This window comes from Lacerta agilis, chromosome 15 (genome assembly GCF_009819535.1).
Source record: "Lacerta agilis isolate rLacAgi1 chromosome 15, rLacAgi1.pri, whole genome shotgun sequence".
Classification (NCBI taxonomy): Eukaryota; Metazoa; Chordata; class Lepidosauria; order Squamata; family Lacertidae; genus Lacerta; species Lacerta agilis.
Genome location: NC_046326.1, coordinates 26,711,922 through 26,784,010, shown reverse-complemented (window position 1 = coordinate 26,784,010; position 72,089 = coordinate 26,711,922). Strand labels below are relative to the sequence as shown.

The following is a 72,089-nucleotide window of genomic DNA, read 5'->3' as shown; positions in this document are numbered from 1 at the left end:
TTTGCATAACTCGGAAAAGGAAACAGAAAACAACCTTCAAGGGTTGCCCCAAGCAGAGTGTCCTGCAGTAGTCCAGTTGGAACATATTGTTACAGAGGCTAAATCAGACATTGTTATTCTGATGTGAAAGAAATAGTTACCGGTGCTTTATTATTTCTATTTTCATTGTCCATTCCTTTAGAATAAATGTTCTTTGGTGCTGCTATGGGAGATATTTAGCTTGGCATAGCTTGGGACCTCGGTGTGTCTTAATCCAGCCCTCTTCAAACTCTACTCAGCCGTGAAGCCCACTGGACCAGTCTATCTCCCTCTCCCTCTCTAGGAGGGAGACCATTGCATGCCACCTTGAGTTCCTTGGAGGAAACTAGTGGGACCTGCAGCAGAACATTGCAACATGGAATGATAGAAGTTTATAAAATTATGTGTGATTTGGAAAAAGTGCCTAGAGAAGTTTTTCTCCCTCTCTCATAACACTGTTGTTGTTGTTGTTGCTGCTGCTGCTGCTGTTATGTAGCAACACACACACACACACACACACACACACACACACACACTTTAAAATGCCATAGATAAACAGCCAAACGCTTAGTTGAAAAGGAATGTATTCCTGCCACCTAAAGATATGCAATGAAGGTGCTTGGGCAAGGCTCCCTGGGGAGAGCTTTTCACAAACAAGCTGCAATTATTCATGCTCATCAACTTGAATAGGTCTACTCTGATCAGGACTACCATTGGCTGGGCTTTTGACTCTGCAGTTCACTGGTGATAAATACTGAAGACGTTAAATGGGTTTTTCAAAGCTCTGGCAAAGCTACATGCAGCCTGTCTCTGGTATTGGTCCTGCCAAATTAATTGCCACGTTGAAAAGGAAGCTTGCCGTCCTCCTTGCACAACAGGGTTATTTTCTTCCTGTTGGGAAATGTGTTGTAGACTCCCTATGCACTTCAAAACCATGGCAATTTTCCTTCAGCACAGCCTTCATAGTTTGCCAAATTTTGTTGATGCTATGTGTTAGAGAGCTTTCATGTGTATAAATTGGCTTAGCGTTTTGGGTGCATGAAAGCAGAGGAAGTGGCATTTCAGGGCAGACAAGGAAATTTATGCAGGGAAGGAACAAGGTTCTTTCAGGAAGGGTTAAAGCCTCCCCACTCCCTTGAGTGGGGCTGAGCAGATGGAAAACATGCAGACCTTGCTGTGGAAGTAGTTATCCCACTGGCAGGCAGGCAGGCAGATATATACAGTTAGGCTTAAATTGCAGAGAGAAGCAGAGTGAAAGATGCTGTTGCAATTATGCTTATAATAACTGCAGTTCAAACAAAAATAAAGTAAAAGCTCGAAGCATAAAAATCAGGGTACGAAATTGCAGGTTTGTGGGTTGACAAATGGTCTCTGGAAAAACGTCAAATGTGCCTTACGTTTGCCTCTGCATCTATATTGTTTTGAGTTTGTGGGTGCAAGACCTCTCTAATCCCTGGATCCCCTGGGGATTTAAGCTGGGTGCCAGATTTGGATTCAGCAGGTGTTAAAAGCTAATCAAGCCAGGCTAGCTTCTTGGTGAGGCGTAAGGAGAGCAAAGGAAGGGGCTTTGTGGGAGACGCAAATCTCTCAGCTCGCACACAGTGAGAATGAATAAAGGCAGTGTTGAGAGTTGGGAGTTATGTGACCGAGAAGCAAGGTAGCAAGCGGAAAAGCCAGAGAGGTAGAGAAATGGTGGATCGCTGCTTGAATCCAAAGCTGTGGCTATGAGAGAAATGAGACCCTTCTGGGGAATTGATACTGCAAATCCCTCCATCGTAAGCTTAGCTTGTACATAAGTGTAAATAAACCATATATGCTAAAGACACCACGGTCTCCCCTGTGCCTCATTCCCAAAAGGAAACATGAGCATTGGGGAAGCACCTGGAACTCCTGGAGACTTGTACTGCTCAGAGATCGGGGTGGTGTGCAAATAAGTGTGTGTGTTTATTATAAGGACAATACAAAAAGAAAACCAGGAACGTATTTCTTTTCCATCATCTCATTATATGTATGAGGGGTGCACAACAGCATATAAACAATGAAAAGTAAAAAAAAAAAACCATTAAAAATGGGACAAAATAATCATTAGAATGCCTGGCTAATCAAGATGCTTTTAAAGGGCAGCATAGGCCTATTGGCATTTTTAAAAGTCTCCCCAAAGTGCCTGAAAATCCAAAGGGAGGATATCTAGTCTGTAATATTCTTCAGAGTTCCAAATTTCATGTGTTGGTGTTGGTAACTGACAGCTTCTGTTCTCCTGACATTTTCCTGTTAATTTCTGCATAATATTTGAACTGTCAAATGACATAAGATCCGCTTCCATAAATACAGCAGAATATAGCACAAATAAAGCGCCCATTTCTGTGTTATTTGCAGACAGACTTTCCCCCCTGGAAACAAATCTTCTTCTTCTTTGGCGATCACTCGTAGCTGAGTAAGATTGTCTTCCATAAACACGGTTTTAACAATGAGTCCGTAAGTGACTGTAGAGGCCAATTCTGGATCCACACGTCCTTCCACAGTGGGGAGATTGGTTTCCGAGTGGGAGTTGATCACAGTGTGGATTTGCCAAGCGTGCCTTCCTCTTAGCACGTTTCTCCCTTGCGTCCTGAGTTCGAGTGTCTTCAAAGCCCATGACACCCTTGGTAAAGGCACTCAAATCGAGCTATATTCCACTATATTTACAGAAGTGGCTTTCACAGTGTGTGGAAGCTAGCTCAAATATAATATGGGAATTGACAGTTAGGGAAATGGAATAAACGGTCGTATGAATGCAGCCAAGGCCAGCACTGTGACATCAGTGTGTCACTGAGTCAAATTTGAGCCAGCCACAGCACTCTTGACGCAGTTCTTTGTCCCCCTCCTGAGTCCTGCATTCACTGTTGTCCAGAAATAAGGACACAAAACCATAGAATTGCAGAGTTGGAAGGGACCACAAGCGTTATCTAGTCCAAACCCCTGCAATTCAGGAATCTTTTGCCCAACGCAGGACTTGAACCCACGACCCTGAGATTAAGAATCTCATGCTCGACTGACTGTGCAGTTTCACTGGGCAGAGGAATGGTTTCACAACCATATAGCACATGCAGTCACTGACATTCTCTGTGGGTTTCCTCTTCTTGTTTTGAAGGGTCAAGCGCAACGATGCCGAGCTTCACTGGCAGTGCTCTTCGCGGGAACTTCTTCCTGATGCTTGGCCTGTGGTGGTCCATCAAATACCCCATGAAGTACATTCTTCTAAAGCTGGATTCAGGCAACCCGCACAGCCATTGGATCCAATCTATGGATATTATCGAAGGAACAGTGAAAGCTTTCTTTGCTCTAGGAGGTGCTATACTCCAACGTCATCTTCCTTCTGCAAGAGAGATGATGTACCATTATGAATCATCTTTTTTACATCTATGTCTCAGCACTGGCAGACAAACGTCGGGGCGGGGGAAGCCACACGCACCAGCCACGCCCCCGCCTGTTTGCTGCTCCGAGTGCGGGAGCATGTCGCTCCACCACTGTGTCTCGGGGAAATTTACAGTCTTACCATAGAAACGACTGGAAATAGGTTTGAAAACAATACAAAACGAACCCTTAAGGGCAGAACAAAATAGAAAATTCTTTCCAGTAGCACCTTAGAGACCAACTGAGTTTGTTCTTGGTATGAGCTTTCGTGTGCATGCACACTTCTTCAGTTGGTCTCTAAGGTGCTACTGGAAAGAATTTTCTATTTTGTTTCGACTATGGCAGACCAACATGGCTACCCACCTGTAACCTTAAGGGCAGAGACATTTTCATCTGTCTGGAAAGGCTAGTTGCAACAAAAATGACTTCAGTTGTTTTCGGAGAGTGCAGATATGCACTTTCAATAGGAATGCTGTCCTACAAAGCAGGGGCAGCCACAACGAAAGCCCTGCTCTGAGTTACTGGGGAGCAAAGCTTCTGATACTTTAGGGACTTTATAGAATTGTAGAGTTGGAAGGGACCCAAAAGTCATCTAGTCCAACCCCCTGCAGTGCAGGAATCACAGCTAAAGAGTCCCTGACAGGTGGCCACACAACCTCTGTTTAAAACGCTCCAATGAAGGAGAAACTCTCCTATAGAATGCAGCAACCTAATGGGTATATAAGGTCTCTCAAGGAACCTGGTCCCGAGCTGCACCAAAACCTTGAGTCTGGGCCCGTGGCAGACTGGCAGGCAGTGCAAATACTGCAAACAAGGTGCTATATGCTGCTGGCAATTTGCTTCCAAAGCAACCTGGCCGCTACCTTCTGCGCCAGCTTTTGGACTGCAAGCCAGAGAGCAGAGCCTCAGAGGCCGGCTGATCTTAATGCTGGCGACTTTTCAGACAACCTGGTCCCACACCATTTAGGGCAGTGTTTTTCAACCACTGTTCCGTGGCACACTGGTGTGCCGCGAGATGTTGCCTGGTGTGCCGTGGGAAAAATTTGTTTATTTGATTCCTATTCAAGAGAATTACTTTATATATAGTCAATATAGGCACAGAGTTAAATTTTTTAACATTTTCTAATGGTGGTGTGCCTCGTGATTTTTTTCATGAAACAAGTGTGCCTTTGCCCAAAAAAGGTTGAAAAACACTGATTTAGGGAATCAGGGGGGCAAGACCAGCACTTTTAATGGAGCCCAGAACTGAAATGGCAGCCAATATAACTGGCACCAGAGTGAGTGTAGTGGGATCTTCTGCCCACTGGTGCAGACTAGCCACAAGTGTCCTGCTGGGCGCATTCTGTACCATCTGCAGTTTCCAAACCATCTCTAAGGGCAGCGCCACACAGTAGCCTGGATATAATGTGTCATTTGGTCGGCTTTCTCTAGGCAGGGCCACAAACCTCAAATCAGCCCGAGCTGGAGTTGCCAAAGGCCCATCCAGCCCGGCATCCTGTTCTCACAGTGGCCAACCAGATGCCTGTAGGAATCCTGAAAGCAGGGCGTCCCCACCTGCAATTCTCAGCAGTGGATATTCAGAGACAGATTGCCTCCCACGGTGGAGACAGAGCATAGACATTGTGGCTAGTCTTCTAGGTCTTGGGAAGACCGCCCAGTTGAATAATTGCTTCCTATCAAACAGTTGGGAAAACACAAGTTGCTGGGTTTGTGTGTGTGTAAAAAAAGAAGTCATGCCATTGAAATAGCAAATTTTAGTGTGAAAATCAGCAAACATGGCTCATCCTTAGCCTGTGTGTAACTTGTAAAGAACCCCAGTGAGACACATTATTACTTGCTAAGCAAGTAAGAGTTGAAGGTCAAAAGGCTTCCTTAATACTTGCACTTACTGAGCTCTGTCTGCTGTGTGCTCTGTTCTTCCTTTCCACCCTATCATGTACACCTGCCTTCAAATTTTGCCCAGTCCTTCACTCTGCTAAGGAAGAAAAATGGCTTGTGTCCTGCCTTACAGGAATACTGGCTGAGCAGCTGGTCCCGGGCGGACCCCACCTTTCTCTCTACGACAGCGAGACCCAAGACTGGATCCAGCTGATGAGCTGGCAGCACATGACCATGTACCTCTTCTATGGCTTTTCTGGAGTGGCGGATGTCCTCGTCCATACGTCGCTCAAGTTGCCGGTGGGGCTGGATCGCCTCCTGTTGGTTCTGGCTTTGTTTGCAGAAGGTGAGCAATGAATAGAAGCCAACGGTCCGAAGCATTAAGACGGACAAGTCAAAAGGGTCATGATAGGAAATCGCAGCTGCCCCCAGCTAAAGACCCTGTTCAGGGATTATTCTCCAAGCTTGGGAGCCTTGGGGCAGGGTAAACACAAGACATTCTGCTACCTAGGAGGCAGTGGTGGCCAACAACCCAGATGGCTTTAAAATTCGGGCAGGAGAAGGCTATGAATGGCTATTAGCCAGGATGGCTGTGCTCTGCCTCGGTGGTGAAATGCTTTGAAGTAACAGTTGCTGGAAGCCAGAGTGCTCATCTGAAATAAAAAGTTCTGACTAGGCACCTGAAACTCAGTAAAGATGGTGTCTGCCTAACTTCTTGTGGCAGGGAGTTCTGTGGAGCTGGGCCCACCAAACTGAAGGCACGGTTCATGGTTGCTATGAGCTGTGCTTCTGCAAACCACAGTTTCCCCAATGCCTGCTGATACTGGTCCTCCTGCAGGTCTACGTAAGAAATGGCACTCCCACCCTGAGCACCAGAACACAAAAGCCTGTGGGGTATATGACCATTGTGATTTATTAACATGTAACTATCTTTTGTACACATAATTAGGGACATGGGGGGGAAGGCTTTATTCCTCCGTCTTTTTAGCATGCGCTCAAGTGTGGAGCGGTAATTCTAATGTTCGCTAGCCATTATAAGCGTTAAGTACTTGAGGCTTAGCAAGACTGTATTATGTGATCTTGAATATACATGCAGATCACCTAATCTCAGCAAATAGGCACTGGAGAATTGGTGAGTAGTTTATTTACATAAAATGGCCACTAGGGGGCAATTACGGTTTATGGAAGAGGCTGGTTTATTTTCCATTATAGTTTCCTACACCAGCTTTTAAAAAAATATTTTGAATGTACCCTGATGTATTAATTTAGCAATAACCAGACACACAAAGCTGCCTTATACTGAGTCACACTGTTGTGTTTATCTAGATCAGTACTGTCTGCTCTTAGCAGCACCTTTCCAACACTTTTCAGGGGGTATTTCTCCCCACCTCCCGCAATCAGCCCAGCTGCTCTACATCCTTTTATGATTTAAGGGTCCAAGAACCAGACAAGGTCTCTTCTGCGTGCAAAGCTTGTGATCCCCCCACTGCATAGGGCCCCACCTTCAGTGACTGCTTTTTCCAAAGGCTGTCGAAACAAAAAGCCTCCTGTGTTGCAGATGAGCTCCACCTTAATCAGCTGCTATCAAATGAAAATGTTAGCAGGGCGGCAAGAAACAATCCTGCTTTTAAGGGATGGAATCTGTTCAGCTTGCAATGTGATGTGAACCTACCTCTTTCGTACTTCCCGAATACGTAGGTGAACCACAACACAGCTACTATTCGTCTTTCACACTTCTCTGAAGCACCAGAACCCCTCTCCCTTTTTGTGATTTCCAGCAACTACCTCTGACCGTGGAGACAAAGCACAGCCGCCATGAAGAATAGCCACTGATCGTCCTCGCCTCCATTAACTTGTGCAATCCTATTTGAAAGCCAAGTTGGTGGACATCACTGCCTACCGAGGAAATGAGTTGCATGCTTTAACTATGCTCTGCGTGAAGAGGTTGCTTTCTTTTATCTGCCCCAAATCTTCCAGCATTGTACTGTTAGGAGGGAGAAAAACATTTCTCTGTCCACCTTTCTCCTTGCCATGAATAATTTTACAAATTTTCCATCATGTTGCCTCTTCCATTGCCTTTTCTCTAAACCAAAAAGCCCCCAATCGCTTTGAGAATTATGCAACGCACACATCAACAAGTAAAGTGATCGCCCTACTTCAGCTGTTTGGTGCTAGAGACACCATGATTCACAAATGCTCACATTCTGCAGCCAAGAGCTGCAGTGCAATGAGCAATGCTCATTGAGTAAAAACGTCACATCCCTTTAGAGTGCAGCAACCCCAGAATATATGGAATGAGGAGCTTGGGAGGCATGCTTAAAATATATTCCACCACCAGCCAGGGACAAAATGGGCCAAAGCTTGAAATGGTCTTTGGCTGCCCACACACAAAAAGCAAAGGGAAACACCTGCTTAACATGCAGGCAGGCTTCCCAACGCGTATTGATTTAAGAATCCTTGAAGGTCCAATTTTGCTAATGCTCTTGAGTAATCGTCTCCTGTGGTTTGGATTCTGGCAGGCTTCCTGTTCCATTTCCATGACTACAAGGACGCCGTGTTGACGGAACATCTCTATCATCTCATGAGCATTGCTGTGTTTGGAGCTGCCCTCTGTGCCTCACTGGAGGTCTTCCAACGAGATCACACCCTCCTGGAGCTCTTCAGGGCCAGCCTCTTCATCCTCCAAGGATCCTGGTTCTGGCAGGTTAGTTGTGGGGGGGGGGGAGTGGCTGGGAGGAAAAGATGCCTGTGCTTCAGATTTAATGTCCAGGTCTGTGAAATGTTTAATTCAATAACCCCCCAGACAACATGTGTGGGAGTGCAAGTGTGTGAGAAAAGTGTTGCCGTGAGAAATGCACTGGAATAATAAAAGGTGGCTGTGAGCCAGTGGCACAATCAGGGCAGGACCTTGGGGCAGAAGTCCAGGGACCCACTCAGCAAAATGACCAGGAGGGGCCTCAATTGCAGCAAGGCAGACTTATCACATTTTGAAGTCAGTGAAATGCTACACATTGCCATCTAAAAAGAGCTGGGAGGAGACCATTTACCCCGTCCTTTTAAAAGCACTATAGGAGAACTTTAAATTAAGAGTCATAGATTCTTCCCCAAAGCATTCTGGAAGCTGTGTTTAAGGGTGCTGGGAGCTGTCTCCTATTTCTGTCCCAGTACAGTGGTACCTCGGGTTAAGTACACTTCAGGTTAAAAACTCCGCTTAAGAACAGAAATCGTGCTCTGGCGGCACAGCGGCAGCAGGAGGTCCCATTAGCTAAAGTGGTGCTTCAGGTTAAGTACGCTTCAGGTTAAGAACGGACCTCCGGAATGAATTAAGTACTTAACCCGAGGTACCACTGTACTACATTTCCCAGAGTTTGTTGTGGAGAGGAACTGACTGTTAAACCACTCTGGGAACTGTGGCTCTGAGAAAGGAATAAAGGACTCCCAACACTCTTAAACTACAGCTCCATTTTTTAAAAATGGAGGGGAAGTCTTGACTGTTGAAAGTAGTATCATCACATTAGAGGTTTGGTGTGAATGCAACCTAAGATTAGCTAACAGCACCACTTCTGTGAACCAAAGTACCTTTCTGAGTTTTGCAAACTGGAGAAACATTCTTGGGTGCCACACACACACACACACACACACACACAATTTAACTGGCTGCAACAAAACACTTCATTTGAATTTCAGCAGATTGGGAAGAAGAGGGGATTCTGAGGGTACCAGGGAAGGCCTCTGTTGGGTACCTGTACGCCAGTGGGTGCTATCCTGTAGAAACAACAACAGACAGTCACGGTATCTGTACCTCAGAAAAAATACAAAACCATGTACCGGTATATCACTGGAAGAATTGCATAAATATGAAACTAAACTGACAATATCATAATGCAAAGGGGATTTATAAATGCCCTTTGCATTATGATATTGTCAGTTTAGTTTCATATTTATGCAATTCTTCCAGTGATATACACGGTTTTGTATTTTTTCTGAGTGGGTGCTATCCTAGCAACTCCTATATTATACTTCTGGATGATACGACATCTCTCTTTGCAACGCTCAGATTGGCTTCGTTCTGTATCCACCATGGGGAGGTCCAGGCTGGAAACAAGAGGAGCATGGAAACAAGAACTTCCTGACCATGTGCTTCTTTTGGCACTATGCTGTTGGCCTTCTTGTGATGGCAGCCAATGTTTTCATCAGTCAGCGGTGAGTGTTGGTCATCAGGTAGGCAGTGGGTGAACCCAAAATGATCCAGTGGAATGCTTCATGTGGGAACAGGTAGCCAAGGTTGGCTAGTGGTAGTCCAAGGATGGACAATACTTATGTCTTGGCTGTGTTCAATCTTTTCTACTTAGGGCAGGGATGAGCAATGTGTGGGCCCTCCAGGCGTTTCTGGAATATATTAGTGGCCCATCATCCCTGACCATTACCGTCACGCTGGCAGGGGCTGGCAGGAGTTGGGAGTCCCCAACATCTAGAGGGCACATATCCTCTAGCCTCAAACAGCCGTGTAAAAAGTTGTGGGAAGGGGAGAGAAATAAGTAACTTCTCTCCTTTTGTCACTCCTGAAACATACTCCCTCCCCACTTCAGGCCTGTGATAGCCAATAGTATGGTAAAAAAAGGTAAAGGACTCCTGGACGGTTAAGTCCAGTCAAAGGTGACTATGGGGTTGTGGCACTCGCCTCGCTTTCAGGCTGAAGGAGCCACAGACAGCTTTCCGGTTCATATGGCCAGCATGACTAAACCGTTTCTGGCGCAACGGGACACCATGACGGAAACCAGAGCGCATGGAAACGCCGTTTACCTTCCCACCGCAGCTGTACCTATTTGTCTACTTGCACTGGCATGCTTTCGAACTGCTAGGTTGGCAGAAGCTGGGCCAGAGCAATGGGAGCTCACCCCATCGTGGGGATTCAAATTGCCGACCTTCCGATCGGCAAGCCAAGAGACTCAGTGGTTTAGACCACAGCATCACCCGCATAACTGATCTCATACCAATACTGATGAGTCATGCACACCAAGCCACTGCATTGCTACACACTGACAACATCTGTGGCACATTGTTCCTGTAGCAGTTTGAAAAGGAGTAACATCCATTCTTTGACACAGTGTGTGGCTCAAAAATATGCCCCCCACCTGCCATTACTGTATTTTTAAAATCCCTCCTTCTTATCCACCCTTCTTCACACTCTCTGAGCTCACATCAATATAAAACAGTCCAATTTTTTTTTAAAAAAGCTGTTGTAAGAACTTAACGGAATAACTACCAAGAACAATAAAAAAATGGATCGGGTGGTAGGCAGAGAAATGCAGAGAAAGGAACCCTGTGGAGTAACAGCAGCCAGACGTCAAGCAATGCTCAACAGCCGGCATCATGATTGCACTGTGTGCCAGCCTGTGTGGCTGGACTATTGCTTTGCAGCCTCCAGGGGAACAGGGCGTGAGGTCAACAATTATGCTGCTGTCAATTCCTTAGCACTTGCTGAACTGGGTTTTGTTTCTCCCCGTTGCGTATATCAATATATTTGGGGGTTTGCATTCTGCAGCTGCAGTAATGGGCGTGGAGTAAACTATGGAAACGTCGAAGCAGAACTGGATGTGGAACTGGACTTGGCATGCTATCTATGGAGGAAGAACAGAACCCCGGACCCTGTCCTCCTACCAGAGAACATCTCAGATGAAAATTGAAGGGTCTCATTTCCCCCTATTCTTCAAGATTTTTTAAAAAAACTGTGAAGTTTCTAGTTCCCATCTGACATAATGGGTGCTCTTTATATTAAAAACAAGCATAGTAATCAACGGCAAAAGGGGAGAAGCTGTATCCTCTTATATAAGTATTCACAAAGCACCTCAGCAACTTCCCCAAAAAATATATCTGAGGGCCAAAGTGTGCACTGGAAAATGTCCTGCTAATGAACTTTGTGGCTATTTTTTTTATTTAAAAAAATACATCAAATCTGATGACCTTTTGAGGACTTTGTGTTTACACTGCATGGGAAATGCAATTTGTAATTAGATTTAGTTGTAAGCAATGGGTTGGATGTCAAGCTGCCCAGTTAAATGAGTGGCAAAACCCTTTAGGCATGATCATTATAAAAAACCACTCTGGAGTCCATTAGAGCTACAGCCACATCTAAAATGGGAGTTGGCCAGATCGTGGTTCTGACTGGTACATTTGATAGTATTGAAATTTCTGCATGCAGTTTATTTCATCTATATGCATATGTGTACATATGTGTATTGCAAATAAAGGGTGGTTTTCTGCAGAGGCTTTTCAAGGGAGCAATCTATATGATGTCTATTGAACATTGATACTTCAGTCACCTTCCACACACGCATTGCAAATATAACAACAGTAGTGTGATATTTACAACTCCCTGGAACATCAACATAATCAAGTATCTTCTAGGCCGCATCAGCACTATCCATTTAAAGCAGTATCATGACATTTTAAACTGTTGTGGCTTCCCCCAAAGGATAAAAGGTAAAGGTAAAGGGACCCCTGACCATCAGGTCCAGTCGTGTCCGACTCTGGGGTTGCGGCGCTCATGTCGCTCTACAGGCCGAGGGAGCCGGCGTTTGTCTGCAGACAGCTTCCGGGTCATGTGGCCAGCATGACAAAGCCGCTTCTGGCGAACCAGAGCAGTACACGGAAACGCCGTTTACGTTCCCACTGGAGCGGTCCCTATTTATCTACTTGCACTTTGACGTGCTTTCGAACTGCTAGGTGGGCAGGAGCTGGGACCGAGCAACAGGAGCTCACCCCGTGGCAGGGATTTGAACTGCCGACCTTCTGATCAGCAAGCCCTAGACTCTGTGGTTTAACCCACAGCGCCACCTGGGATACTGGCAATTTGATGGTGCAGAGCTATAATTTTCAGAGTGGTTTAAAAATCAAGCCCTTTCCCCAGTGAATTCTAGGAACTGTAGCTCGGGGGGGGGGTAGGGGGGTCTCCCAACACTTCTCAGCACGCTGAACAAGCAAGTGAGGGCAAGGAGCAAAAACAGGAGCTGCATCGCTCCTTCCCAGGTCCTGCTGCCACCCCGAGTGAAAATGTGGGCTGGAATGAGAAACCACAAGCACACATTCAAGCACAATGGTAAGTCAAAGTATGGCTTCACTCCTGGTGGTGAAGTAGCAAAAGGTTAAGTGACATATGGTACACAATGTTTGCTCCAAGCACTTGCACACTTGCTTGGCCACACCTAGCCGCAGTTCAGCTTGCAAACCAGGCCTGTGTGTGTACCTGTAAGTGCAAGCATAGAATCTCCATAACGACTATGGCAGAGCCACATAGAAATCCACGGATAGATAGCTTCACTATTAATTTCACAGGACTTCCAGAGGTACAGCATCCTTCTCTTTGGATAACTGAGAAGTTTATTTGGGGACATTTCAGTCTTGTTATAGTTTCGGGGAAGCTTGTGGTTTCGTTCTTTGAACACAGTGTTTTCAGGTATGTTTAATCTATCCTAATCCCCTGGATAATAATACAGTTTAGTCGCACACACAGCTTTGGCATTCTGTTCAAATTTGCCTCTTGGGCGTCTACAGCATTAATCAAACTCCCCCAGAATTGCAGTTAAAGATGCTTTATCTTGGGTGTTTCCAACTGCTCTGTGTCATTCCACTGCTCATGGGAAAGAATAACCCGAGATCAAAATGTCAGGATGACCCAGTGGGTCTTGGTGGGCTCTTGTCACTTTTTTATTCCTTACCAAGCATTAAATTTTGTATTTCTGATTGGTCTAGCAAATTACAGTGCCTTCTGGGAGCAAATCAATTCACAACAGAGCAGCTGCAACTTGGCAACACAGCCATTACAATAAACCCAGCCACTTTGGCACTGCCATTGCTCTGTAAGGAAATGTTAATGAAAAGCTAGAGGAGACCAAGGCAAAGAGCCTCCTCACTCGGTAGCAAGAGACTCTTAACAGTCTTTGAGGTTTATGGCAAACCCAATTTAAAGCTATGGGTTACATTTACAACTTCCCAGAGCTCCGGCTAGAAAATATGGGAGACCACCAGGCACCTTTATGGATAGACACAGGAACCGATCTGGAAGTTAAAGTGTTTATTGATGTGATTCCAACTTTTTACATTCCCCACAGACCACACTAAGGAGTTTGCAGGTTAAGTAAATCTGTGCATAGTGGGAAGAGACATGGTAAGGGATGGAGGGGAAAAGAAAGGTCACAGAAAATAGAAAATAAAATAATACACCACAGGTTACCAGAACCTCCAGAATTTTTTAAAAAAGCTGTGAGCATTAACACCAACTATACAAGCATTACAAAGACATGGTGGTGAACGGATCAGTGTCCGTGACGCTTCACAAATTCCCTTCCCTTCTCCATCGCTCGGACATTATCCCCTCTACCCTCCCTAACCCCACCCATAATGGAGAGCAAAGTGGCAATAATTCATGGGTTCCCCCAAATGCCTGGGCTATTTGCAAGTGTATCAGGTGTCTCCCATTATGAAGAAACACCCATATCAACTCATTTCCTTGGGAAGACACAGCAGCCTCCCTAATCTGTAACGGTCATGATTTGCCATGAAGGTAGTGGGGCCTGGGGTACATTAACAAAGAAGGGCTCTCTTACAATAGTGGCTGCTAAGAGAGGCTGGCTGAGGCAGCAAGGAAAGGATTTGAAGTCGACACGTTACAGGCGTCCAATTCTACAAGGACCAGGTTCAGAAAGGTAGGCAAAGTATGCAATCCCAATCTGCACAAACCAGATCCCAATATTTCACTAAGGCAGAAGCATTTCCTCTCCTTACATCTACAGGGTCTAGAATTTTTGAAAACCAAGCCACACAGCAGCAGAAGAAGACGGGCACAGGTCACTGGCATCTGAGAATTTATATAAGGTTTCCATTATTGTGAAATCGCTTCCCTGGTTATTTATTTATCTCCCAAAGACCCTAAACCCCAATATTTCAATTTTTTGGTGACTTTGGTGAAAACTTTATTTTAAAAAAGGAATACTGCTTTTATATATATATATATATATATATATATATATATATATATATATATATATATATATATATGTATATATAAAAGCCAGAATGACCAAAGAGCCACAAATGTCTTGTTTATACAATGCGGTTGGTACATGACCTTGAATATACAAGTGGTGTATCAGAAATAAAACAACATTTCTCATTTATACAGAGAGTTTGTTATCAGACAATACGACAGCACTGGGATTTTCTCTCATTAGATTAAGTTTCTTAAAAAAAGAAAAAAAAACTACATCTCAAATATCTGCAATAGATCCATTTTCCCATTTAAGGTTTATATATCATATATTGTTATATTATCATTTCCTCACCCATTTAAAAGAATGGAATTTGCAACTCTACAGTAGTAATTAAGTCTTAAATGATCCAGGAGTTCTGAATGTAATATGAAGTCCTCTTCAAGCAAAAGTTGGTCAACAGCTGATCCAAAATACTGGACCATTTTTGGCCCTTCCTACCCTGATCCTTTGCTTGTCAGGGCTGTGGTAGTTTCAACAACTTTTAAATCTGCATCTGCTCCAAGTATTTGTAAGTTGGATTCTCATATCCATGGTTTTGCATCTTATTCAGATGCCGCTCTTCTGGCGTGAGCATCGGGTCAACCTTCAAAGAAGAGAATGAACAGTTAGCAAATAAAGAGGAGGTATGCAAGCATCTTGGGCTAAACCAATTTGTGGGGCCTGTCCCTTAGATAGAATTTACGAGTATTAATCCCTGGATATCAAAACTGAGGTCTTCGTTGCAAGAGATTCAACTTCCATCATCTCCCTAAGAAAAGCAGCCCCAACTCCCGTCTGAATGCTCTTATTGCACATGATCAAGCCAGTGGCTAAAATGACAGTGATTTCCAGTCACTGCTCTGAACCTGATGAATTATATGTTCTCTGCATGTGTGAACCGAGAGGATTTTAGAAGTCCTCTCTCTCTCTCTCTCTCTTTTTTTTTTTTTAAAGCTATACCTTCAGAGAACTGCTTTGAACCACATAAGGCAGGCATGCCCAAAGTCTGTTTCGGGGGCCTAATCCACCAGTCGGTTTAATTCAGCCCCTGTGGCAGTTTATTTCCTGGGGTAAAATCCTAAAAAAAACCTCAACAACTTCAACCCTTAAAAAATCTCAACAACTCTGGGTGGCGCTTTTGTCGGCCCTCACAGCCCTTCACTTCATCAAATCTGGCCCTTTTTGAAAAAAGTTTGGACACCACTGACATAAGGCCACTGACTGCCACATGCTCGTATCAGCAGAGAGCAACTGCTGCCACCCCATTCCCCCACCCAGCAGGCTGATCCAATCCCCCCCCCTCAGAAGCGATGCATCTTGTGGCCCTTCTCACCTCTACGATCCCATGGCTGATGGTTCCATACTGCCTCTTCCTCAGCATCACCAAGCTGATGACGATGACTGTGGCTATGGCAACAGCGATCACCAGGAGACCAATGAGAGCGCTGCTGCTGAAGCTGAAGTCGTCACGGAGCGCATTGTCGCTTTCCTGCACGGGAAGAAAGTGATGTGGAGGGGCTGAGAGCTGGAAATGAACATGACTAAACTAGCTCGGGAGGCACCTTCCTTTGGCCAACTGCCACAGCAAGCATGAGATGCGCCTGGTCATGGTCTTTCCCTAATCCCTCACACTGTGATCTGGCTGGTGGGGGGCACCTTGCAAAACACCTTCTCAGATAATGCGACACACACATGGGACCTCTTCTGCTTACGTGTCTCCTACGTGGCCCATAACAAAATGTTTCTTCCAGGAAACTCTGGGCCTACTGCTCTTTGCAACGCTCATGGCATATTCAGAACTAGAAGAGGTATACACAGTGCTACTTAACACCAAGGTCAGTGTATGAAGTCCCCTAACAGCAAGCCTGGGGTGGTGGCTATATACATACCGGCTCATCCACCAGTCCACCGACTCGCTCAGGATTGAAAATCATTTCCTTCACATCAAGGGTTTCATCAATTACCTGAAAACAGTCATGAAGGAATTTTACACAAGGAGCTAATGACAGAAAGAAGGAATACTGGGCAGGGGTGTGCATAAAAAAATCACCTTGGGTTTGCAAAAAGGAGTGGCTTCTACTAAACTAATAGCTAGCAAAACTCTGCTAAGTCATTACACCCGTCTCTCTGGCTAAGGTTTCATGTGCTTAGCAAAACCCTACTAGCTTCCAGGGCTAAAAACCAATAAAAGAAGGCATCAAACACACAAACGCAAGAGAAAGGAATCTGGCCCACTAACTATGGTGGCTATGCACCACATATTCAGTGTGAAGGAGGCGCACAGACATACAATTACATGTACACAGGGACTCCTCTGCTCAAGCAGGAATCCTGGCTAATCAGGCCTCCTGTTCCCAAATAGAAGTCCCTATGTGTGTGCATGCAGGGCTCCTTCACACTAAATATGCATGGCTGCCAGGGATGCCCAGCATGATGCTAGTACAGCAGTCAGCAAGATGTAGGAAGGTTCAAGTGACTATTTCTATCTATCTGTCTATCTATCTATCTATCTATCTTGTTAGGTTATATTTAAAACTTTCCCTGGTGGTGGAGAATACTTGTGATGCTACATAGATGTCAGTGGGCTACATTTTAGTAGAATAAGCCTGGTTTGCATTCCATCAACCGGAAAAAGTAATTTGCCTCCGAACAAGCTTCTATTTACAGTTTTCAACAAGGATGTAGACAGGAGGTGCAAACACAGAGTTAATCTCAGCATCAGCTCTAAACACTACAGCCTGCTACACTTGACAGAAGATGCTGCCACTCAAAATAGCTGACAAATCTGTCGGTGGAGCCTGTGCCAAAGCATCAAAGGGTTCTGTTCCACCTCCCACATCCATAAAGCTGTCCAGGGCGAGGATGCTAGCTCTGCTTCCCTCACACTCCTACCCTTCCGTCTCTGACACATGCGGGAAGCCTGCAGGAGCTGCAAGTCGGTAATCTGCGCCTCCCCTGCACCATATGGAATGAGTCTAGTGACTATCAAGCAAGCAGCGGGCGACATGAAAGCAAGCCACATCTCAGGCTCCATGTTTTCTGCAAAATAAAAATAAAAATGCAAAAGGACGTACCACATTCTCGTCCAGCTTGTTCTTGCTGTTGATTACTTTCTCTTCTGCCCCAATCAGTCCATCCAGGTCAGCCATGCCAGATCCTGTGCAGAAGAAACAAAAGGAGGCGATCAGACAATGGAAAAGGCCATTTTGTCCTGTCTGTATGGCACCCGGTCTGTATGGCACACTACGATTCCTAGCTTCTTGTATATATACATATTATTAGATCTCCTTATTATGCACTTGTTAGAAGGACACCAAAGTGTTATGCTAGCAAGACAAACAATGAGAAGGGGGGGAGGGGCTGGCAAATGGGGGAAACATGATGGAAGTTTTTTCCAGAAGGTTCAAGCACATACCCATTCTACAGTCAGCTAGTATGATATGGCACAAAGCAATGGGGGTCCTGGGGAGATGTCCCTAGAGGCTGCTATAAATGCCCCATGAAACCAGGATGTGAGCCAGCATGCAAGAGATATTCTTGCCACAGCAAAGTCAGCACTGTCCCTTTGAAAAGCCTGCACATCAGCAACTAACCAAGGAATGAGCCTCAAAGTCATTCCAAACAGCTCACCCACTGAGCAAACTTAATGAGTTCCTGTCCTGTGTCTGGCTCAAGTCCAGAATCAATTTTGAGGGAGGAGCAAATGAAGTTCCAAATATCAGTCAGCCTGTTCCCAATGAAACACTCCATGTGATAATGGAGGAGGATATCAACAAGCCCGCTCTGCATTTCCATTAAGACCTGAGCTTTCATACATTGATTGGGAGGAATAGCAGAAGAGACTGATGCAACAGTCAAACCTCTTTAGTCACAAAGAGCACCTGATATCTGAATATTGCAAAATGTCAGCATGCATTATGGGTTTGCAGAAGGATCCAAGGTAGCCACTGGATTCTTCTGAGATGCTCCACATATCCAAATTTTGCTTCGCAAGGTGCGAAGGAAATACAATATACACCAGTTAAACACTTCATAACTGATTGCACGTCTTGCCCTACCATTTGTTCATGTATTCTGTTCGCAAGGTTCTTTGAGGGCACGTGAATGATAAATTGTGTTTTGGGGCATCTGTCACAGTGACTTTCTTTTGTTTTCACTGCCTGAAAATGCCAAATAGTGGCGCAGTCACATTTTGCCTACAGCACGTGGGCAGGTTAGACATCGTATAGGATGCCGACACCAAAGGAAGTCTAAAAACAGCAAGCAGAAAGAGATGAAGCATTGTGGTGGGGGACTGATCCTGCATCAAGGGTGCCAAGTAAACTGACACAGCTCCCTTTGTGCCTATGAAATGAAAGCTGATCTGTTCCATCTGCTGGTGACACGTTAGATCATTTTAAAAGGCAAACACCTTCGTGGTTCAAGTACAGTAAGCCTGCAAACTTACATAGGGGCTACATTCTGGGAAGCGCACCTAAAGCCAAAAAGTCACGTATAGTGAAAACACATTGGGTTCAATGGTGGGTGGGTTTGCAAAAGTTGTTCCCCCCCCTTTCCAATTTTTGTTATTTTTAGCTATGCACATAAAGCTGAATGTGCACGAGTTAAGTGTGTTTAAGTTGCAGGCTCACTGTATTCTGCTCATCAGGCAGGCATAGGACGATAGGCACACTGAGATATGCTCAAACGAGGAAGACAATACATGTCAAGATGCAGAACATGGCAACTGGCAAAATGTCATGGTCACGAAAGCCAGCACAGATGGGGCACTCGGTGTCAATGCATCTTGCTTGTAACACATCCCTATGACTAAGGTTTGGGCTACCAGATCGCTCTTGGCCAAGATCAGGAAAGGCTATCTGTAAGAGGGGATACAGAGACCTATGCAAGTGCTACAAAGCCAGCCCTAACTGACCGCAGCTCTTTGCCACTGTGAAGGAAACTGTTTTAGAAAAATCCATCTTGGCTAACTGTTGTGACATACCATATTTTTCGCTCCATAGGGCGCACCTCATTTTCAGAGGAGGAAACAAGACAAAAAATATTTTTCTGGTTTTCCTCCTCTAAAAGCCCTGTTGTTTTTTTTAGGATCAGCTAAACGTTGTGCAGCTTTTTTGCAACGGGAAAAGCCCTGTTTTTTTGAGGACCAGCTAAAAGTTTTGCAGCTTTTTTTGCAAAGGGGGAAAAGCAAAGAGGAAAAGCCCCATTTTTATGGGGTTCAACTCACATTTCTGAAAAATCTTAAGGAAAGGGAGCCGTTTCTACTGTTTCCAGACAGATAATCTAATCAGCCAGTCACATGTCACTGGGGAAACAAACAACCTTCCTCTGCAGCACATTCAACAAATGAGGCCTGGGCAAGGGGGCAGGGCCGAAAGGGAGCCGGGACTCTTATCTCTCTCCCGATCTCTTGCTGATCAGCTGCTGAGTGGGGTCCTTTCAACACCCCCTTTTCTCTTTGTAAAATTAAAAGCACAATCTGCTTTTGGCCCCTGGGCAATTCAGCTCCAGGGACCGCCATTCGCTCCATAAGACACACAGGTATTTCCCCTTACTTTTTAGGAGGAAAAAAGTGTGTCTTATGGAGCGAAAAATACGGTACTTCACAAAGTGAACGTAAGCCATGCCAGCTTCCAAAATGATATATAAATACAAGTACACAGCTATATTCGTGTCACATAATACATTGTCAATTTGCAGGTGTGATCAAGAAGTTTGCAGGTTTATCTGGGGGGTTATAAATGTCTGGCGTTAATGTCACACCATTGATCAATATAAAATTATTTTCCAAAAACAGTATCGTTGTTGACATTTCTATTCCCCCTTTCCTCCAAGGAACTCAAAGTGGCATGCATAATTCTCATCTTCCCCATTTATGGCTGAGCAAGGATTTACACTGTGTAACCTTTTCAAGTGAACTACTTATGTACATTTATTTAAAGAGATGCTAAAGGATTTCAAATTACACTGTGGACATGCACGTGCCTTGTTCTGTCTCTATTGTCTATATGCATCCATTTTATATTTACATTTGCCATCTACTTCTACTGGGACCTCACCAACACCTTTAGGAACATTTTCTTGAAACTGAGAATATTAGTTTTTAAGGAAATAGTGAAAATATTAAAACCCATTTATTTAAAGCTGGAGTACATGTGAAGAGATATCCATATCAGAATCTATTTATTTATTTTTTCTTTTTCTTTCTTTTTTGCATAAGCACTGAATTGGTTGCAGAAAATTGGTTGCATTTAAACCAAAGTGCTTGATTTGGTCAAAGAACCCAACTCACTTGTTCCACTAAAAGCAATCCATGACAAATTATCTGATTTTGCTGCCTCTGCCTAAGTTGCTCAGGAAATGCTATTTCAGATTCCAACCACGCTCCAGGAAGTCCACCTTGCTCACTAAGCCTGGTAGCTTTTTGGCGTGAAAGTCAATCATTGATATTTTTTAAAGACTTTCAGTCTAACCATTCCAGGTTAGTCAACCTCAGGCCTTTATCTGGCACTTCCAGATCTCAGGAGCCAGCACAGCAAAGGCTTCGGGCAGGGAATTCGGCAGCTAAGACAGGTACCATTAGATAGTTCTGCACCATTTAACAGCCTTAAGTGGAATAGTTGTTGGAGGAAAAGCTCTTTAGATCTCACATACATCTCTGGGTAAAAAGCAGTGCTAGCTGGCAGGCACTGTGCTAAAAAAATAAATAAAACAGGAAGGGCAGGCAGAAATAAATACACCACAGTTCACAGCTGCCTCAACTCAGCTGAGAATGGACCGCAAAATGTTCTGTTTCCTCTTGGTTTGGGTCAGCCGTGTTTGCCCAGTGAGGTGAAGCTCACTCCAGGGCAGTTATGAAGACAGAACAAATCAGTTTCAAGGGACAAGAGCTTCAACTGTATTCAGGGTTTGGAGATGGCGATGGGCTGGATGTGGGCCAATAAATTGAGGCTGGATTCAGGTAAGACAGGGGTGTTATATTTGCAAGGAAACGGCTTGCTCTGTTGCAGGGTTGCTGCCCACAAGGAGGAGCAGGAGCACAGCCTGCAAGAACTCCTCAATCCATCATTTGTTGCTGGAGGCTCGGGTGGCCTTGTTGGATAGGAGAGTCTATTTCTAGCTCCAGCTGATACACCAGCTCCTGCTCTTTTTGCACAGGAATGACTAGGCCACTGGATTCCATGCTCTGGTGACCTCCAGATCAGACTATTACAATGTATTCTATGAGGGACTGCCCTTGAAGTTGGTCTAAAGCAGAACACCAGTGCTAGCTAAGGCAGCTCTCAGAATTAGCATAACCCTTTTCCTGAAGCAGCTGCACCGGTTGCTTATTCATGTCGAAACTTGATTCAAGGAGCATGAGACTTGCTAAGATTTTTGTAGTAGCTTCAGAGTCAGCAATTATAAAACAAAGCCTGATACACTATAGAAAAGACTAAAGAGTGTCAGTCCTTAATACCACTATGAGGTGCTGAAATGCAACATAGCCCACATTGAGAAGAGGACAACCTCTAAACAGTTGTTGCACCTTTTGTTTAAAAAGAAGCTTTTGCTACAAAGCAGGACTTGGAACATAAATCAGTAAAAAACAAACACACAAGAAGAGAAACTGAGGAAAGGATCCTGCACATGGGTCTCCAACCCCAATGAAGGAAGGCTTATGGAATTTGCAACTGTGTGCATTTTGGCAAATATGCCTTGTCCATTGGAAACACTGTGGGTCAACCCGCCTTGCAAGGTATTTCATATGGAGTAGCAGCATTCTGTCTTTCTGTACAGAGTAGTTACAGGTGGGTAGCCGTGCTGGTCTGCCATAGTCGAAACAAAATAGAAAATTCTTTCCAGTAGCACCTTAGAGACCAACTGAGTTTGTTCTTGGTATGAGCTTTCTGAAGAAGTGTGCATGCACACGAAAGCTCATACCAAGAACAAACTCAGTTGGTCTCTAAGGTGCTACTGGAAAGAATTTTCTATTTTGTTTGTACAGAGTAGGACATTCAAAATGTAAGATACCATATTTTAACCTGCAGAATTCCAAAAGATCTGCCCAACTCAAGCCTCGCCATTCCGCAGAACAGATGGGAAAGGGCTATTAAAATAAAACTGACCCAAGTAGCTCTAAAAACAAACTGATTAGCATTCGCAGCACTATGCTACTACCAATGCTAGAGAACACCAAACTCTCATATCTAAAGCCAGTATTACATTGTTACCAACACTGTATTGTATACCATTTACCATGACTGGAACATTAGTCAACTAATCAGGGGCAGCCATAACTGACTCATTCTGCACAGGGGGTGGCTACTTTAATCTCTGAAGCTTTGTATCAGCAGAAGGGAGGGAGGTGGAAGTTGATGTTATGAAACTAAAAGCAAAAACTATCAGAACACACTGGAAAGGCAGGGGGCATGACAGAAGGCGTTTTGAGGGATCAGCTTAGAACCAACCTTTTTTCACTGGATGGTACAAATCCGGCTGAGAATCTATAGCAGGCGGGAAAACACAAGAACAAAAAAAAAAAATAGCAGAGAAAGGAGATTAAGAGGAGAGAAAAGAAAAAGGCTTGTGTACGATTTCTAACTCAGATCCTGGGCAACATTTAGATTGGCGATTAATAGCAAGTTCTAGCTTCTTTTGTTTTATTCCAACGTTTGAACACCAGAAAGCAAGCAACAGGTGCAATGAAATTGAGCTTGGGCTAAGGGCCCTAATGAAAGAAAATGGGAATTAATTCACAGCCAAGCTTCAAAATAAAATAAGCATCCGGGGAAGAAAGCAAAGCTAGATCATTATTGCATTGTCATGTGCTCAAATTAAAATCAGAATACTAAACTTAAAAAGGAATATAGAATTGGAGCGCCTCAACATGACAACATCTGACACAATTAGAAACCAGTTGCCTACTTGCTCTTTTGTCGGGAGCTACTTTTAAAGCAGCTCTGGCATGAAAAATATCCAGAATAAAAGTAAGGACAAGTATGTTAACCTGGGTAGCTGATCTATGGTGTCAGCTCAGGCCAGATACAGCAGCACTTTCACAATTCTACATACCTTCATTTTCCAATGAGGCTGGGAAAGTTTTCACCTGGAATGGGCGGAAGGGCTTGCCATCAAAAAGGGGAGACTCTTCACTCTCTTCGGAGCTCACATGGACGTCCACGGGGGATTCGGAGATGGAAGATGTAAACTGGTCCATGTCAGCCCGCTGCTCTTGAAGGAGCTCATCTGTAAGCAGTAGTGCTCAGTTAGTTAGAAAGTGTTGTCCTATGAAGATGTTTCCAAGAAACTCAACACAACCTCTGGAATTTGAGTCAGGATTATTTTCATTTGTCTATGGAGGAAATGATTTGCTAGATACTCGGGGTTGAACCTTTCACAAGTATATACTTGGTTTGCACTGCTATTTTGTTGTTGTTGTTGTTGATGATGATCTCAGGTGCCAAAATGCTTTGGTGCTTTTGGCGAACTAGCTTAGGGATCGTAAAAAGAGGTCAAAGGTACTAACCAATCTCACTTTGGATTTCTTCTGCCACATAAGGTACCTTGTAGAGCAGGGACAGACTTTGATTCATTCTCTCTTCAATCACATGGAGATGCGTCATTACCTACCAAGAGAGAGGGCAGAGTTCACAAAGAGTATCAATTCTATTTTTACTTAAACAAGTAAGTCTGCTCTAGAGATAAAGAGTTGTAGAATCCTCATATTTGCTGCCATTGGCTACTAGCCATGATGGCTATATTCCACCTCCACTGTCAGAGGCAGCTTCTGGGATTCACAAGCGGGGAGAGTGCTCTTGCACTCAAATCCTGCATTTGGGCTCTCCAGAAGTTTCTGGTTTACTGTATTCTGTATGGTAGATGTTTAAGTTTACTGTATTCTGCTGGACTGGGTGGGCCTTTGTCCTAATCCAGGAGGGCTGTTCTTAATCTTTACATAAAAAGATACTACACAACCTCATAAATGCAGTCTTAAACGGAATGGCAAAAACCTAACTGTCATATCGCATCAGGCCAGTGCATCTGCCCAGAATACTGTTTCTAGGCAGATGGCACACAAATATCTCTGGAACAGCATAAGTATGGCAGGAAAGGAATCATGATCTCTATTTGTCTCATCATCTGATATTCAAGGCAGCTAACTCAGCCATTTAATAGGGCACACACTTGGAATATTTTTAAGCAATCTAAGCTAGTGTTCATCACATGCTGTAACTGAGGAACCCATACGATAACTATGCGCTGTGCGAAGCAATGCTTTCACCTGTAGGTCACCTTAATTGGGCAACCCAGGCATTGGGTTTCACCCTAATATAAGATCTCTACAGTGAGAAAAGACCCAGTTTCCCTGCAATTAAAGCCATAACCCTGAGAACCTCAGAAGTTTGTCCAGTTGGGTGTCTGGCAAGGGAAGACTCCTTCCAGACCCAGCAATAATTTCTATTATGTAGCAGAAGAAAAATTTGCATGAATCTATGCATGGCTCTATATAGATCTGAAGGGTCATGCTTATGCTTCCAATACAACTAGCATAAAATAATACTCGCCCATAGTACATTACCCTAAGCAACAGCTTTTTCAGGAGAGGTTACGTAGTTTAACAGCACTTTGTTCAAAGCAGAGGCAGTAACATTCTCTTACAATGCTGGCCTTTGTTCAGGGAGACTTGCCTGGACAAAATGGCCGGGTGTGGTTTCATATCTACAACCCAGGTTCCTGTTTCTGTACACAGGCACAACCTTTCCCACTGGTTTCTTGAATTTATGGCTACCATGTATTTGACCTGCAGAGGGTGCTGCACATTAACGGATTCTACGGAGCTGATACGGAATGCATTAATATGGATAACCAAGCTGGAACACTAATGAACTGCTTCTTATGGTCTGAAGTGTATCTGACTTTTAAAGGGAAGAAGGAAAGCAATTTAATTTGCCATGTGGCAGCCTGTCAATCTCCTGGATCGATCGAGGAGCTTGACATGAATCCAAAATGTAAGGAATCAAAAGGGATCACCCATGTCCCTTGCATGTCAATTGGTCAACGACACAGCCTGCCCATCGTGGCCTAAGCCTCCTGTTCACAAGCAGGGACACTGCTCAATCAAGTGAGCTGGCTGTGTGAAGACAGGACTCCATCCCCTGAGAAGACAAGTCTGCATGACACAAAAGGTATCTGAGTAGGATGGGCCAAAACTAAAGAACAGGGAAACATCTGTCAGTCAAATGACTAAAGGGAACACATTCAGAAAACTCCCCAGCACTGGAGAGTACAAATGTGCAGCACGGATTTCAGCATTACCAAACTAAGCAATCTAAGCAAATGGGAAAGCATATTCCACTGCTGCTGGGTGAAATTGGGTTCATGCTCCAGTCCTGCTTCTCGAGCAGACAATGCAAGTTACTGAATTCAACGCAAAATAACCACTTATCACCTTTGGCAGCTCTTTTCTTTGAAAGAACATCATTTGGCAGAGCTCAGAAGCAGCGCTGTCTAGCAGGAAGGCGCCCATCTTACAGAAAACTGGCTTCCAGCTCTGCTAGTGACCTTGTTTGACCTTGGCAAGGCCTTCTAATGCCTTCCCTTTTTTCCTTCTCACTCTCTCAGTCACAAGGAAGACAATCCTGACAATTTAAAACAGGAACGCAAAACTGCTCAGAGAGGTAGCTTGGTGGATAATGCATGAGAGAGTTGTTACAATTTCCTTTTCCTATATTGAAAAGAGTGAGGAAAATTTGCTCCTCAAAAACGAAGCCTCGGGTAAGCGATCAAATGCTTCTATGCTTTGCCTCAAGACTCAAGCTATACTTCTGCTAAGAAGGGGAGAAGGTTTCAGCAAGTAGTAAAAGCAAAAGACGCATGAGAAATCCAAGAAAGTGATTACAGTCAACAAGCCGGCAGGACAAGCGCAGAAGACAGTATGGGCACAACAAAACAAATGATGCATCAGGGATGGGTGCCGTCAGCTCAAGAAGTTGCCATGTTTCATATATGTTCCAGCTGGCACCCAAAAGTAACCCACCCCAGCTGTGTTAACTCTGGTTAATGTAAATAGGCACTATTTTTGTTTAACAGGCATATACATCCCAGGTTAATACCAAAAACACACAGAAGGACTATAGTTCATTGTGATGTCCAAACCAGCTCAAAATCTGCACATTTAGGCAGAAGAGATAAACTGCAACACCCAGCTAGGAGTGGGTCTTAAAACGTTAGACAAAATGTTTCCCAGGGCTGACTCTGTACCTGCGATTTCATCTGCGCTGCCTTTTCTGGATCAACAGCCAAAACATGCTGGTAATGGCGGATCGTGTGCAGGCGGTCTTTGTTCTCTGCCCGGACGTAACGCTTCAGGGCTTGCAGGATACGGTGAGGCTGCAGAAGTTAAACCAAACCGGTGAGCCAATAGAGAATGGAAGAATGTCCAGTGATTTCAACTGTGCCCCTTAAGGTCCATCTGCTTTATATGAAAAGCAAGCCAAGGCACACTTAAAATATTGTGATATAGCGAGCACAAGACACATGAGCTGCTGCAGCACCACAGGCAAGAAGCTGGAGCTAGGCCAGGCAAGACATATCTGGACAGGATTCAGATTTATAGGAAAATTCAGCAGCCATTATACCATAGCTGTCAACTTTTCCCTTTTCTTGGGAGGAATCCTATTCGGAATAAGGGAATTTCCCTTTAAAAAAGGGGAAAGTTGACAGCTATGCATTATACTAATGCTATACACCCAGAATGTCTGCCTTAAAGCTGCTCTATCAATTATTGCCTCTCTTCCCACCCACCCACCCTTTTCTTCCACTAGCTGTCAATGTTTGCACTTCTTCCAGACACTCCTGGCCTTCCCTTTAATGCATGTACTCGAAACATTCCAAGGGGAACGTACCCGCGGAGAATCAGTCTGCAGAGCAACTAGGTAATTTTCCAGGGCAATGCGACGGCGGTCATCCAGCATGGCTTCCACACGAGCGAGATGAGTCTCCACGAGCTGCTGCTTCTCACTGGCTGCTTCCTTCTCTAGAGATTTCGCCATTGCCTGGAATCGCTGCAGAAGGAAAATGGTGCAGTAACGCATGTTAACAGGTGGCAAAGAGATTAATTACTGCTATTCTGATTAGCTACTTTCAGATGCATTTAGTCAGACAGCACCTGAAACACGCCTGGGAGACAGATTTGGCTTCTTCTATACCATGGTATGTGTATTCTGCATGGTCTTTGCTACTTAGTCCAAAACTGGTTTGGAGCAGAAAATGCAAAAAACCTTGCAGTCAGTTGAACAGGAGCAGTACTGACCCTGGATAATGTAACACTGCAGTCACTCTCGGGATACAGAGTTGAATAACTATTTTAGTACTGGTGACCATTTGCCTATTTGGTGGCAGCAAACAGGTTGAGGGCTTGCCAAAAGCCTGTCAATGGCTCAATTCAAATATAGTCCGAAGCCGAACCATGGCTTAGTGTGAATGTACAGACTCTCAGAGAGGAGGTGGTGGTCACAACATTGGAGAAGCAGAACAGCCACTTTCTCCTCTCCAGGAACCCATGCATTTCTGCTAAGGCGCTGTTTTCAAGACCCTGTCTCTACCAGCTGGGAAGGAGAAGAAAGATGGGGTAGGCCAGAAAATCCATCCGAATATCACTACCTGGCAGCCCTGCTGACCTTGAGGTCCATATTTGGTTAAATTGGAAATATTAATCTATGTTGCTGCAAGTTTGTTTGTTTGCCATATAACTGAATTGTTTAGTTGCTTATTTGTCCTGTTTATATGATTTTGTAATTTTTGTATATTGTTTCTCTCTGTTCATTTTTATTAATGTGTTCTCTGCTCTGGGATTGAAAACATTCAATGAAGAGTGGGCTATAAATACTGTAAATAAATAATGTCTGAACTGAGGGTCCAGCGCCTTAACTACTTCCTAAGGTTCCAAACCTCAACCTTACAATCCTTCAGGATGAAGTGACTGAACAGTTTAATTTTAGAAGAATAGGAGGCTGGTGGTTTTTTTGCTTGTAGCCTGTATGAAACTTTGCATTTTTATAAGGCTAAATTAGAAAAAAATGGCATTTTGTGATTTTCTGCCATGAAGAGAAAACAAATTTGCTTATGCCACTGCAAACCAATTTAAAGGCAATAAAGGCAAACACAATTTTAAAAAGATAATAGAAGAAAATCAATTTGGAATTGTTCATTTGCAAACCATTCTGTTCTCTACATGTTTCTCGGCTGGTATGAATCAACTTCCAGGACACAACTAACGAAAAGCCACAGCAGATTTTATTCTCAAAACTATTTTACCAGGAAGGTGGTTTCCTCATCCTTGTGGCTTTCCCCCAGTTTTGAACAAATAAGATCTGTGGGTTCTTCAAATGGGCCACATCTGAGCAGTCTCAGCTGAAGCAAACATGGCTGGTTTTCTATAGTTCTATTTTGGCAAGCCACCGACATGCTCAGTGGTTGATTTCATCTTCTCCTACCAGTCAGAGGAGCAGTGGGTACTAAGGAGCACTGAATCCAAGAATGGAAAAATAACCCCATGAATGAGAAACGAGACATCCCTAGATCAACAGCTAGATGGCAAAAACAATTTAAGTTTGTGGTCTTATTCCGACTGTTGGGAAACTATAAAAGCCACCCATCCATTCATGCCCTGGGACAGAACAACCCACTTCACTCCAATAGTTTACCTGCATGAGAGTTTGCCTCTCAGCCTTCGGGAGATTCTTAGCCTGGCGCTCTGCTTCTTCCCATTCCTTCTTCACCTAAACAGGTCAGAAAGACACACAAATCTGGTCCATGAGGACAAGCGTGGCTGATCCACATGTAACACACCAAGTTCATTTAGGTTATTTAATATACCACTCAATACAATTTCCACAGCTGTTTCCAATATAAAGATATTTAAAAAAAACAAAAACAAAAAACAAAAAGACCAAAAACTATTTGTTAAAGGTTGAACAGAAAGCTGCAGAGAAAAATTCCTGTTGTGGAAAGACAATTCTAATTTAGGCTCTCAAGGGAGCAATTTGGCTTGGAGGGTTTACTGCTTTTACTATCCAAAAAGATAGCTTAAAAAATAATAATGCTTGGCCTAACTAAAAAGCAAAAGCCTGAGGTCGATGGCTTGGAGACAGCTGGCTAGCCACAACGAGGTTGCAGAGTTGAATTTGTAGAACAAGGGCAGCCCTGCTACAGTTTAAGAGGAGGCTCACCCGATCCATGCGGTTGTGATGTCGAACCTCTAGCTGTTCTTTTGCTTTCTGGAAACGGGCATGCTCATTGTCGTCAGCTGGTGTTTCAAAGTAGACATCCACATCATCAGTAGGCACAGGAGTAGGAGGAACTGGGGAAATGACAGAAGACAGGACCCGCTGTGTCAATGGCCCTGGATCAGTCAGCTGCTGCTGCAACTAAGGGTGCCAGGGCAGGGGGGAACATGCTGCCAGTGGTTCCCCTCTCAGAAACAGGCTTTAACAATCCCTTCCAGAACTCCTTTCTTGCTTCTATCAATTGCCAATTTTCTACAGCACCTCACACGGTATTACGGGAAGACAAGTAACATACTGGGATATCTCTAAAACCACCCCATTCTCCAACAGTAGGCAAGTATTATGCAGGATCAGTAACCAAAGCATTGCTTAGAAAGCTGCTTTTAATCTCGCAAGAGGTTTATGCAAGGCTGCATACATTTGTTGCTCAGTGAAACTACCCACAGATTGTTAGTGCAGAGATGTCCAGATTTTTCAGATATTCAGTCCCCAAGGAGAGATTTACACACTTCAAACTTCATTTACCCCCAGTAGCATTATCAGGTGATATGCCCCCCCCCTCTCTCTCTCACACACACACACACAGAGAGAGAGAGAGAGAGAGAGAGAGAGAGAGAGAGAGAGAGCGCTATGCAGCACAAAGAGGCATAGTAAAAACATTGAATTGTGCAGCAAATTGGACAGCTTTTCAAAGTGGAAAGGATGATACTAGACCATATTTGTGCCATTAGGACTTTCCTAACAGTTGTCCAAGTCAATGCTATTGTCTTTAAGTGACAGGTTGTCGTTTATGCCTTTTCCAGGTTATTGCTGGGGCATGGTCTGCATCCAGACCCATTCTGAAGCAAAGAGCAATTAGTGTTAGGAATCATCAAACCATCTAGGACCAGGAAGAAGAAGAAGAAGAAGAAGAAGAAGAAGAAGAAGAAGAAGAAGAAGAAGAAGAAGAAGAAGAAGAGTTTGGATTTGATATCCCGCTTTTCACTACCCGAAGGAGTCTCAAAGCAGCTAACATTCTCCTTTCCCTTCCTCCCCCACAACAAACACTCTGTGAGGAGAGTGGGGCTGAGAGACTTCAAAGAAGTGTGACTAGCCCAAGGTCACCCAGCAGCTGCATGTGGAGGAGTGGAGACACGAACCCAGTTCCCCAAATTACGAGTCTACCACTCTTAAGGATATCTGAAGGACTGCTGTCTCTCCTATAAACCTGCTTCTGTGCAGAGATCAATGGTCCTGCTCCTGGTGCCCATGCTATCTGAACAAATACAGTGACCGTGGACAGGACTTTTTCCTGTTGTTGCAACCAATGCTTGCATTCCAGAGTTTGAATTCCGATATCCCCCCCCCCCCCGATGACAAACAGAATTATATCTACTTGGGCTTCTATCTTCTTCCTCCAGAAGCATTTTAAGCTAATCTCAAAATATTGTTGTTCAATTATTTGGTTAGCTGCCTTGCATACATTTGGTAAAAAGATGGGGTACTAATGTTTTAAGGAAATAAAAATATATTTTAAGTAAATGAGAGCCATCACTCAATATCTATGCAAGAATTGAGTTCATCACAAATCCTGATCATCTGGATCAATCCATTTTGAAGTCAATAAATCTCATATCAAATTGAACTGCTTTCAGGTGAAAGATTTTGTTCATAGAACTGCACATTTCATCTAATACCTTGTATAAAGCCCTGAGGGGGAGTCGCAACACAGCACTTGAACCCACAACATTTTTAGTTCAACATGGTAAGCATTAAGTGAAACAGTTGCAAGACAGCACACATTGCACATGTAAAAAGGCATTCTCTCTCTCTGCAGATGGAAGCCAAGACTGGATGTGTCACATACTGTTTAGTGTTTCTGAATCAGGCTTTGATATGGAGGCTCCAATTTCCACCCCCAAATCCTTCTCGGATGGGATGAACTTTTGTCCAAAAAGCTCCTGACATCCGCATCTTTTATTCCACCACTTCAATCAGATCAACCTAATCAAAAGCATTTGCATGGAACCCATTTTGTAAACAGGATTACTGCTGTATAGACAGACTGCCAAGCCCTAGAAAGCACAAAAAAGCCTTTCAAAAGGCCTCTGCAACAGCCAAAAAGGAAAGTGCTGGAATTTGACAATAACTTAATTTTGGGGGGATATTTTATTGTGAGAGCAGGCAAAAGCCTCAAGCTATCAAACAGAGTCATCAAGCTGTAGCTCATATTTCTAATGGTGCAGAAAATGAAGCAGTATCTTCCATTCAAAAAAGGGGGGGGAGTACCAGTGTGCATCTCATACCAGTAGCTACATATGAAGGAAGTGTTTGAAAGCATGCAGGATTTCCATGGGAAGGGAGTAAGAAAGGAGGTCGGCTGAGGTGAACAAGGGCAGCAGTTTTAACAAACAAAAATGTTCAATTCCAACTACAAAAATCAGAAAGGGATCAATTGAGCCTTCATTGACCTTGCAAAGGTGAGATGCGTTTAGAGAAGCAGACCAGTGTGTGAAGGGGAAGCCAGTCTTCCCAAGCTGCAGAAACATAAGCTGGACCTAAAACCTAAAGCAGCACAGACAGTAAAGACTACTGCAGGACAGACAGCGTTTCAGCAGACACCAGGATTCATAGAACAAGGCTACACACAGCTCTTTCCTTGATCTGGTCAAGGATGAGAAGACAGACAGGACAACAGCTTGCTGCAAGAGGGCAGGTGGGAGGCAGGACTTACTCATCTTTTTACACACAGCCATACAATAGTCCTCTGACTCAAAATTGTTCCTGTTTCCTCCGCAGCCTCCATATATAAAGCGAATGCACTTTTTCTTGTACATGTCGAAGTACCAACGAGGCATCACAGACCGGCAGGGACCTGTCATCGCCTCCTGGGAGCAGACAGCTGTGTGGGAGATGGTTAAAGCATCAGCTGGTGACAAGCACAGCTTAGCTAAGCTATTACAACAGCAGCGACGGCTCTAGGTTAGTCTTAGCTGAAGAACTGACATTTGCCTGGGGTGCTACAGATCCATTATCCACAAGCTTCCAGTTTTCCCATCACTGAAAAGAAAAATCTGTTTACTAGGGCCAAAAGTAGGCCCAGTGATAATAACGCTATCCCACTCAACTTCATCAGTGCCACTTCCACAAAGGGGAAGTAGGAAGAAAAAAATATTTTGTAGAAGAGAAACATCTAGGCCACATTGCACCATGCTGTCCCAAAGCTTCCATTCAGTTCATGCATAAGACGTTCTGTGGTTAGCAACCAGGTTAGGCAGGTTATGTGGCGAAATATTTTATTCTTCCTGCTTCCCAGAAAGGACAATATCGGTGGACGAGGGATTTCCTTTGCTGCCTCAGTTCCTTCAGCTTAGCCTTTCCCTTTCTCAACCACAGCTAATGCTTTGTGTCTGCCACCTTTCAGCACCTTTCTTTGGAAACTAGGTAAATTGTGCAACTTGGAAAACTGACTGCCTGAAGAATCCACAAATACTGCTTTGAGGATATGAAATGGTCATCTACTGTGGAAAGTAAGCCCATAACCTCATTCAGTGGGGGGGGGGTGTCCTAAATGGCCAGGCCACACTGGTTAAAAGCCTAGAACATTGTAAGAAAAAGACCTTCAATGTGGTAGCAGATTTGGTAGCTTCAACCACTCCCAACACCAGGGGACCAAGGGACCTCAGGGGAGTGGAATCATTTATGTCTTATTGGGTTAGAAGTTCCTAAAAGCTGAGGCTCTGCCCTAGTTCTCACTTAAGGCAATAAACCTGGAACGGACACAGTAAATTTAGGAGGGGAGTGTAAATTTGAGATCATTTCTTTCAAGCATTGAAATACATCCACATAATATGGATGGCATTCTGTACTGCAACATACTTGAATGGAAGCTTAGAAACAACTTGACTATTAATGCTATGCACATGGAAGAAAGTTACTTTTGGATTTAAAGCCTAATTGCTGATAATTTTATAAATTTAAGTTTGAAAATTTGCTCTTCTACATAGCAAAAGCGTATTTGTCATAAAGTGTATTTTGTCATCTGAGGAACAATTACAGAAGACAGAAGCAAGGAGCCTAAAGCATTTCATCATTCCTCAAGAGCATTCCCTACTGCATGGCTTCCTCTTGGCTATGTATTTGCACCATGTTGAGAAGTCCAAAATTTGGAACTGACATATGTCAGTCACAAAAACTGGTGCACCGTAATCCCATTTGCTTCACATTAAAGAGACTTTAGGAGACACTGGCTAACTAACAGCTGTTTTGAGTCAGAAAAAGTGTGTGTGTATGAGTGTGTGTGTGTGTGTGTGTTCCCCCAAACCCCACCCCACCCCACCCACCAAATAAAGTCTGACTACTCAATTGTAGTTTTCAGGTTGTTGTTCTTTGAGGAAGAGTGCTTACTTGGTGCAATTTGAAATCCTGAAGGCATCATACTGAAGGGGTAAAGAGTAACCAGCTAGGAAAGCATGCAGATCCCAGGTGGCCCTTCCACACATACTAACTAAGCTTTACTTCCAGCAAGTGAAATCGCAATATTCTGGAAGCTTACCAAAGAGTTTGTACCTGCAAGGTTACAAGAGTTGCTGGCATCTGTTTGACAATCTGAATTTACCGTTAACTGGCCTGCTGTAAATGTCACTATAAGAGCATGTAGCCAAAAGCAGAACTGCTTATACTAAGCTTGCCCCACTTTGGGATAGATGGGCTGACTGGTGGATAAACTGTAGCATACATAGAAATGTATAAATGAAAAACCATTTGATCATTTTTGACAGTATTCTTCCTAGTTTTTCTATGAAGGAGAAAATCTGAATAACTTTTCACCCAAAGTAACCCATATTTTAAAAACAACCATGTTTTGATTTGCAATGAATTCCAAAATTAGATAGCAGAAAGCTATTTCAAGGTAGTCCCAAGAGAGAGTGCCAGAGGTAAGAGTTGCCAGTGATACAGTTGGCAAGTAGGCACTATATGTCCCACAATTTGGGGGCAGGAAGGGCTTAGTCTCTAATGAATGGCATACAAGCTCTTCTCCACTGACCTATTTGGCAATTAAAACATCCAAATAGGAAAAAGGCTACTAGACTAGAAGTGGAACATTCAACATATGGATTGGCAAGATCAATTTGACAGCTACTGGAATAAAGAAGAGCTGAGTGAAGCTGCAATGTGGCTGTTTACCTTTCACATCACTCATTATCTCCTTCTCAGCAAGCGATTTCTCGTTGCTTGGTTCTGTCGGAGGCTCTTCATTGTAATCTTTATAGCCATCGTAATAGTAATCTCGATCTACCACCACTTCTTCCTCATCTTCTTCCTGTTCCTCCTCTTCATCATCCATTGTTGCTATTGCCGCTGTGAACTCTTCTGTATTTGCCTCAGTGGGGAACTCACTAAAAAAGATACATACAATTAGAAGGCAAACCAACTGCTATTTGCAGGCATGAATGTGCAGTGATTTGGCTTTGGGTCTCCTCACCTCAACTTTAAAAGAAGTGGAAACAAAGAATGGATGCACAACCAACATCAGTTCTGGAAACTACCCTATTGCATCTACACAAGCTATTGCAGCAGTGGCTCCAAGATGGGCTCTTAAGTTTTATTATATGGATCTATTTCCAAAGACTCACAGCAGCCAGCATCTCACTAGTCCATGACCCTCAACCTGCCCACCCACACTTAAGGGACCTGGGAGGAGGCAGGGGGAGAAGCAAAGAGGAGCACAGAATTTCAAAACATTGAGCTCAACAAAAATAAAACCAATTTCTTGAACCAGGCAGACACCCCATGCAGCAATGCTAATGAACTATGGATTGTAACAAGCTAGCATGATTCCATCCCATATTTATGCTCTTAAGGTGGCCCTAACGTCTCCCAATGATCCTCACAAAGCTTTTCTCTGCCCAACCAATGGGAAGAAAACATTGCAATAAAATACGGAAGGAGCTTGTAATGATTACCTTTTGTAACTATCATAGTCTTCGTCCTCCTCCTCCTCTTCCTCCTCCTCCTCTTCTTCCTCTTCCTTGGAAAGAGCTTCATCAACAATTTTGGCCTGAGGGCAGCACACATACTCTGTGCCATGGAACTGGTCTACTCCACAAGGAAGCAGCATGCCATAGCTGTGCAGGATCATCCCCTCAGTCAAACAGGCCTGGAGTAAGTATTAAAAGCAATGGGTCAGAACAGAATCTCGACTGTTTCAATGTGTGAATCTCTTACATCACCTTCCCCCCCCACACACACAATTAAAGGATGACATACAGAATTTGTATAGCATTGCATCTTAGCCTAGGTTGCAAAGGGTCACTAGAATTATCTGCCATAAAACTGCTGATTGTTTACTGGTACTCAGGATAGGGCAGTGAATGCTAACAGACGAGGAAGATCCATGACTGGAAGCTGAAACTGCACATAACATTTAAGAAGAAAGATACTGTACCAACTTGTTGCTGACTCAATTAGACCTTCCAGCAGGGGTTGGGGCTTTATAACTTCAACAGCCTTGGTGCAAAGTTACATATGAATGCAATGCACAATTTAGCTTGAAACCAAAGTTGCACAATTCAAAGTAATTTTATGAAGAGCATATACTACTTCTGCACTTTAAACCAAGGAAGTAATAAGAGTGAATATTCCTTATCATTCTAGGAATCACACTTTATAAGCATGTTAAGATGATGCTCAAATAAAAATCTGAAAAAAGATCTGCCTTCCAAAAACGTGGACCAAAAACTCCAGTGTTCCAAAATGAGAACCCTGAAGCCCCAATTAGGCTACTCTGTCCTAGTAGCAAGGGAGTCAAATGTCAACAGAACTCCACAGTTATGACAAACAAAGCCTGCATGGAACTGGCACAAACTGGAGTTCTCAAACGGCTAACTTAGTGAAATCATGACTCTGTGGAAAACAGGTTGTTGTTTTGCTTAGTATATCAGGCTGAACAATGATTTACACCCAGAATCTCAATTGCTTCATTTTGGTTGCTCAGTATTAGTCAAAAACTTTTAATTTGTTGCAAGCTGACCTCCCCTCTATTACTCCTTGAAAGAAGAAAGGCATTTCTAATTCTGTATTTCAAGCTTTCTCTCAAATACCACTTTATGCCATCTTATGGGAGAAGGCCTGGGCATTCCTTCTCTTGCAGCCAAGTTACCTCTTTTGATATAGTGTGCCAGTACTGGTGACTTTTACACACATCCATCCGCTCCCTGTGGAAGAATCGGCACTTTTCTGGAACCAAGAGGACATCACTGACAAACTCACCCACTGTGAAGAAGGAAAGAGCACAAGTCAAACTGCAAAATCATATCTCACACACAAGACCCAAGCTTTACTTTCTAGTTAAAGACATTTACTTGCATCTGATGAAGTAGACCATCAACCTTAAAAACTTACGCTACATTAAATTTGTTAGCTTACAAGGTACCACAGGACGCCTTGTTGATGCTACTGAAGTTTCATGTCTCAGAAAAAGATGCAACTGGATCCATAGGAATGGTAAAATACCTCTATATTTAGAAGGCCTCTCAACAGTAAGCATTTTCATTGTTATCTAGGAGCTCACGATATTAAATTAATTCAAACAGGGAGAAGACACGACAAAGGCTTTTAAAACATGCATTTGAAGATAATTGGAAACTTGAGATTGACATCAAAATCCAATGTGTCTCCTCAGAAGTAAGTCACACAAATAGGACTTACCTGTGAGTAAGCCCAGTGTGAATAGGTCTGCACCCTAAGCTACTTCAACTTTTTCTTTGAACACCCAATACTATAAGAAAGTTAACCAGAAAGGAACAACCACTACTCTGTTCTCCAATAAAGGCTACAGCCATTGGCCACGTTCACATGCCACACTAAGCCATAGTCCATCTTAAACAATGAACATGCTTCTGCTCCCATCCCCATCTCACAAGTACTGCATGGGCAAGTACAACCAAGCCATATTATGGCTTGTCATGTTGTACAAACAGACATTGTTTTAAGTCAGAAATAAGCCACAGTTTGTTCATGATTCTGTCACATTCGCAATTAAGCCAGGGGTCAGTAGCCTTTTGGTGCATGCAGGTACCGTATTTTTCGCTCCATAAGACACACTTTTTTCCTCCTGAAAAGTAGTAATTAATTTGAAAATGATATTTTTGCTTTTATTTCCAAGCCTAGTTTGGGGGGGGGGGTCTTCCTGGAGTGTGCAGCTGGGAAGGAAAGAGTTAACTTTCCTTTGCCAGCTTGCACACTCCAGCAAGCTTGTGCTACCCCCAATAATTAGGTTTGAAAAAGTCTTGTTGGAGCCATCATGACTTAGCCGGACATGTGAACCACTTCGCTGTCCAGTATCCAAAATGGGCATGGCTATTATTATTACTAATGCTATTTTTTAACACTTGTTTAGTGCTAACAGCATGCCAAGTCCTACACGGAACATTATGTCCTCTGGACACTACAAGACTACACAAATAGTATTATGCCAACTTTGCACATGCAGGGAGATTCTAAATTGAGGTGCATTCAAGTGTGCTGCTCAACCTCATGCATTTGGGAATCCCAATGTTGCATGGGGCCTATATCATATGTGTCCCACTAATCTTCTAAGCCGGGTTTTAGATGAAAGGGAAAGGGAAAGGGAAGAGTAACAAAAGTTAGAAGAAGTTGAGAGCAGAACAGATGAGGCAATAAGCAGTTGAATAAATGTTTGAATAAAAAGAAAATATAGCAGTCAGTTTATTTATATATGACATTTTTCACAAATTCACTGGGTTGCATCCAACAAAGTCCTACTTAGAGCTGGCCAATTAAAACTAAAAGGTCTAAGCTAGTCAAATTTATTGATTTCAGCAGGCCTACTCTGAGTAGGTCTAACATTGGACACATCTCAATGTTTTCTGTGGGTCACAGAAAACAGACAATTAAAACACAGTAGCACAAACACCATAATAAAAAACATAGTAGGTTGCGTTGACAAATGAATTAACAGTTTATTTCAAATCATATAAAAAGCTCAAATAAGCATAAAGCATACTAATATGTCAATTAAGAGCATCTAATGCTATCAACAACATTATAACCATATCAAGCAATCTGTTCAGGAGAAGAGAAGGTTAAGGGGTGATCTGATAGCCATGTTCAAATATATAAAAGGATGTCATATAGAGGAGGGTGAAAGGTTGTTTTCTGCTGCTCCAGAGAAGCGGACACGGGGCAATGGATTCAAACTACAAGAAAGAAGATTCCACCTAAACGTTAGGAAGAACTTCTTGACAGTAAGAGCTGTTCGACAGTGGAATTTGCTGCCAAGGAGTGTGGTGGAGTCTCCTTCTTTGGAGGTCTTTAAGCAGAGGCTTGACAGCCATCTGTCAGGAATGCTTTGATGGTGTTTCCTGCTTGGCAGGGGGTTGGACTGGATGGCCCTTGGGGTCTCTTCCAACTCTATGATTCTATGATTCTATGATTCATTTAACAGCCCAAATCAAGTAACAAGAGGAAAAGATACAGCAGTCTCCAACCAAGGCAGCTGAAGCATTATTTATTTATAAAGTTTTTATACCACTTAATAAAAATCTAAGCAGTTCAAATAAAAAATACAGGTTTCAATAAAGTGTAATAAAAGCTAGATAAATTAGATAGATGCAAAATACAACTGTGTATCACAAATAAAACTGAGCAGGGTATAAAACAAAGCAAAATGAAAAACCAGCTTGGTCCAGGAGAGGCAATCCTGCTTAGGTATCCTGGTCCCAAATTGCTTTAAGGAAAACACCAAATTTGGCTCAGTAGCTAATAGGAAGCCAGTTGTTGAACTACAGGTGTTTGCTGGGCTACAGCTCCCATCATCCCTGGCTAGGGGTCATGCTGGCTGAGTCCAGCAACATCTGGAGGGCCACCAGGTAAGCCACACCTGCTATACATAAACAGCGATGTGGTGGCAGCTATTCCAGCAGCGGGAGAACTGGGAAGCAGAGCTCGCTCCTCTCCCTCAAACTGTCACCTGGGGGCAGCCATTCCATCAGACTGCCTCAGTGGGAGAGACAGGAAACAGAAGGCTCAGTCCATCAGCTGTTCTGGAGGCCAAACTTCACCAGGTGCCTCCTGCCCCTGAACTTTGCCAACTAGTCTATATAGGAACAAATGTTTAGAAACTGGTGTCTGGGTTTTGGTTTTCCCTTGTGTGTCGTGGTTTTTTGTTTTGGTTTGTTTTTTTAAGTGTAAGTCTATGAGTAGGCATTATCTTGTTTTGAATGTATGTAAGCTGTTCTTAGAGCCTTTTTGGCTGAAGAGTAGGCTATAAAAATGTTCTAAATAAACAAAAAGTAAAATAATTTTTAAAACCTGCTTTCGTTTGAAGTAAGACTCCCACCCACACTGGGATTCCAGCTATACCCCCAAACAGCAAGCTGAACCACCATGCTCCTTAGGCATGCTACCAGGGGTGTACCTAAGGGATGGCAAGGTTGGCCCCCACCAAGGGCCCAGGCTCAGGGGGGCACAAAAATTGCACCTCTCCACTCTGGCTCTTCTAGGAGCCTTGCCAAGAGCAGGGGGGCACCAATACAGCTCCTTGCCAAGGGTTCAAAGCAGCCTAGGTACACCTCTGCAGGCTACCCTCCAGTGACAGAATGAGATCCTCCTTTCACTGTGATCGCCAGCCAAGAAAAGGTGTCCTCACTACAACCTCTCCTCTCTTCCATGCCCATCTCTAGGCAGCAAAGCTCTGCGAGAGGCAAGGTGGGAAAGGCCTCTGCCTGGGGTGATGCCCTCATTGCTAGTTCTGTTCTCATTAAGGCATACAGTGCTCAAGGTAGCACAACACGCCTCATACCCCAAAAGCAGACCTGAGGCTGACGAAATGAGCCCCCTGTGATCCCCCACAAGCTTCTGTAGCTGCTGAAAAAGTTACAGTTCCTGTGCAGTTTCATTTCACAGCACTTTACTTCGGGTGGGGCAAGCGAAGTGGAAGAGAGAGTCCCCTGATAACAAATACTATTTCCATCACCACCCTGTATCAGAAGTGGCATGATAGGGGCCAGAGAAGCTATGCCACATGTAGACGTGTGGCAGAAAGCACAGCAGTGAGGGCTGGGACTAAGGAGCAAGGGTGTGAGGATCAATGGGTATTTCCTGCCATCAGCAGAAGCAATTCTGAAACCAACAGTATTAGGCAAGTGTTCCTATATTATTCCACAGCACCAGAATGACGCAGCCTGCTTGGATGAGCTAGTGTGGTGACAGAAGGGAATTCACCCTTGGCTTCCTTGAAATGGAGAAGTGCAACAACAGAGCCCAGAGAAGGAAGCACACCACCACCAAGCAGCCAAAAGGCAACCACAGCCTAGGAAATATTGATTTATTATTGCATTTATTGTATTTATAGCCCAACTTTTTCCCCTAAGGAGCTCAAGGTAGGGTACATGGCATCTTCATTTAATCACCACAACAACCCTGTGAAGTAGGCTAGGCTGAGAAACGGTGACTGGTCCAAGGTCACCAAGCTTCATGGTCAAGTGGGGATTCAAACCCTGGTCTCTCAGGTCCTAGTCCAGCAGACTAACCACTACACCACACTGGCTCTGTGGCAGCTGCTTGTGGCTCTCAGCCTCCTGATCTTAATCATGACACAGAAGTTCACAGTACAACATGCAACACTGATTTCTTATTTATAATGTTCTTCTGAAGAAGAAAAAAACCTGCAAGGAGGAGTCCTTTTTGAAGGAAAGGTGGGATATAAACGCAATAAAAAGAAACTTAAAGATTCCAGTGCAGTGTTTCTCAAACTTGGATCCCCAGCTGTTGTTGGATTACAACTCCCATCATCCCTGACAAATGGTCCTGCTAGGTAAGGATCATGAGAGTTGTAGTACAAGAGCTGGGGATCCAAGCTTGAGAAACACTGCACTAGCGTTTCTCACCTGCTTTAATGTACAGTAAAGGCATCCATGCCAAAAAAGCCCAACAATATTTGCCACTACAGTTTCATTTAACTTGCTGCCAACTCTAAACTGTTCCAAAGTCTGCTTTGACTTGGTATCAGAGCCAAGAACAAGGGCTTACACATCTACACAGTGAGGACAATGAACCTGGAAAGAAATATGTCTCCAGTATATCATTTTATGGAAGCCAGAATACAATGTGAATGAAGTTAATTTTAGAAAGGGCACACGTGAATTCCAACTTAGCTGTGCAACTAAAGAGGTTTCTCATTCCTATTAAAATTATCTCCTATATTGAAGGATCAGTAGTTTTTAAGGAAGTAACCCAAGCTGCGGTACACATGTCTATCCTTCAGGAACACTGCTAATAGAGTGTTCACATTTAAGCCAGACAGATGAGGCGTTTCTAGTCCATGCAGCAGCTTAACCAAACAGTCTACGTATAGCCTAGTCTGCTTTTTCTTCTTCACCAAGCCTAGCTCTGCTCCCACTCCCATCAACCTATTGTCTCGCATATTTACAGTTCAGCAAGAGTGCCAACTGCACCTCATTCTCCACTGCCATAGGAAAAAGGAAACCAGAGGAAAAGCAAAGCAAATTATCTACAAGGAGTATGAGGTTAAGTTTCCACCTGTGGCTGAAATTCTGTTAAAAAAAAAAAACTGAGGCTGCACAGAAGATAGAGAAGGAGCACAATCACAGTAGTGGCCTATTTTCATTGAAAACTAAACCTTTCACAGGCCAAGTTCATCTGTTTAGCACTCTAGAAGCACATCTTATGCTTACTGACTGCAGAGAATTTCAGAAATCTCCCACAATCTGAGCTCACTTTATTTTTTATTTTTTTAAAGGGTATTGGTACACGTGACTGACTTGGGAAACTGGAGAAAGCCTCTCACAATATGGCCATGCAGAGACAGACTCTGTTTGCATGACATGCTCCAGTGGCAAACCATTGTGTTGCTTGTCAGGGGTCACCACGTAAAGAGTCCCCACTCTGCCAGTCTTGCTTTTAACTGCAGAAAAACTCTTCCCCCCTCGGACACCATAGAAATGATGGCTACTACCTGCCTGCACTGGCACAGGGGAAAGCTCAAGCTAGGAGTTGATATAATGTGTTGCCCCATTTTGTTCATTTTCACCTTTAAAGCACATTTCACAACCTAGGGCATCAATCTGAATAAACTATGATCAGGTATGAGACACAAAAGATCAGCAAAACAAATACCGCACTAAAAGGAGCAGTCTTAACACAGCCATTCACCAACTTGGAGAAGGTGCCACAGAGGCAGCTTCAGCTGGCAATTGTGAGAGGTGCTTCTCATGAGACTCCACAGCAATGGAGACAGGACTTTTCGTGCTTATAAGGCAAAGGAGATTCTACTGGCAAGACTGAGCCATCCAGCTTAAGGAACATAGGAAGCAGCTTTATACTAAGTCAGACTGCTGGGCTCTTCAACATTATATACTGACTGGAAGTGGCTCTGTGGGATTTCAGGCTAGGGTTCATAGCAAGCTGGTACACTATTCAATTCTAACAATATGCCCATTCCACCACCTCTATCTAAACCACTATTCTGTACTTGGCCCCAAACTGGAGGAGCTCAGTGTTTGAGGAAAAAGCTAAGGAAAATTACTAAGCTTCAAATATGCCTACCCTGACAAATAAAAACAACCAAAACTCCTTTCTCAGGTAGATCCACTGAGTTTTCTTAAAATTTCAGGGTTCCTTTTATGCCCAAAGACTCCATGCAAGTAACAATCAACTAAACAAATCATAGTTAAATCAATGACAGATATGAGCATTACCCTATTAACTCCATTAATTAAAACCAGCCAGAATAAAAAAATAGAAAAGGTGTTCTCTGCACTCTCTGCATAAATATTTTAAACAATTGCTACTGAAAGAAACACCATTTGCATGATCAATATGTACTGTCAGTGTTGATATGAAGTTTCTACATGCAAATATGGGGTGGGGCAGTAATAACTGAAGGAAATAGACACTAACAAAAGTCAGGCATGTCAATGGAAGTACTTACCAAGACACTTAAAGGGAACAACAATGTGGGTGTGGCCTTTGCACTGCTTCTTGCCTGTTTTACACCAGTTTTCAATGCTGACTGGCTCATTGGCTTCCACCACATTTGTAATCTGAAGCTCTGGATAAATCTATTTTAAAAGTGAAAAGAAATACTATACACATGGAGAATTGATAGACTCTTGGCAGGAGACAGGAAAAAACAACATTTTAAGAAGGAAAGATGACTCCTTAAGGGACACAAAATGTGCAAAAAGCCTGTTATGTTTATCGAAATAAGAAACTAGGTCAACAACAGGCCCAGTTCACATGTAATGCCAAATCCCCATTTGGCATTACATGAACGACCCTTTTTCTGGCACACTCCCTTTTGCCTCCTCCTTCCCCCTTCACTTCACATATTCTGCTTTCCTAAGTAATTGTTTATTTAACAGAAACCATAACTTACTTCTACACTTGAATAAGCAAACTATAGTTTGCATGAGTGAATTCTGGTTGTGTCTTGTGGTGTTATATTAAACACATAGATATTTAAATTGAACACCATTCAGACCTGACCATCTCCTATACAGATGAGGAAATTGCTGAAGGTAGTTGATTCTGGGCTTGAAAATACTCCAGCCTTGGAAGTTGCAGAAAAATCAAATTTTATCACGGGTAAAATGGACCTTTCAAGGGGAAAAAAATCTCCCAAAATTCACAACTGCCAACATAATGGTGCTGGTTCTTTGCTTCCTAAGCACAAGAACATATGCATGACTTACACATATGCTGAAAGCTTCCTCCTCTATTTGCTTGGGTGGGCACTATCAGATTGTCGCTACCAATACAGCACCTTAAAGAAGCCGAAATGTGCTGCTGTTGTAACACCAATCACCTAGCACAGCTATGATGGTGGCTTTGGGGTTAGTATCCTGGTTGACATGGCCAGGTAATGTGATTGTATCAGGTGCACCTGCAACCTTAAGGCCAGAATCTGCAGCTTGCAGTCATTGTCACTTTTGCTCATTGATGCACTGTCACTGAAGTTAGCAGTCATCAGGATCTAAATGGTGGTTGAACTATCACTACTTCAGATAAAAAGGGAATTAGTGATATGCAGAATGTGTGTGTGTGTGTGTGTGTGTGTGCGCACGCACGCATGCAGAGAGAGAGAGAGAGAGAGAATGTATGTCATTGCAAATACTTCAGAACAGCTAGACAGAGAAAGGAATGCAATCCCCCAAATCTTTTACAATGGAAGCCTTTGCAAAATGCTGAACAGACCAGGGAAACACAAATCCAGTGCATATGAGTTTTCATGCACAGGGGAACTACGTCACAAGTGGCACTTCCTCATGATCTCTACATAAACTGTTGTGGCAAAGTGCTTTGCAGAAGGGACTGCACTGCAGTTGGGAAATTTAGCTGAAGTTATGAGTCATCAGGATCTAAACAAAGGTTGCACCAGCTACAAAGAATGATTGCTTACCTCCTGGCAGTACTGCAGAATCTCTTCTTTCCTTTCAAAACAGCTCTTTGTCCCAAAAGTATCAGGTTCCCATTTTCCAGTCTGGATATTGACATGCATATTAAGCTTTCCACAGAACATGGCAATCTGAGGCTCAGCCACAGCAAATCCTGTGCCCGCATTGGCAGCAAGTGCCTATGGAGAAAAATAAGTTAATGTTACACACAAGTAGCTTTTTCATATTTTTATTTAAGATATTTATATCCCACCTTTCAGGGCAAAGATCTGCCAAGGGAGGTTATAAACATAATAGAATACATATAAAACAATCCAATTACAAAACGAAAAACAGCAACAGTTAGAAGCCCACCACACTTTCACCATGAGTTGAGGAAAAGAACTTTGGAAAGAAAAGAACGGAGGAAATAACTTTGTACTTCATAAAAACCACTCTCTCATGAATATGGTGAGCCTTCGGAACTTGAAAACTTCCTCTCACTGCAATGCAGCATGACAGACCAATGCAAACCTGCTACTGGTCCTGATAAACTACCGTAAGCTGCATGGCCACACTTCCAGGGGGCTGTTGCTCCTTCTGCCAAATGAAAGGAGAATACAAGGGAAACTGGTCCTTAAAGCCACCACTTAATTCCTTTTTTTTTTTTTTTATAAGAATTTATTGGCATTTTTCTATAACAACATATACCCACACCCACACCTACAATTAAACAAATGCAAAACAAATAAAACAAATACAAACAATGTCAAGTTTTCTTATTGCATCTTTCTAGAAAAAAAAAAAATTTCTATTTCCATATCTTGACTATTGACTTCCCCTGCCTTTTCACCTTCGAGTTTATATCCTTAATCTATTTTATAACCATTTCTCCTAAAAAAGAAAAAAGAAATTAAATTCAGTTGTATAATTACAATCAATTATATCTTCAACATTTTACTAAAAATACATCATCATAATAATACCTCGTCATAATTCTTCTTCATTTATTCTTATCGATTTCTTATCTTAATCTACATCTTGATCTCAATCCTCTTAATCCATAAACTTAATCCACTTAAATTCACTTTACTTATACTCCCCCTCACAGATCTTCACAACTCATTCGATCAAATCTATCTCTTCTATCCTTAAGATTGCTGCTAATAACATGATAACTTGAAATATCTCCTTTCATGTTCAAATAAAAAATATAACAGAAAATTGTTGACAGTATTCACCCTCCGATTTCAGTTTACCATATCAGGCTACCTTAAATTTTACTTAATGCTTCACCCCACACCCCCTCTGTCCATTATTCTTCTCCTGGTGGCTTCAGCACTAAACTTCCATGTAGCTTCCCTCTCCAAACGTCCACAGATCCAGGCACAGTCCAAATCTCTCCTTGCCACGAGATCAGAGGTATCCATCTCATCATCTCTCAGCTTCTTCGGTTCTTTGTAACATTTCTTTTCTTCTTGTAAATACCTTAATTCTCTGTCCCTGGCCCCCGAGCTCACACCTCGGGGACTGGATATAAGAAATCTTGACGTCGCCTTGGGGCTGCCACCCCCAGAAAGCGAATTTCTTCTCCGAAGTAGCTCACTCATTTCTCTCCAACTTTGCATCAACCCTCTCAGCTCCTTGGCAAGGCATTCTTCCAAAATGTCAAAAGTTTTAAAAGCCTCCTCTGTGGGCAATTGGTTCCATTTCAGACCCCCACACAAGACTTTGACTTTTCTACAAAGCAGTTCCACCTTCAAGGCAGTGAGTCTCTGTTCATCCGTTAGTCCAGAGTTCAATACCAGTTCAAGGACGAAACCCAACATACTGGCAGAGGAGGAGGAAGTGGGTGTCATATTTCTACTCCCCTCTTTGTTCGTCGCCATTTTCCTGAGCTGGAGCGCAAATACCGCAACTTTAAATGGAGATATTTTCCTCTAGTTAACTTCCTGAAAGAAAAGTTTGCCAGTCTCATGTGTCGATTTTAAATACATTGTAACCAGTTCTGTAGCAGTAATCACTCAAATTGGTTAGATTCTTGAGCTCGAAGGGAGGGAGGCAGGCTGCCCTTCTCCTTCCCCCCGGATCGTCCCAAAAGCACGATTTCTACTCAAATTCTTTACTCACGACCACCGGGTTCCTTTAGCTCCATTCTTCACAGGTAGAACTTAGACGCTCACCGCGGGCTCTGTCGCCGCATTTGCATCCCGGTTGGGGCATGTCCCCGAAGCCCGGCTCCGGTTGTCCCTTCACCCCCACTCCCCCTTTACAGGGGGAGCGAGGGAAGGGTTCGGAGCCTCCGCGGGCGCTGCCGGGGAGCCCAGGGTGCGGGACGCTCTTCCCGCACCCCAACCGGAGCCCCGCTTTGCGGTAGCGGGGCTCCTGACCCCCGGGATGGACAGGGCGCTTCGGACCCGAAGCAGCCCTCGACCACCCGGCGATTGCTTCCACTGATGTGTGTGTCGTGCATGTCTTTCTTTACTGATAAAAGTGACCCTTCTACAAGCATTTCAAAACAGACAAAGGAATTCAAACACATTTCCTTAATTAGGAAGGTGGTGTGTGAATACATCCAAGTATATGTATATAACAGCCACATTTGGACCATCGTATCTCAGATTGGTGGCGCTGTGGTCTAAACCGCTAAGCCTCTTGGGCAGGGGTCCGCAAACTAAGGCCCAGGGGCCAGATGCGGCCCAATCGCCTTCTAAATGCGGCCTGCGGACAGTCCGGGAATCAGCGTGTTTTTACATGAGTAGAATGTGTCCTTTTATTTAAAATGCATCTCTGGGTTATTTGTGGGGCCTGCCTGGTGTTTTTACATGAGTAGAATGTGTGCTTTTATTTAAAATGCATCTCTGGGTTATTTGTGGGGCATAGGAATTCGTTCATTATTTTTTTTTCAAAATATAGTCCGGCCCCCCACAAGGTCTGAGGGACAGTGGACCGGCCCCCTGCTGAAAAAGTTTGCTGACCCCTGCACTTGGGCTAGCCGATCAGAAGGTCAGCGGTTTGAATCCCCACAACAGGGTGAGCTCCCGTTGCTCAGTCCCAGCTCCTGCCCACCTAGCAGTTCAAAAGCACGCCAAAAAGTGCAAGTAGATAAATAGGTACTGCTCCGGCGGGAAGGTAAACAGCGTTTCCATGCACTGCTCTGGTTTCGCCAGAAGCGGCTTAGTCATGCTTGCCACATGACCCGGAAAAACTGTCTGCAGACAAACATCAGCTCCCTTGGCCTGTAAAGCGAGGTGAGCGCCGCAACCCCAAGGTCGTTTGCGAGGTAAAGGACCCCTGACTTAACTGTCAGGGGTCCTTTACCTTTTATCTCATATTATTAAACTAACATATGTTCAAGTCTTTTGTTCATGCATAGATCTCCTTTGCTCCTTCCTTCAGCTGATAGCTGCCATTAAACCTATTTAACTATAACTATTTAACTATTTTTTCCAGACTGAAAAAGAAGGTTACAGCTTCAGAACAAGCGAAGATATTAAACCGTGGTTTGAATCTGGTTTAACATCTTGGCTTGTTCTGAAACTAGCAGTCTTGTTTTCCCACTTTGGATGAAATCTGAAACTACTGTATAGTTAAAAGGCTCCCTGGTTTAACTGCAGCTGACAGAAAAGCAAGGAACCAAGGGGCTCCATGCACAAGCAAGACTTGCTGCATATCTCAGCTTAACAAGGCAAGATATGATTGCCTGAACCAGTTCAAAAAGACAAAATAATTTCAGGCTAAACTAAGCTGCCCCTGGAGAAAGAGGACTCAATCAGTAAAGATGCAACGGCATTCACTGTCAATGCCAGACGTTATGAATTAGCAGAGCTGAAGAGGTTCACTATAGCAGCTTCACTCTGCTGCTGTTCCCCAAATAAGATCAACTTGAGTGTTACAATTTTAGATGGTGAAACAGAATCTTCATCATTACTGTTTGCTATCCTTCATTACAATGTTCAGTTCCCTTTGAGAATCTAATATGAGGGGGCAGAAAGAAAATAAGCATGGTTTTATCAAGAGAGACTAGTTCATCTCCAAGAACCAGCATAGTGATGGTTCACAATTTGTGAATAGGAAATATGCCTATTAATTTGAATTAAGTGTAGACACACACACACACACACACACACACACCAGCACTAGCACCTATACCAATAAACTTAGTATACTTGGTGAATAATCATTTAATAATGTATCCCATGATGGTTTCAGTGTTATCCGTAACACATTCTAAAGAAGATAACAAATATTTTAGTAAGACCAACAAATTATTCTCTGCCTAGGGCCTGAACCTGATGCAAGGCAAGCCAAAAGCTTTCACATATACAACACACTACAGGTACAAAAGTTTGGAAACTCAACCTAAACCAGACATCAATAAACCAAATAGACCAGTGACCCAAATGGAGAATTTGTGATTTACTACTTTGTTCTCTCAGAGGAGGATTCCTTCCAATACTTTGTCTAAATTAGGAAGAAAGTTGTTTGGCCCCAACACCAGGAATATTCTTCACACTTCTAGAAAACAGTCTCATATCCTCTTTGGGAAGGGAGGGGCGGCATTAGCACAGGAAGGAAAGAAGAAAACACAATGGCATAGAGAGATTCGTTTATAAAGGCTGAATATTTGGGATAAGAGACTTCTTTCAGGGGCAGCTTGACAAATTTATTGAGAGGAATGACTTCTGTCTTAAACAATCTTGCACATTAACTGATAAATGGTTGGCTTCAGCCTCAATAACCAGCCTGTTATGAGTGTGCTTTGTCCTCTCAACACTTTGTTAAGTCACTGTAGAATCAAGTCAAGGGAGCCTGATCCCTTGAATTGAATTCTTGCAGGCAAGTCTGAGAATCCATACCATAATCCTCTTCTTCTCCACACTTGTGTAGCTTCTCATTTGTACTGACAAACTATGCCAAGCACCAACTCCCTATGCCCATGTCCTCTGGAGACCCTTCCAACTTTCCCCTCCTTATCACTTTGGGCTCAAAGGCAGTCTTCGATTTATTGGGAAGCCAAAAAAAAATTCTACCCTTGAGCTATGGCATCCCACTTTCAAAGTACCTGCTACAGACCTGGAACGTTCAGTCTTAATTGCCTTCCTAGTCTACAGAATCCATTTACTACAGAAAAGTAAAGGGAGTCTGAAATGAATATAAAATAAAGGTTGTACTTCCTTCTTTGCCTTCATGTAGCTACTCCATTAAGCAAAATCTGTTTACAACTGACAAAAGTTGCATGCAGGGCACACTGATTTCTAGTCTGTAGGCTGATTAAAACGAGCCTTTCTACCACACACTATGGTATTCACATACAGGTCTTGAACAACCTGGAATTACTCAAATATCAGGGGAGGACAAATGCAAATGCCTGTCGTTTGAAGACCATATTAGCAAGCAAATGAAACGTTTCAGAAAGAGAGGGTGGAACAGTGTTCAATGCCAGGAGAAACAGGAGACAGGGCGTGTCTGGAATGTTAACCTTGGGTGTTCACATGCTGCATTGTGCAAAAATAGTCCTGGACTTTGACTTATAACATGCAAAGGATTTATAAGGTCTATCCTACAGTGAGCCACTGTAATTTTCTTTCTTAGAATGGTACTAACAAATGTATACAGCAAAACCTAGTGCAAGAAGCTGCAAGGTCAGCTATGCCTATTAGAAATTCATCCAAAATATGTTCTGAACCAGCATGAACCTTGTTCAAACAGCGATCTTTAAGTCAAGAGGATGCTGTGTTTAAACATTAATGCTGAAGTGTTTATTTTAGCCATCTTTTCAGCTTATCGCCACATTACTAAGGGAAGCTTATCCCATTAATAAGGGGAACGTATCGCTCCTCCTTGGATTGTTCAAATAGTTTGCATATCACTGGAGACAGGTTGCCATAGAGACATTTAAAATACTTATTCGCAAGTGAATAAGCTAAATGAGTCACTCACCCTCAAGATGTTCCTGTTACCTAAAGCAAGTTCAGGTAGATATATGAACCACAGAAAAGAACATTTCATGTCCAGCAGCACAGCCAGTGCTTAGCCAGTATCATGTACACAACATTTTGAACATCAGAGCCAAATCAGGCTGCTCAAAGCATTCAATTATCTTATACTAATCATCCAGCATACGGACATTACACATGGGGCAGCATACAAATGTCCTAAATAAAAAACAATATAAATAGATAAGTCACCAAAATCAGCTAAGGATTGTACATCCTTTCGTAAGCATAGCCTAAGTGTTCAAATCAAGACCAACCACATCACACACATCAGTTGTATGAACCAAAATCACAGTTGTTCATAAACCCAGACACACACATTCCAACTGAATGTGAGAGATGTTGGACATTCTAATTAAACAGAAGTTACAACAAGGATTTAAAGATCACATACATTACACAAACAGGAAGTGGCAATCCCAGGATTGTGGGAGTGAGTGGAAACTGAACTTCCTTCCTTTCTGCCAGACGTTTTGATCTGAGGACAAAAAAGCCCTTTCTTAACCCAATAGCACAGTGTTTTTCAACCTTTTTTGGGCAAGGGCACACTTGTTTTATGAAAAAAATCACGAGGCACACCACCATTAGAAAATGTTAAAAAATTTAACTCTGTGCCTATATTGACTATATATAAAGTAATTCTCTTGAATAGGAATCAAATAAACACATTTTTTCCCACGGCACACCAGGCAACATCTCGCGGCACACTAGTGTGCCACGGAACAGTGGTTGAAAAACACTGCAATAGCAGGTTCCACTCTCATATGTGGCTGAAAAACCTTCTACTAGGTTCATCTGTGACATCCTACTAGTATGTGCTCTCCCAGCACCACTGCAAAAAGCCTTTAGATGTTCTGGGCGTTTTGTGCCAAATTCTGCTGTAAATTTGCTTTCCACGCAGATATATTCTGCTCTGTAGTAACTTCATTGAAATGGACAGTTTGTGCATTTTCCCAGTCCAGGGCAAACCTGGTGAAGCTTGCTTCCCCCCCCCCCCCAAACAAAGTCAATTTCAAAAATTTCCACTGAACTGCAAAATAAATGATCAAGAATCGACATTAATCTGTAGGCTGGAAGGGGGCACAGATGGGAGGAAAATTCCAGGATGGGGGTTGTGTTTTTTCCAATGTCTTCACATCCAACCACAATATTGATTTATTTTTCATTTTTAATGTCTAGCTTCTTTAATTGCTCCGCTTTACAACTGTTTCTATGACACCGGCAGCCAGTGGAGATGAAAAGACTTTTAATCATGTCCCCTGGAATGGAGAGAATCTCAATCCAGCCAACAGGCTGCTAAGCTATGTGTTTCCTTCAAAACAGCAGCAGGTTCTACGATGGCATTTGCACAGCCAAGGCAGCTCTCTGAAATTTTCCTTGTTCTGGGTGGTGGTCTAGCTGCTCTCTGTTTTACTTTATGCAGGATGCAAAATTTGTCATGAGTGCTTGCTTAAGTATTTATGGTGATTAGTGGTGCAATCTAAGTACATATGGAAAGAATGTTTACTTAAAAGCACATTAGTCCTTATCACTTAGCCTCAAAATCAACCAATACTGAGACCAGAGTTTTTACATCAGCAATGATAGCTTTTAACCAGCCCCAGCCCCGCCTGGTGGTTCATACGAGGCAAGTGATGTGAAATCTCAATATTTTTTTAATTGGAAAAGGTTTTAATGCCCCGAGTGAATACGTTCGCTTAACTTATTTAGTACTGTAAACCAAACAGGAAAAAAATGCAAAATTTACATACTGTAAATGGCAATCCATGCCGGTAGTGTAGATTTTGGCTCAACTCTGTCGCCACCCCACCCCCCACAAAGCTCAACAACTTCTGAGTAATACCCCTCCCCACTCTCTCACTATATATATAAGGGTCTGGTGACTTCTGTTTCAGTGTATCTGCAGAAGCGTGCATGCACACGAAAGCTCATACCAAGAACAAACTTAGTTGGTCTCTAAGGCGCTACTGGAATAATTTTTTTATTTTTTATTTTGTTTTGAAATATGGTAACCCTAGAGTTAGAAGCTAAGTTTTTGGAAGGGGGCTTAATGGAGGAACAAGAGAACAGCAGTTTGAATTCTTCCCAACAATCATCCTGATTCCCATCTGCATTTGACTTTATTAGTCAGCAGGCCCCAGACTCCACTACAACAAAAACTAAGTTGAGAGACTAATGGAAGACCTCTGAATGCAGGATGCTGTGTGAACAAGTTTTTATGTTAGACAATAGCAATAAACTCCTGAGATTAGTATGCATTGTCACTCTGCAGAGCACTTCTAACAAAACTTGGATTCAAGTTCACCCATGAGACACCAAAGAGGATTTGTCAAAGCAAACACTTGGTGTCACATCTTGTAATTGCAGCATGAACTGACTGGAAGAGTGAGACTATTGGTTCTAATATTTAGAAGGCACACAGCAGCATCACAGACTTGTGCACATTAACTTGGGTTGGAATCAACTGAAATAGATTAACCCAAACCACTAAAACTGGGACAATTTATTTAAGGATATTCGGAAAAGAAAGACTTTTGTACAAACAACTGCACAGTTAAGCAATATTGGAGGTAGGGGGAGATTTGTTTACTTGCAATTCTACCAGCATATTTACATTATTTATAGGCTACCCTAAAACAAGAAATTATCTGGATGGCTCACAGACTTCTAAAAAGATTTAAATCAGATCTAAAAACTGGAGAGCGAAGAATAATCAACAAGGTCACCCTCCCCCCCTTCTCTCACAAAGGCTATCCAACAGAGCAATCGAGGCAATTTCATTATTAAAAAGCAGGACTAAACCTCAATTTAAATGGATCTATTTCCTCCAAGAGTGCTTGGATTTGGCAAGCAGCACCCACTCCAGCAGCACCTTGCCAAGGAAGGGATGTTACCCACCACCCTGTTGCTGCTCAGATCTTCTGGGTTCCACAGAAGGACAGTCTGAGCAGCCTAATCCTGTTCCCATTTCAGCCTTACTGGAACTCAATCATAGGTCCCATTCTGTCCCATTTTGCGGAAAGACAAGTTCACATTTAAACTGTACACATTGTGAACATACTTGCGTAAAATTTACCCTTTTTCAGTGTATTCAGCCATACAATACATATTAAATAATACATGTGTACATACTTTTGTTCACCAAATGCTACGACACAATTTTAATGAAATGTGTAATGTGACTTGGAGTTTCACTCTGATCCATAAGCAATTTCAACCATGGTTATCAGATTACTCCTTTGTAAATGTGGACCAAACAAATTCCTCTTCTATCACTAGTTCAAGGTAAGCTTTTCCAGCAGCTGTACCAATTTTCTATAATGAAGCTGGGATCACTTCCCAGACCCGGCCAGCAGCCATCTAATCTTTGCTAGAGATAATAACCCAAGCCGGAAATGATTTTACCAGGCTAGGGAGACAGCAAATATGTGTAAATAAAATAAGATGTGTTCCACAAAGCACAATGTCACTGAATGTAAACTTCTAGTATCAAAGGCACACCGAATGCGCCCACCTGGAAGCTTCAGTTTGTTTGCATTTAGACAAACCAGAAAGGCTCACTGTGGACAAAGGAGTTGTCCTAGCTGCTACTAATAATTCAGCTGTGGCTCCTTGTATTGAATTGTATTTAAACCTCATGTCTGGCAAGAACACAAACAAAGGAGCTCCTGTCCTGCGGTTCTCAGTCAAGGATGAGCTGTCAGAGCGTGTGAGAGGCTGGCCAGTAAGATGTCAACTGAGCAGGTCAATGTGCTGGTTGCAGAGGAGAGAGTGACCACTGGTTAGCTGCAATAGTTATCTCCTAAAATAACACTAGGTGCTGGGAACTAAGAACTGAACTATTACATGGGAAGAGTTTGGTCCTTAAAGGAAGTTGGGGGGGGTCATTCATTGAGTTTGTAGGTATCCTATCAACTTCCTCCAATGATGTCATGAAAGGAGCACATGAGGCTGCCATGTTGTCCATCCAGTCCAGCATTGCCTTCACAGTAGTGACTCTTTAGGGTTGTGGGCAGAGGCGTAGGAAGGTCAGGTGGTACCTGGTGCAGAAAATTTCTTGTCACCCCCCACACATTGATTTATTTTATTTTATTTTTGCCTGCAATAATAGTTTTGCGTTATTTCATATTTTCTTACAAAGGAATGTGGATTCTGGGCGTCTGATAACAAGTAGGCAACTATGGACAGATACTTAATCTACAGGATAGATTGTGTTTTGGCTTGTGTTATTTCATTTATATTTATTGTTATTAGTTTAATAAAATTATTTTTAAAAACCTGCAAAGTGGTTTACCAAAACAAAAAAGCCACAGCAGTAAAATCAAGAAAAATAAACAATCCTACTTTAAAACATACAAAAGCTAAAATATTAAGATTAAAATTACTTCAACTTCCTAAGCATCTAGGTATGCTTGCCTAAAGAAGAATGCTTTTAGCAGGTGCCTGAAAATAGTCTAGCAAAGGCACGTGCTTTGTGCAATAGGCAGGGAAGTTCCAAAGTGCAGGTGCTGTCACAGTAAACAATGCAGTACAGATATTATGCGGAACCTGTAGTAGTGCTTGAAACTACTGAAGGGGAGGTTTGTTTATTTATTTATTTATTTCATTCATTCATTCAGCTGCACTGAATTGAAATTTCAGCCTTCACAACAGCTATTTTTGTGGGAGAGGGTCAAGATATTAACTGATATGCATGAAATTTCTATATACCTATATAATCCCTAGTGTAGTAAGATAAGACCTTTGGAGCAGGCATTTCAAAAAAATAAATTTATGAACCGCCCTAGTAGGGCAGTAATTGTTCCTTGATCATTTGTCACCCCCCTCCATGATGGCACACGGGTCAAAACGCCCCCGCCCCCCCTTCCTATTGCCCTGGTTGTGGAATCACTATGCCTTTTCTTCCAAGCATTTGTAACAGCCCCCATACATAATTTCAGCACTTCTTCTTTAATGTTGTGCCTAATTTTTTCCTGGATATTTAGTGTATTTTGCTGTATGTATCGATTCACTACTTGTGGTTTCAATTGTAACTACTTAGATTTTTTTTAATACAATGGTACCTCAGGTTAAGACTTAATTTGTTCTGGAGGTCCGTTCTTAACCTGAAACTGTTCTTAACCTGGATACCACTTTAGTTAATGGGGCCTCCCGCCGCCACGCAATTTCTGTTCTCATCCTGAAGCAAAATTCTAACCCGAGGGTACTATTTCTGGGTTAATGGAGTCTGTAACCTGAAGCGTCTGTAACCGAGGTACCACTGTACTAAACTAAACTAAAACAAATGAGTGAAATTAAACAAATTGAACAACAACGACTTGTGCCTTAATTAGACTGAGAATAGTCGTAGATGCAATACATGGTCAATGGTCAGGGATGTTGGGAGTTTAAGCCCAGCAACAACTGAAGAGTCACAGGTTCTCTGCCCTGTCTAAAAGTCGCAACCACTTCGTTACATCAAGAACTGTGACCAACCAGCTTTTATGATCCATCTTCATTTAAGCCAGTGTTTTTCAACCACTGTTCCGCGGCACACTAGTGTGCCGCGAGATGTTGCCTGGTGTGCCGTGGGAAATTACTTTATATATAGTCAATATAGGCACAGAGTTAATTTTTTTTAACATTTTCTAATGGTGGTGTGCCTCGTGATTTTTTTCATGAAACAAGTGTGCCTTTGCCCAAAAAAGGTTGAAAAACACTGATTTAAGCTACATGTAACAAGAATTAATCACTACCATTACTTTTGATTTAGCCAGGAAAAGCTTAGTTACATGAAGAAATGCTGCAAATAAACCAGCCAAGTGTAGTTTGAGCCAGTCTGTAGTATGAAGTACACTTACATTTCTCTTTAGATCTTATGCAGAGTTAGCCATAAATTTCAGTGTATTCAACCCCTGGGAATGTCTGTTCTAGAACCATTCAGAGGTTGAATAACCTTTCAGTAATGCATTAGCTCTCACTTTACTTCAGTGTACTGAAAATTCCAGCAGTTTCTCTGGAGCACTGATACAATTCACTCTCTTCAGCAAGAACAAAGAATTTGTTCCTAGGAAATTGATCCTTAGAGATCGTATGCGTTCAGGAGCTAGCCTCAAGTATTCCCTTCCGCACCAACTCCCCAGCACTTGAAAAAACACTGGGAGGCAGAAAGAACACACAAGACTACAAACCTTTCCTGGCTGTAGACTTTAATCTCTTAGATCACAGTCATACCTTCACTGGATATTATTATTATTATTATTATTATTTACACAAATACAGTAGATCAAGTTCACATTATGCTTCTGGTTCATATATGGTTCACCTGTGATGTGCATACTTTTTAGGATGAGACTAAGGAGGTAGATGTAGAAGGTTTTCAATCCATCAGTTTTCTTACATTATTGTTGGCGTGGAAAGAATTTTGCATTGTGCTTCAAACTGTTTTTTCCTAGTTGCTCTTCCTGCCTTTATTCAACAGCTAGATGGCTTGAGCTCAGGAAGACTAATTAATGCCTCACATAGCAAAGCCATAGATCAGGGGTCGGCAAGGTTTACCAGCCATGAGCCGGATCACTCCCACGCCGAAAATCGCGCCTGCGCAGAAGCAATTTTCGGCGTCTGGACATGCACAGATGCAATTTTCAGCATCTGCGCATGCGCAGACGCAATTTCCGGCGCCGCTCAGTGAGTCCCTGCGCCGCGCTGGTTTAGTACAGCGCGCGGGGGACTCGCCAAGCAGGCAGCTCGGTTCAGGGGCAGCTTGTAGGCCGGTAAAATGGTCTTCGTGGGCTGCATCTGGCCCATGGGCTACAAGTTGCCAACCCCTGCCATAGATCTAAAGATGAGCAACTCTTTTAAGCTTTAGTATTTTTTATTTTTACAAAAGCTAGTATTTGCAACAACACACTCAGGCAAGAGGGAAATAATTATAATTATTGTTTGTAGTCAGAACTGGAGCACCTAGATAATACCAGTCACTGCCTGACTTTGAATTTAAATAGTGCATAACAGCATATTTCTTTTGTTTTCTGGAATTCATTTCACCTGATTTTTTATAGGAAGCCCTAGTACACAGATCCACTCTATGACCAACATCAAGGTTCAAGGGAATATGCTACCATCACACAATCTTAATGCCTTTTAGGAGGCAGGTAGCACAGTCATGTGTAAGCAACTCAGCTGTACTCCATTTTATTTTGTAGTCTTGGGACAGAAAAATACCTTGGAAGAATGCATCAGCCTTTCGGGTTTTTACATTTCAGAAGTGCATGTTGGGAACATTATGGCTGCATTTTTCTTCAATATAGTTTATCAATATGGAAATCTACTAGTATTTCTAATTATAATTGTTATAATAAAGTTGCTGTGGATATATACTGCACTGTTAAAATAAGTTTTGCTTCCTCAGCATGGACACCGTACATAATTGGGGCACACTAAAATTTTCAAATTTCAAATTCCCAAAATGAGGGGTTCTAAAAAGTTGTTTAGATTTGCTTGGTAAATAACTACATAATATTTACTTTTGAACTTTTTGTGACATTTCCAATAATTTTAAACTTGACTTGACTTAAACTTGACTAAAAAAACTGATGAAACTTGTTTATATTTTTTTAACTGATGTAATTACTTCCTAATGTTGTTCTATTATTACAAGGTAATGTTGTATGCTTATCAGGACATGTTTTATGCAGAGAAACTAATTTTTAAAAAACATCACCTGACATTTTTAGAAGGTAAAGTAAAAATTCTTTGGTTTTTCTATAGCAGTTTATGCGCTTTTTAATCAAACATAGATTTACCAAGCTAAATGTCCAATCACAAAAATAGCAGTTTTGAATTCCTCACACCCAAAAACATATTTTAAGACATTCTAATCAGGTATACCATTGATATGTTTATATTTTGTTTCTCTTGCCTGTGTGCATGAGTGTAAATTGTGTGTACCAAAACATCTGATGAGGTGGGCTCTTGTTCACAACACCTTATTCCACCATAAAACAGTAATTTGTAGGTATGCAAAAACAGTCTGGTACATTACTTATTTAAATGTAAGCAAAAAGATACTTTTCTTTGAATTCCTCAATCTTCTTGGATATACAAGGAATATGACAGTACCAGGACATCAGATACAAGATTTGTCCCAATACTAATAATCAACTAAATTAACTGTCAAGCCATGGTATTTTTTTTTTGGTTGTTGTTTAGTCGTTTAGTTGTGTCTGACTTGTCGTGACCCCATGGACCACGATATGTAGTATCAAAGTTAGAGATACTTCTTTAAATGTGCATGTTGCTACTGGAGTTTTTTCCTTTTGCATGCATTTAGATGACTCCTGTTTTACTGAAGCAACATCAAATCTTGATACATATGTGCATTAGATAAACAGATCAGTTTTACTGGTAGAATTTAATGCAAAGCCAAAGGACTCATTCAAGGTCATGATAATTACTCTGACTGGATTAGTACCTATCCCTCCTCCTCCTACTAACCTCTGTAATTAGTCTTATAGGATGATAAATTACCCCTTTCCCACAGGAATTATAAACATTTAATCCACAAAGAAAGCTAAAGAAGTTGCCTTTGTTTTAGAGTTATGCCCTTTTTGGATATGTCTGCTGCCTGCTCCACCCTGCAATGTAATAAAGCATTTAACAATCGTTCAGCATCCCCAGAAACATTTTTTTACAAGGAGTTCATAACTTCCTTTAAAAAGGTGAGCACCAGGAACAGTCTTTAGACTCCTGAGTATTCCTTGCTTCTGACCTAGATTATTTCAACTGGGCAACCTGCTTCAAAAGTAGGAATGAGAACTTTAAAAAGAACCAGTTATAGGTAGGTAGCTGGGTTGGTCTGCTGTAGTCGAAACAAAATAAAAATTAAAAAATTCCTTCCAGTAACACCTTAGAGACCAACTAAATTTGTTCTTGGTATGAGCTTTCGTGTGCATACACACTTCTTCAGATAAGAATAAGTGTGCATGCACACGAAAGGTCATACCAAGAACAAATTTAGCTGGTCTCTAAGGTGCTACTGGAAGGAAATTTTTATTTTTATTTTTTAAAAAGAACATTACTAAGATATGCTACAGTTCTGCTTGATCTATGTGGATAATATGAGTCTGTCTGTTGCTGACACAGCAGGCACTGCAAATCTAACCATACAAATTAACAACAATTATTGCTATTGTTATTATTATTACTATTACTACTACTACCATCACATTACGCACACAAATTCATTCCCCCCCCCCCAAGGTCTGAGGAACAGTGGTCTGGTCCCCTGCTGAAAAAGTTTGCTGCCCCCTGATCTAGAAGCTTGCTTTAAAGGCTAGAGAAAAGCAAGCAGGACACGGCCGACTCCCTCAGTAAGCAATTCCAAAAACACAATGCTACAACTGAAAAGAACCTGTCTCATGTCCCCCCAGTTCACTTCTAAAGGTGGGAGACTAAATAAAAGACAAGCCTTTTTAATTAAAATGCCCAGCACTCTTAGCCTTAACAGGAACCCAAAGGCAAACACTATAACTGTGCAGCCACATCACCTCCAAACTAACAAATTCAGTGGTCACAAAGTAGTGAGATCAAGCTATGACGGAAGAGTAAAAAAGCTATCCAGCACTTAATATAGCCATAACACACCACACACACACACACACCACTCAAAACCAATGAAAAACTATGGGTGCCCAACAATTATACATATTCAGTGCTGGAATTAACATCTCTGAATATTTACAAGTTTAGTTACTGGTTAGAGGTCATATCCTCTTTGAGACTACCGGTATGTCCAGGTGCATGAGGCAGTTAATGAGGAAACACAAAATGAGATACCTGATCTGCAAAATGGTGCTGGATTCTTTCAAGGATAACTGGCACAGGCCTATAGAAAGTCATCACCCAGTATACCATAGCAAGGGATTCTCTTTTATTATAGTAAGCATTGTTTGCATTTCAGAGATAATATCAAAACCATGACCTAGAGAACCATGAACTTCCTAGCCAAAGGTGTGTTTGCCAACCACTGCTCCAGACTATACGTTGTCTCTTTTTTACTACATGAAAAAGTACAAGGAACAGTAACTCAAAGTCATGGAGCAGATATTGTTTAGGACTGTACAGCATGGATTGATAAGCCCTAGACTGAATGCATCAACAAGGTGAATTTTTGTCCAATTCACGTAGATAATGCTTTGATAGCTTGGCAACTTCAACTGAAATATGTTTTTTGTTACAAAATGCCACTTAGTGTCAATATATTCATATGTTTGCTGGCATCACCACAGGATTACACTTGGTATCATATAAGGCTCATCTCTTGCTTTGAATTGATTAAAAGAATGATGAGCCTGTGACTCAGTATTTACTTGCTAGCACAAAGAATTGTCCCTACGTTCAGTGAAAATGCAATAAAGGTGAGGGAAACAGCCATTCATTTATACTTGAGGGAGGGAGGGAGGGCAGGAACTCCTTATGAAGTGTGCTATGCTTATTTTGCCTTGAGTGCAGGGGTCATGAATCAACAGCTGCTTGCTGACCCATGCATTCCTGGCAAAATGAAGGCAACACGTTTCACAAATGAAAAGGAACTTATGATTTCCTATACAGCCACTCCATGGACAACATTTATAAAGTATGAAGCAGCCCATACAGCTGATTTTAGTGTACACTCTCCAGGTGCCAGAGTTTTTGGAATGTATCTAGAGGCAAATCAGTGTGCTCTCACACATACGAAATCTGGAAAACCCGTGTGCATGTGTTACACTGGGAGTATCTGCTTTGTTCTCCTGAGGCATATGTTTCATTTTTTAAAAACAGGGTTTCCCAAACTTGGGTCTTCAGCTGTTGTTTTTTTTAATTACAGTTCCCATCACCCCTGAGCACTGGTCCTGAAAGTTAGGGATGATGGGAGTTGTAGTCCAAAAACAGCTGGAAACCCAAGTTTGGGAAACACCATTTTAAAATCTTGCCCACAATGTCAGAGGAAGAAGTTGCGAAAAGGGGAAGCTCTAAAGAGCAGTGATTCACTACTTCCCAATTCCTGGCAAACCACTTTCTGGTTCTTTCCTACAACCCTCACTATGAAATTTCTCTCTGCGATTATAAAGGGCTTCTAGATGAATTTTTTTAAAAAAAATTTAACACAGATTATATGAAAGTTATAGATAAAACTTTAAATAGCATGCTAACAACCACAACAAGAGGAACAAATACAGCCCTGATTTCAACTTTGTATGTAAAGAAATAATGCAAGTATGTAGAGGAGAAAAGGAAGACAGTGACAGGTTTACTTCCGCAAAGAGAAACATCTTGGAAAGAACAGCAACTTTATTAAAAATATCAGATTTGCAGTTATTTTAATAACTTGGCTGTAAAATTGCATTGCCACCTGAACAGGAAGAGTACAGTCAAGAGAACCTTCAATTAGTGGTTTTATAGGCTCCAAGGTTAAGACAGGACCTTAATATCTATTGAAATGCAGAGTCCTATAACCTCTGCATCTCCTTCCACCACTAATAAATCTGTTGATAACAAGAATTAACCTCTCATTTACACCTGTATGACCAAAGTAAAAGTGAGAGGATTTGTTTCTTCCCCCAGACCCACTTCTGTTGATGTTGAGGGAAGTAACAGGGAAAGAGAAGTCTCAACAGCTTGATAGTATTAACATCATCACTAAGGTAAGCAAGCCAATCCTTTAACAAGTTTCTGAATCACATATTGGTATCCATACTTAGTTATGAAAATTGTATATTTGGGCAACAATGTAAAAAACTTAAAAGGATGGTTCAGCCAAAGGGCAACACAAATCTATGCTTAGAAAAAAGCTTAACGGTAATATAAAATTAAGAAGTAAATTACAGTGCTTGGCAAAGAGAATCTGCCAGTTTAACTGGTTTCATTTGATCCTCAAAAACAGCCTATACATCTTCAGCAGGCACTCTTGTAATCATTACAAGAAACTGCCAACTGCATGTGCTGTGAGCAAATTTGTTAAACTTTTAAACTCTAGATGTGCATGCTTTCTTTGATGTCTCTTAATTCTTTCCCCCATGGCAGATTATGGTTTGTTGTTAAAGAAACTCTAAAATTTGAGGTTTACCTTCTGCAAGAAGAGTTCAAGAATGCTGTACACTCTGCCCTACTGCTTCCTGGTTCAAGTGGAGAAACATGACATTTTCTTTGAAGAATTTTACCTCTGGATTGCTGTTCTATCCTGACTGCAGTATGCCTACTGCAGTCTGTATGGTTAACCACAGAAGCTCCCTTACAAATTGTTAGATTTAAATCACTAAATTAAGAGACTGGTTATTACATGGCAGAAGTCAGACTAGGGCTCAAGTTCACCAGAAAAAGGCAAAAGCGTGACAATGGCTTTCCAAGATCATCCCACCCATCCAACTAGCCACTGCTGTGCCTACATGTGAACATGAACTTATTTCCAGCTGAACATGCAGGAAGTGATGCCATGGTAGGAAAGAACGGGGCATGCTAGCCCTCGGTCTCTTAATAGTCAGATGTTTCTAAATTAGCAATTAGAAAATAAAAACTGCTACAAGCTTACAAGCAGACTTTCCTGGACATCTTGCCCAAAATACACTTTCCCCAAAATGCAGGCAACAGAATTGTAAACCAATTTTTAAAAGAATGAAAAAGCATACCACCAGTCTTAGCTTCCTTCCACTATGAAAGAGACTCAGACATCAGCCAGTGTGCTGTCACCATGCATTTTTATCCCATCAATGATGAGCTGGTCTGAAGGGCAAATTGATTATAGCACTGATGATCTTGAGGCCTTGTAGCCCATGGCTAGGAAAATGAATAATTTTAAAGATTTCCCCCTGAGCAAAAGCATGAAGACACTGTACTAAACTGGACTGTTTTTCAGTTTAAGATCAGGAATGGGGGATATTCATGTCAGATTTGATTAGTTTAGACATGGACCACTGAGAAATTCAAATGTATACATGCCAACCACAAAAATAAACTGTCTCCAATGAATTAGACATGAATTATGCCCAATAGTTACACTTGCCAGTTATCAAACGTAGCAAATTAATTTCAACACAAAAATACATAAAGCTTGATTACAGTTGCCCAAAAGACTGACATATTGCCACTGCATTCCCAGTGTCCACAAATTTAACAGACGATATCCTTGTTGAAAACTGAAGATACTAAACGCTAACAGATTATAGTTTTGGATAACAAAACTAAGACACGGAGGTGGGGTGGAAGCTTTGCAAATGAAAAGTAAAATTGCTAAATACAGATCCTGGTGGCCATGTGCCAACTTCTGCTATCAAATCCAACACTGTCTCCAATAATACCATAATTGATCAAAATAAATAAAATGTGTAAATACCAATACAGGGACATGGACAATACTGGGTTAAATACGCACCTTTTCAAAGGGGAAGCATAAATATTTGGTAGCTAAGTATTACCTGTAAACTGATAGTCTTTTGAAGCACATCTAAAATTGATGTTCAGTGCATTCTGTTTGTGATTGCACTTAATTGGGAATCAGATCTCCAGCTGCAATTTCTAGTAGCTTTTTGTTTGCCAAGCATTTAGGGGTTTGTGTTATATAAACCATACAGTGATTTGCAATACCCTGGACTATATCTTGAAGCAGGGTTAAGAAAAATTAACACACTTCCATTGCCATACAGAAAAAGCATCTTATAGCATTTTACATAAGTTGGGGGGGGGGAGAGATGATTCTGTCTAAATAGATTTTACATTCATTTTATTGTGTTTTGCTGTTCGCAAGCTATGCTGTATCAATAAAAGAATAGACAAGGTGTACTTTGCTGTAGACTACAGGTTATAGCGATCAGCATAAAATGTAATACATGAGTGAAACAATGCCAACAGACCAAAAACAAAATCATCGTCCAGAAAATATACCACCTGAACAGGATAAAACAGCATAAATCATCCATACCAGGGTTACAGAAGTAAGCAGCCAGCCTGGGGGCTACAGTTCTGTCTCCAATAGAGGTAGGTATGTGGTTTTTGGCTTTAAAAAAAAATCAGAGCTTTACCAGTCTACCAAACATAGATCTCAACTCTTCCCATTTCCCCTCTACAGGCCACATTTTAGAAGATAGCAGGGTTATTCTTTCACCACTTGACCTCCATGGACAGTATCTTAAGCTGTCATCACCCATGCCCAAACCACAGCTGTTAGCAAGCATTACATGCTGGCCTACAATTTGCACTACTGCAATCACGGAGGAAAATGTGGTGGACCTACTACTGATAACCCATCACCATATCGTCTGACTTCAGCTTTTAGCTTGCATCTCTGGTCGGCAAGTACAGTGGTTCACCAAGAAAACTGCAATTCAGTGAAGGGCTGTGGGCAGCACCTAAAAAATGTTCTAAAGCAGTGTGTCAGTAAGCTCTGCTACAATAAGAGTCGTTAAGAACAGCTAGCTACTAGATCTGCTTGCTATTCTGTGCACAATCCATTTCCAAGGCACATACACAGTTTTCAGCAGACGACTTTAATCTAGCCAACCAGCCAAAGTTAACAATGACTATACATGCTAGAATACAACTCATACATACAACAAACATGGGCTAGACTGTGCCCATAGTCTTCAATAGTGCATTATGCAAATAGATGAGATCCATTCGTTTTGCCTTCTAATTCCTACAGAGAAAAATAAATCAAGATATAATTTCAACCTCATCAATTAGCATTCTTGTATCTGCTAAGATTTAAAGTTACAGATAGGTGTGATAAGTACTGTAGCTTTTGCAGACCTGCAGTACTAGTAATAAAGTTTTGCCATAATGCTGCACCAAAGCAGAATGAAGTATATGAGAAAAGGTAAGCAAGCAAAAACATTTAGAGCAGATCGCCTGTTCAAGACCTCTTCTATTTCATGACCTGAGAAAGCTGTGCAGAGAACAAGATGTGAAAGGGAATATTTTAAGAGCAGGGGCTGAAGTTAATGCACACTTGAAAATGGAACTAATGAAGCAGTACACAGAAGCTATATATGCTGCTTATAAGACTTCAAGGGTAAAGTTACTAGCTCAAAATGTATTGAGCAATTGAGCACAATGAGCTGTGTACTCTAAAAAGGTTGAATGCATAGAGTGTATAGCTGAAGGCTATAAACAAATTGCAAGTTCTGATTTAGAAGACACTATTAAAGCTGGAAGTTGCCATTTCCAGAGGATACCATAGTTCCTCAAAACTAGATTTTTGTGTGACATCCATCTTCTGTCCTTATATGTACAATACCTTTCAGAAGGCAACTCATCCATAACAACAAAAATTCCAGCTGTAGGAATTTTACTGGAATGAGTAACAACTAGATATGCAAATGTGCAAAAGCAATTCCACAATGAAACACCAACAGGGTGAGAATATTAATTCAAATTACTCCAACTTATTACTCAGAATTGAGTGCAACAAGTTCTATTTCTTTCATGTAACTTGATCTGCAGTGAAGTCAAGCAATGGACCAAGTTGTATTATAACCTTTTATTTTGTTTAAATTTTATTGTTATGACTTGTTTTAAAAACCAATTTTTTAAGTTATGTGCCTGCTGCAGCAAAGAATGTCAAGGTAAGCTATATGAAGCATAGCTTCTATGTTCTCTCTCTCTCTCTCTATTATATATTTGATTCATGAGCTGCTATATCCAATTTGGAAACTGACATAACTTTGTTCTTTAATGTGTACCGTGAACTTACAGATCAGAAACCATGTGCTAAATTAATGAAACAGAGTTTCCAAAAGCGTGTATACAGAATGCATTCAGACAGAGCTGAATGCAAAAAGTGTGTATACAGAATGCATTCATACCAGATAAGCAGAAAGAAGCCTTACATATCTTAATTTGACCCCTTCAAAGGCACACTAATAGAGTGATTTGTTTTCAGTGCAGCCAGTTTCCATTTCAGGACAGCTCTAAATATATTAGTAGTCCAGCAGGTAAACATCCAGTGTGAGTTCATTTCATCTCTTCCTGCATGCCAGTGTGCAAAAATACCATTTCGTGCTAATAAGATCATTTAAAAGAGGAAAACAGATTGTCTTTTGCCATATCAAAGTTGGTGGTTCCTGACCTTGAGGCCAGGTGATTTTCTCCTTAAGCACCTGCCCACCCACTCTGTTCAGAGACCTTGCTCCACACCTGTTTGCCTTCAGAGGTTGAGCTAACTGGGACGTGGACAGCGCCTTCATCATAGTGGCACCAAACAGTCCAACTGTCTACCTCAGGAAGCATGCCTAGTTTTTCTCTTCTGGCCTTAAATTGTCAAGAAGTTTATTCCACCAAGCCCTTAGAACAATTTTCTCCTTGCTATAGATATTTTTATAGATTGGGTCTCTGATAATGGCTTTTTTCTTCATTGCAAACTACCTTAGGAACCTTTGTGGCCAAATGTAGGGCAGAAGTGTCTAAATCAGTGTTTTTCAACCACTGTTCCGCGGCACACTAGTGTGCCGCGAGATGTTGCCTGGTGTGCCGTGGGAAAAATTGTGTTTATTTGATTCCTATTCAAGAGAATTACTTTATATATAGTCAATATAGGCACAGAGTTAATTTTTTTTAACATTTTCTAATGGTGGTGTGCCTCGTGATTTTTTTCATAAAACAAGTTGCCCTTGCCCAAAAAAGGTTGAAAAACACTGGTCTAAATAAGTAGAACCCACCAAATCAGCCCTGTCTGGGATGAGGCAGTTAAGAAGTAGTGGCTACTGTATTATTATTATTTGCCATTCCAATAAGAATGCCTTACTCAACATTGAGCTTCACATACATGCACTTCGAACATGAGGCACAAACTGAAAACAGACATGTCGTAGATGTTAAACAGATTAATGGGTGTCCTGGGGACAGGGACTGGTTATCTGAGATAATTGAGTGAAAGAAAATCCACCTGACAGATGCCAAATCTACTGTTGCGTTGTTTTTTCTGTGATAGAACTAAACTTCATTAAGCACTATTAAGGCCCCCTTTAACCTCTTATGGAAGTCAAATGGGCATAAACCAACAAACGTTACTCTGGCCAATATGTTTCAGATGCAAAGTACCCCAATTTCCCTCTTTAGTCTCATGATTAAAATAGCAATACGTAAGTCCAGAATTTAGACGGCATAGTCTGTTGCTAACCTACCACACAAAGCAGTAAGCTTAGATGGCAGCCTTCTGTCTAGCTACAGCCTCCACTTCAATGGCTGCTACGTAATCAATACATAGTTGAGATTTTGCTTTGCATATATAGCTCTATACTGGAAGGAAATAAGGCAGGCCTTTGCCACTAATTCCTGCACATGATACAGCTTCCAGACAGGATACAAACAAGCAGCTGAAGTTGTCTCGGATATGAGAGAGGAAGTGCCACACAGTTGGAAGAGATTTTAACAGGTGTAGGGGATTAATCCCATAATCAGGAAGCCCCCCTCCATGCCAAGTAATCCGAGAGGGGCTTTAGCTGGAATCCCACCCCCGGCCTCATTGAGTCTTGTTATCAACCTGGTAGAAAACTTCAGGCAGGTTTTTCAAGATCAGTTATTGTCACTGAACTGCCATCACACTGCAAACAATTGTTGAGGAATCTGAATAATTTTCATTTAAGCAAAAACTTGAGAAGACAATGAATTTGGGTAGCCTCATGGTGAATTCTGAAGGACAAAATATATGAGATACAAGTCAACCTTTTTTTGCTCAAGATCTTATTCTGTAGAATTTAGCAATGTAAAAAGGCAATTCCCATGTAAACAGTATGATCTTCTTATAAAAATAATCCACGTGTTATATGAAAAATTATCCCTGTTTTTGAACACTTTTTAATAACTATGTTATTGGTGGGTATACATCTCAATTTGTGTAAGGTAGACTTAGTTCTGTTGAACTACCTATGTGCTATATTCTACTTCTCCAGCTAACTTCTGCCAAAAACCACCCTACAGTGCAGAAATTTCTATATTATGTTTTATTGTGGACCTTGTGAATTAAAATAATGTTGATGGGAAGGCAGGTCTTCCACGTCATCTAAGAAGCAAGTATTTAAATGTTTCATAAATACCCATTATGCTCTGATAAAGCTTTAATCTGAAGACAATGAAATAGGCAGTTGAAACCAGAAGATTTAGCAAGTATCTATTAAGCGGATAACACAAAAAAATGATTTTTTTCCCTACAAAGTTGTCCTCTAAGCTTCTAGACCAATCTGACACTCACATTTCTTGTTACTGTGCCAAGAATGCAGAGGTCAGTTCTCATGCATTTGCAAGCACACATACAGGGTAAAACAAAGACTCAGAAGATAGGTTTCAGACTCAATCTTAAGATAGCAATCCAAATTCTTAGCATACCACTGCAGCATCCCTTCCTGAACTCCTACAGAAAACCATTTGTTTTTATCCCAGAAAGGTTTGGCAAAAACCCATATTCATTTAAGCCCCCAATGCCAACCCTTTACCAGATAAGTAGAAAGAAGCCTTACATATCAAGAGCCCTGAAATGCTTTCACAAACACAGGCAAAATCCTGTTATGAAATGGCACCAGAAGAGGTAAGAGCTCGCTAGATTTAGAATATAAAATACGGACAACATCGTAAATTAGTTTTGCAGCACTGTTTTCTACCAAGTCGTTATCTTTGGATAAGAATACTTAAAATGCTGGATGAAACTGGACACACGGATCATCTTCATATCCAACACAGCAAGACTGTCAAAGCAAGCAGGTAAGGGACACCTCAGCTTGCAGAACAACAGACTTGAGATCACTCTGCTTCAAGGAAAGTGGAAAACTACAGTATCCAAGGAGGCTCAGGAAGGGGCTGAGTATGACACACCCTCTAGCACAGCAGTGTTTCCCCCCAGGTTGAAAGAACTGAGAACACCACAAATACTGCAGAAGCAAGGTACTTTCCACACAAAATATACAATGCAAATCCGAAACCAATGCTGGAAATGGTTAAGTGAGACATTTTGACATCACACTGCAGAAATCTCAGCAAGGGTTCTTTCTGGGCCTTTCCCTCCTTATCTCGTCATGAGAGCCAGGTATGCCAGGAGAAGGGATAAATTAAGGACAGTGGGAGATGAGGCACAATCTTCTCCCCTGCAGCTCTTTTTCTCTTCTTTTGGTAGGGGCGGGGAAGGGGGGGGGGAACCTCCAGAACACTAAAATCTCTGATTGAAGGGGGTGTTGCTTAAGGCAGATTGTACAGAAAGAGACAGGATTGCTCAGTGTGGGAGTGTTGAAGTGGCGGGGTGGGGGAGAGAGAAAGGAAATGGCTGTAAGCAAATGGAGGACACAGAGGTGGAAGTAGGAAAGCAGGGCGGGCAAGAGAAATTCCTGGAAGACGGGGGGCTGGAGAAAGCCATAGGCACTGGAGGACAAGGCAAGTTACAGAATCTGAAAGGGAAGAAGCAGAGAAGCGAGTAGAATTGTGGAGTTGAGAAGGACCCTGAGGGTCATCAGGGCTGGAGAGAAAGCCATAGGCACTGGAGGACAAGGCAAGTTACAGAATCTGAAAGAGGAAGAAGCAGAGTCATAGAATTGTGGAGTTGAGAAGGACATGAGGGTCATCAAGTCCAACTCCCTGCAGGGAGGGGGGGGAAGCAGGGGGATATTATTTATATTATTATTATTATTAAAATGTTTAGTTCAAGCATCCTAACTGGAAACAACCCAGTCCTTTAAGTTTTCAGATTTAAAGGGCATGAATGCTACACTGGAGGAACTGTCCTAATGAAACCTTGATGAACATGTACACAGCAGCACCAAGAGGCACCCACTGCCTTGTTTTTACACAGCAACATATTACACAAGGTAAATCCCGTATTAAAGGACAAGCCCTGTGGATCAAAGTGGAGCAGAGCCCTACCTTACAATGGTGTTGTAAGGGGAGTCCTGGAGAGCTCTGGCAACACAGAAAAACACTCCATATACCCTGAATACTATGTGTAGCACAGATCCCCTATTTACCCTGGCTTCTAACACTGGAGGTGTATATCTTTCGGACCCACCTAACTGTTGGGGCTGCAATCGTTTTAAACCATTACTAATACCTGTTTCAATGTTGCAACCTGGGACCTTATAGTGAAGGGCAGAAATAATAATTACAACGACAATGATAGTCACTCGCTCTCATGATACTGTGAGGAACATCACTGATGATGATGATAAAACAGCAATTATGCTACGATACTGGGGGGGGGGGGCAATGGTCAGTGGCTTAGATCGAAGAAGAAACCACGGGGTTCAAATCCCCGACCCCACTCAGCCACCATGAAGCTCACTGGATGCGACCTTTGCTGGTGAGGGTGATGTTGTGTGTGGAGGAGGGGAGCCAATCACTGCCCCTCTCAGCCTGACCTACCTCGCAGGGTTGTTGTTGGGGCATGGGAGCGACAGGAAAAAGGTTGGGGGATACAAATGCAATAAAATAAATACCAATAAAACCTAGTTTAATCACTCATCCTAGGATTACACGATGAATCAATAGATAATAAGGAGGGATTTCTGGAAGGTGGGGGAATTAGGCTAAAAAAAATAGATCTGAGGGAGGGAAGGACGAGGCTGGCCGGCGAAAGACGCTCCCAGGTCCCCCGGCTGAGGCGAGCGCGGTCGGTGCGGAGGAGGCGCGTGGTGAGGGGAGCCATGGAAGCGCTCTCGGCTCCCTCAGCGGTTGCTCTCCTCCTCTCCTCCTCCTTTTCCTTACCTCGATGTAGCCGGCCAGCGTCGCCGCAGGGCCGGTGAGCCCCAAGAGCAGCAGCAGAGACCATCCCAGCGCTCGGTGGTGCCCGTCCTGCCCCCCCGTCACCGTCGCCATACTCAACTTCTGAGGCGACCCTTCTCCGCCGCCGCTTGGAAGCAACTGCCGCCGCGCCAGCCTCAGCGCCGCCTTCGTCACCCGCGTGGGAGGAGCAACAGCCCCTGGATGGGCAGGGCTTGGAGAAGGGAAAGAGTTTTTCCAAGCCCCGCCCAGTTCTGGCGTAGCTTGCCAAGCAATCCCCCCCCCCGCCCCGCTTTGAATAGACTGGTCTCTTAGCCAATAAGAGGGATCGAGGCGCTCGCTTTCCCCCCACTTCTTCTTTCATTTTCCTCGGCTCCAGTTCCGCCCCGCCAGTGTCGG

At 42.4% G+C, this 72,089-nt stretch overlaps 2 protein-coding genes across 8 annotated transcripts in view; one reads left to right on the top strand and one right to left on the bottom strand.

The window, feature by feature from the left end:
• TMEM45B (transmembrane protein 45B) overlaps window positions 1-11,161 on the top strand; it is an 11,695-nt gene extending 534 nt beyond the window's left edge. The window contains exons 2-6 of the mRNA XM_033172577.1: window positions 3,149-3,346; window positions 5,423-5,635; window positions 7,809-7,993; window positions 9,347-9,492; window positions 10,835-11,161. Coding sequence (XP_033028468.1) covers window positions 3,163-3,346; window positions 5,423-5,635; window positions 7,809-7,993; window positions 9,347-9,492; window positions 10,835-10,976 — 870 coding nt within the window. The 5' untranslated portion in view covers window positions 3,149-3,162 and the 3' untranslated portion in view covers window positions 10,977-11,161. The remainder of the gene's footprint in view (window positions 1-3,148; window positions 3,347-5,422; window positions 5,636-7,808; window positions 7,994-9,346; window positions 9,493-10,834) is intronic.
• A 3,208-nt stretch (window positions 11,162-14,369) lies between these two features.
• Window positions 14,370-71,801, bottom strand: APLP2 (amyloid beta precursor like protein 2). 7 transcript variants are annotated; one of them, XM_033171800.1, is made up of 18 exons: window positions 71,676-71,801; window positions 45,012-45,185; window positions 43,542-43,671; window positions 36,729-36,841; window positions 35,533-35,726; window positions 34,754-34,965; window positions 32,301-32,468; window positions 29,531-29,661; window positions 29,006-29,080; window positions 27,206-27,364; window positions 26,562-26,690; window positions 23,827-23,926; window positions 23,373-23,546; window positions 22,769-22,804; window positions 17,393-17,475; window positions 16,208-16,282; window positions 15,652-15,807; window positions 14,370-14,922 (listed from the first exon to the last, which is right to left on the bottom strand). In XM_033171800.1, the coding sequence occupies exons 1-18, from the start codon at window positions 71,784-71,786 to the stop codon at window positions 14,821-14,823; spliced, it is 2,322 nt and encodes a 773-aa protein (XP_033027691.1). In that variant the 5' UTR covers window positions 71,787-71,801; the 3' UTR covers window positions 14,370-14,820. The 7 variants fall into 7 exon arrangements, with proteins under 7 accessions (XP_033027691.1, XP_033027693.1, XP_033027692.1 ...); XM_033171802.1 differs by lacking the exon at window positions 16,208-16,282; XM_033171801.1 differs by lacking the exon at window positions 22,769-22,804.
• Window positions 71,802-72,089: the final 288 nt, after the last annotated feature.

Excerpts from the sequence above, each read along its gene's own strand:
- APLP2 (XM_033171800.1), bottom strand. The coding sequence starts at position 71,786 with ATGGCGACGGTGACGGGGGGGCAGGACGGGCACCACCGAGCGCTGGGA. Across the intron at positions 34,966-35,532 it reads GACTATGATAGTTACAAAAG|TGAGTTCCCCACTGAGGCAA; the intron begins GTAATCATTACA and ends TATCTTTTTTAG. Across the intron at positions 29,081-29,530 it reads ATCACAACCGCATGGATCGG|GTGAAGAAGGAATGGGAAGA; the intron begins GTGAGCCTCCTC and ends TGACCTGTTTAG.